The 68,969-nt window shown below is 45.2% G+C and overlaps 5 protein-coding genes across 10 annotated transcripts; 2 read left to right on the top strand and 3 right to left on the bottom strand.

The window, feature by feature from the left end:
* Positions 1-18,782: 18,782 nt before the first annotated feature.
* On the bottom strand, positions 18,783-25,786 carry eno1a (enolase 1a, (alpha)). 2 transcript variants are annotated; one of them, XM_068747835.1, is made up of 12 exons: positions 25,719-25,786; positions 24,288-24,382; positions 22,613-22,708; positions 22,463-22,521; positions 21,774-21,843; positions 21,494-21,627; positions 21,170-21,392; positions 20,729-20,926; positions 19,739-19,940; positions 19,519-19,627; positions 19,362-19,420; positions 18,783-19,209 (listed from the first exon to the last, which is right to left on the bottom strand). In XM_068747835.1, the coding sequence occupies exons 2-12, from the start codon at positions 24,370-24,372 to the stop codon at positions 19,137-19,139; spliced, it is 1,308 nt and encodes a 435-aa protein (XP_068603936.1). In that variant the 5' UTR covers positions 24,373-24,382; positions 25,719-25,786; the 3' UTR covers positions 18,783-19,136. The 2 variants fall into 2 exon arrangements, with proteins under 2 accessions (XP_068603936.1, XP_068603943.1); XM_068747842.1 differs by lacking the exon at positions 22,463-22,521 and adding an exon at positions 22,159-22,217.
* Positions 25,787-26,115: 329 nt separating this feature from the next.
* Positions 26,116-34,829, top strand: ca6 (carbonic anhydrase VI). The gene is made up of 10 exons (XM_068752434.1): positions 26,116-26,125; positions 30,113-30,292; positions 30,637-30,785; positions 32,059-32,154; positions 33,134-33,200; positions 33,282-33,439; positions 33,529-33,655; positions 33,744-33,827; positions 33,925-33,951; positions 34,056-34,829. The coding sequence occupies exons 1-10, from the start codon at positions 26,116-26,118 to the stop codon at positions 34,688-34,690; spliced, it is 1,533 nt and encodes a 510-aa protein (XP_068608535.1). The 3' UTR covers positions 34,691-34,829.
* A 19-nt stretch (positions 34,830-34,848) lies between these two features.
* On the bottom strand, positions 34,849-40,293 carry slc2a5 (solute carrier family 2 member 5). The gene is given in 12 exon segments (XM_068752423.1): positions 34,849-34,854; positions 35,177-35,204; positions 35,206-35,287; positions 37,113-37,185; positions 39,082-39,180; positions 39,238-39,318; positions 39,320-39,349; positions 39,447-39,508; positions 39,511-39,552; positions 39,621-39,745; positions 40,159-40,233; positions 40,235-40,293. Coding segments are annotated over 12 exon segments (762 nt in total).
* Positions 40,294-42,975: 2,682 nt separating this feature from the next.
* gpr157 (G protein-coupled receptor 157) lies at positions 42,976-45,545 on the bottom strand. The gene is given in 6 exon segments (XM_068752862.1): positions 42,976-43,194; positions 43,414-43,611; positions 43,955-44,168; positions 44,964-45,342; positions 45,375-45,512; positions 45,515-45,545. Coding segments are annotated over 6 exon segments (1,179 nt in total).
* A 7,218-nt stretch (positions 45,546-52,763) lies between these two features.
* On the top strand, positions 52,764-64,766 carry LOC137903951 (glycine N-acyltransferase-like). Of its 5 annotated transcripts, none has more exons than XM_068748127.1 (6): positions 52,798-52,903; positions 63,175-63,291; positions 63,521-63,628; positions 63,703-63,832; positions 64,064-64,187; positions 64,319-64,766. In XM_068748127.1, the coding sequence occupies exons 1-6, from the start codon at positions 52,868-52,870 to the stop codon at positions 64,725-64,727; spliced, it is 924 nt and encodes a 307-aa protein (XP_068604228.1). In that variant the 5' UTR covers positions 52,798-52,867; the 3' UTR covers positions 64,728-64,766. The 5 variants fall into 5 exon arrangements, 1 of the variants encoding a protein (XP_068604228.1); XR_011105792.1 differs by lacking the exon at positions 52,798-52,903 and adding exons at positions 60,105-60,545; positions 62,465-62,644 and having other exon boundaries at positions 63,521-63,832; XR_011105793.1 differs by lacking the exon at positions 52,798-52,903 and adding exons at positions 60,109-60,150; positions 60,469-60,545 and having other exon boundaries at positions 63,521-63,832.
* Positions 64,767-68,969: the final 4,203 nt, after the last annotated feature.

Raw genomic sequence — 68,969 nt, 5'->3', positions numbered from 1 at the left:
AAACTGCAAACATTTGAGAATGGGCTCCAGAGTGGAACGTTTTTCAAAATGCAACCTTTGTCATATAAACAGAGAAAACACAACTAAGCCAGCGACGTCTGCTTCCTGCACGCCTGGTTCCTGCACGCCTGGTTCCTGCCATCCTTATTGGTGCGCAGGCAGCAAGCAGCCGACAGCGACCACAGCCGCTCTACATACAGCCAGTTCAATCCGTATTTATTCCATTGTACAAAAAGCAGTTGCAATTTACCCGGAGGGCGTTCATAGAGGAGTCCTCAAAGAATGGAGATACGATCTTAGTTTAAGCAAATAGAGTGCTGATTATACATCAGAGGTGAAATTCAACGCAGAATTTGCCCAGAGACTTCCAGATCTGGTGCCCTTCATTCTCGCCTGAGAAATGTGGCACTAATTCAAAAGGCAGAACTATCCCACAGACGACACGGCAAACTATTTGGTTCTGCTGCAGACTCGATTGCATTTATTAAAAGGGGATTAGTTAAGTAGAATCTACTTTAGTTTAAGGGGATGATTTCAGAAATGATGCCGTGTGAATGCAGAAGGTCAGGCAAAACCGCTGCTGCGTAAACGTGGATGTAACGGCAGGCAGCGCTGGGGAACGCCGCAGTCTGCATCGGACTCGGGTATTTTCAGAACCTCTGACCACCTGAATGATGGCTCTGGGGCCGCAAAGAAAAAAGAAAAAAAAGACGACAGCACGGTTCATCTGGTCAACAGTTAATTCAAGTCGCCCTGTGCATCTCCTATTGTTCTGATGTTTGAATGAAACGGAATGGAACAGTTGGATAATAGGTACCAGTCGCTGCGGGAGGTGACGGATGCCTCGTCCGTGCCGCTCCTCTTACACAAAGCGCTCCCCTCCTCGACACATCAGACTGAATTGAGTCCCATGAATTGAGTCCCTGCTGTTTTCCTTGTCAGCCCCCCCCACTACATCTCGTTTCTCTGCACAGGCACCTGACACCACGAACGAACATTCTGTCACCCACCACTCCTCCCTCACCCCCCCCCCCTCCCCCCCCCCCCACACACATGGAGAAAATGCTCGGCCCGCCCAATTAGCTCCCAGCAGCCCTTGGGGCACCGGACAATTAAAAAACGATGCAGGAGCTCAGTGGAACCGTCACGTCGAGTCTCATCCGGGACCTCCCATGCATCGCTGCAGAGGGAGTGGAGTGTTGTAGCACTCAGAGTGAAGTATTGCAGGCTGGAGTACCACATTCTGCTTTAAAGTATTCAGATACTGTCTGAATGCACACAGCTCCATTCTGAGATCAGCCAATCACACGGCTGCCCCGGCTGCCCTTCGCCACACTCCCTACAAAAATCCATGTCAAAAACCCTCTGCGCCGATTTTGCTCCGTTTTTACGCTTCTTCCTTCATATCACTGTCTTTAGGGTGTGAAATATTAAAGACAGCTTCGGGCAGGGAGTCAGGGCTGCCCCCCCGCCCCCCAGGATCCAGGTAAGAAGTAATGAGAGCGTGAGAGAGAGTGGAGGTTGGAGCTGGCATAATATCTCATCACCATTATTAAATCACTTCTGCCCTGAAGCAGCTTCCCTGGGTGGCCTCGCCTCGCCTCGGCTTCTCAGTCAGGGTTCGGCGGCCTCAGCTCTAAGGGTTGAGTTCGGCCCCAGTTCTGCACTAAGCAGGCGTCAGGGGACTTCCCCCCCCCCTTAATTAAGCAAAGGTAAAAGTAATGCCTCTCGCCATGGCGGCGCCAGGAATACATTAGTCCGGAGCATCAAGCTGCACGGAGGAGACAGTCAGCAGGTCGCGTCGGAACATCGCTGAAGCACGATAACCTCGACTGCGCTTTACTGAACTACACATTAGGATGCGATCCCGAAAGGCCTTGTCTATGTGGATCATCCGAATACACGCCCAAACTCAACGTCAGAATGTGTTCTCAGAGTTTCCCGGTTGTTTTCTATAATAATTAAAGTGCAATGAAATGATGGCGAATGAGAAATCGCCGTGACCGACAGCCTCGGCGAGGGACCGTGACGGGCAAAGGGACCCGTCGGAGAAGTCGCTTTTAGAAACTCACAAAGAAATAATTAATTTTCAGCGATGAATTAATCCACACAGCACGTCCGCTTCCTTTTATTCCACATGCCGATTGCATCAATGACGTGTTAATTAGTCGAAAACTAAAACAATTATAATAATCTAACACGAATAATAACTGGGGGGGGGGGGGGACATCAGGAGCAGCGATGAAGCCTCCTTTTGTCCGTCCGGACAGGCCTGACTGACGGCTTTCACTGTAGACTGGTCTGTCCACCTCTCTCCTCTCTGATGAGACGTCAATGTAAAGACACATGAGCACAAGCAGCCTGTCCTCCTTTTCTCCCGTTTATCAGAGGCGGGGAGGGACGACGCAGTAAATACAGACGCTCTGTGCACCATCACTCTGTCGCCTTTTATCTGCCGTGACAGCTTCTGCTGCTGTCGGAATCAAACACCCCGGCACATGGAGAAAAAAATAATAAACTGCAAGGGAGAGCAGAGTGAGAGGAGAAAAGGAGGCCACTCATCCCCGCTCTGTATAGCTGCCGGGGGGGTTGGCTGAGCGGCATTTGAGAGGAGAGGCGAGATAGAAATGGGCATTAGCCCTTATTACGCCGTTCACCTGGACTCAGGCATCCAGCGTGGAGGAGCGGCGCACGCCAGGAGGAGCACGAGGAGCAAGGCGCCTCCCACACAGGACCAAAGCCCCTTTTATAGCTGCCAGGTAAAGTAATTTGATCCCTGTCTGAGGGCTCGACGAAAGAGAAGCGGTCGTTCTGATTGAGGAATGAACCAAATCGGAGACTTGAACTATTCTAGGAATGGAAGGCGCCTCAATGAATGCTGCATTAAATCAGCGATGAACACGAAGCTTTAAATCATCTCATCTCCCTAAACTCCGGCTGATTCATCCGGTGCTTCCCGGGAGGATGAGGAGGATGAAGAGGACGAGGAGGCCCCGCTGCCCCAGGGAAACACACAGCTTTTTGTTCTGACCCCACAGCTGTCACGAGCATAAGAGAGCCCGTCACTGGCCTCTCACATATTACTTATAGCCCCCCCCCCGCCCTGCTGCTATGACTCACAACTAGCTGCATTGGACAAGGAGGCGGGGGGGGGGGGGGGGGGGGGGGTAATCACCGACTCCCCCGATCAGTGTTTAGAAACCTGATGCCCTCCAAGATCGTTTACATCCCGTCTCACAATCCATTCCTGACCCGCGCGCGTCCACATCAATCAGCCGCTCTTCTTCATCGCCGTCACTGCTGCAGTAACGGAGGCGGCGGCGCTGTGGCGAAGCCATGCAGTTCAACCCCCTTCTGGGAGGCAAGAGGAAACCAATTGGGTGACAATAATGATTATGCTCAGGACGATTAGGCTACGAGAGGCCGCTGAAGAGTTAGCCCTGACGAGGCCCGGCTCGGTCGAGGACCACATGGCGAGAGAAAATGCAAGCGAGCTAATTGAAAGCGAGCAACGCAGACGCTTCGTGGCGGCATCGAGGTTGGGATCTGATTTCATGTTGGAGGGTTGTTTTTGTTTTTTTACGTTCCTTTATGATGATCGCAGGATTGGTTTGAAAGGTGTTTAATCGTGTTAATTTTACAGCTGACATGTTTAGCAGGAGAACAATCCGTACGCAGCTCACGTGGAGCGCAGGAGGTGGACAATAAGGGATACGCAAAATGGCTTCTCTATTGTCCCTGTGGAGACGGCAAAAAAAAAGTGTCGTATTGACACCGGGGGGATGAGAAAACATCAGTGAGATATCTAGAAGGAGAACTGTAGGGAAGGAAAGAAGGGAGGAGGAAAAATGGCCCGGCGAATGGCAGAAGAGGAGCGTGGGAGGAGGAGGAGGAGAGGAGGAGCAGGCAGGGAGTTGCACATATTTACTGAGGCTTTGGTGAAGAGGTGAAACTGATAGGTTTATATCAAATGATTGCTTGTAACATGGTGGCCCCGTCACCGAGAGAACAAATCACAGCGGAGTCATGTTCCTTCCTCTCGTCTGGCGCTCGCTGCTGACTTAAAGGAGCAGCTCGCCGCCATCCCGCTGACCTCCATCAACTCCTCTGCAGCGCATACCTTTCACACAGAACTCAAACGTGGAGGAATGCTCCGATAATATCCCCATGACACACATACGTTGTGTATTACACCCCCCCCCTCCGAATGAAAGCTGTTCTTTAAATAAATAAGCAGGAATCACACCGTCTCAATAAACCAATCGCTGCTGTTCCTTGAGGGCGGCGTTCTTCTATCCAACAACAAAAAGGTTGCTGAAGAGGAGGAGAGCGGACAGATCAATAATGCTGTAATTACTGCAGCCTGTGTTTATAAAATGAAATCATCACTCGTCTAAGCTGCAGTGAGGAGCGAGCAGGCGGCCGGCTGGGCGCTGGGACTGGAGCGATGGTCTGAGGGGGGGAAGGATTCACGGTTTGATATCTCTCCTGTATAATGGGCTCCTCTGGGGAGCTGCTGGGGCTCCACTGCAGTGCCCGCCAGCCTGCCTGCCTGCCTGCCTGCCTGCCTGCCTGCCTGCCCGCCTGCCCGCCTGCCTGCCTGCCCGCTCTGACTCTGCCCAGCATTCTGCCCAAGATTAAAAAGCCTTCCCTGCCATGAAAAGCAGCTCAGTGAAAACAGAGCGAGGATGCACACACACACAAAGGAAGTGACTTGATTCAATATCATCTGACAAAGTATCTGGAGGGGGGGGCACGAGGGGAGGTGGCGAGAAGAAAATATCAAATCCTTTAAATGAGAGAACGAACACTGGCCTGCAGAGATAGTGGGGATACTTGTACCATCTAATGATTTCTACAGCTTTTCATTTCCTCCACCACCAGCCCCCCCCCCCCAAAGAAGAATTTACCGTTGTAACGTGTTGAGCTAATCACAACAGCGCGTTTAGCGCCATCTCGCATAACGACGTGCTTTGCACTAACCACCTAATGAATACTAATTTGGAGCGCGCCACTCTGGACATGGCAGAGCATCAAGCCCCCTGCAAAGGAGGTGCCCGTTTCCCCCTGTGTGTGTGTGTGTGTGTGTGTGTGTGTGTGTGTGCGTGTCGCACAACGACAGATTTGCAGAGGAGTAAGGTGCTAAAGGTCAAGCTGTGGATTTGAAAGAAAAGGTCAAGTATTATTACAACATGACTAAATAAACAGCCTGTGCAGAGATGCAGAGCTACTCCCCCCCCCCCCCCCCCCCGTGGTGCTGCAGTACCTGCCTGTTTGGCTGGTGTGGATTCGGGCTCATCCCTCGTCTTTATCCCTCCAGCTTTCAGACAGCTGACATGAGGACTGTCATATCCTGCCTAGATTCCTATCCCCCGCTGGCTTTAGTGCTCTCTTCCTCCTGAGTCTCTCTCTCTCTCTCTCTCTCACACACACACACACACACACACGCACTCCAAGGGAAAGGTAGGGCTGCTGGAGCGTACTTTAAAGTACATTAATATTAATTGCAGCACTAGCTGGAGTGATAGCACTGTGAGAGAGAGAGAGCTGTGCACAGGCAGCGCCTGCTTTTCGTTAGCAGCGCTCCTCGTCCGTCGATGGCGAGACGGCGGGCTGATGACGAGTGCCGGTGCTTCATCCTTGAATCACTTGTTTCACAACAAAGGGGGTTGTGTAGCCGTGCACTGAGACTAAGTGATAAAACAAGGTGGGCTATTAGTGACCAGAACAGCAGCAGTGAAAGCGGCGCTACGCTGCCTTTACCTTTAATAACCTCCACGGTGAAGCTATGAGGCCTGCTAAAGATGTAAATAAACACAGATGTGTACCGAGCTGCAGTAAAAATAACATATCTGGCTAGCGCTCAGCACGAAGCTAAACTCCCTTCCATCGTAGGACTAGCTCGCTGCCGTAGGCCACCAAACACGACAGCTTTATCTCCACAGTCCTCCATTTCTTCGCTCACCCCATCCGCCTTTCCTCTTTCCTCGTCTTTCATTGCTGCCTCGCACGGAGCAGGATTTCGGCGTGCGTGGTTTTGTGCTCCCTTTTTCCGATTACCCCCAAGGCTCATCAATGCCCCCCCCCCCCCATTACCAAGTCAAATCAGGTGGTGCTGCAGAGAACCGGGGCTGGAAGCGCGCGCACACGCACACGCACACGCACAGAGAGAGAGAGAGAGAGAGAGATAAAAACACACACAAGGGGATTCGAGAAGTGTTTCTACGAGTAGCTCCACAGGATCGCAAAACAAGGTGAGGAGGTGAACGGAGGGGGATTCACTGCTGGCTAAATGCTTGTGAGTGGTTGGTAGCTCGGAGGGGCAGAAAGGGTGCAGATGTAGTAATGCGTCACTCTGACACTCCTCTAAGCACCTGACCGTAATGTCATCTCCAGGGTCCACCAGTCACACATTACTGTTTGACGTTTCACAGGCGAGACGCGACCGTCAGCCCCCGCGCCCCAACAAGGCAGCTCACTCTCCAGTTGCTTTACAAACTAAATTTGCATGAATGTTAAGAACCCCCCCGCCCCCCATGCACCGACGTGCAGACTCCAAATCCCAAAGAACATAACACACATTCCTCACTTTCATGGTGTTTATCTCCCTGCAGCAGAGAACGAGGTGGACGAGCCCTGTGTAATGTAAGCAAAGGAAAGAGGGAGGGCAGGTGAAGGCGATTTGTCCTTTCCGTTTTCTACGGCTGTTGTCATCGTCTTTGCAACAGCAGCTGCACAGGCAAGACACACACCCCCCCCCCCCCCCCCCCCACTGGGGAAGAGTCGGGTTGAGTTAAAGGGAAAACACACACAGCCGCATTGAGACGTCGCTTTCCCTTTTTTTCACAATCCTCACATTGATTAGAGGTAAAGGCAGAGTGCTAAATACAGAGGGAAACAGGGAGAGGGAAAGGAGGCGACTGGTCTCCGGGGGGGGGGGGGGGGGGGCTGCCGGAGGTGCTGGTGAATCTTTTCCCCGCCTCTGAGGAGAGAGAAGCTGTCGGGAGATGCTTTGGCTTTTATTACATGGAGCGCGTTTTGGGGCCCTTGGAGGCATCCAAGTGAGCGGAAGGACACAAAGTACACGAACAATTCCGCCGCACTCGATCACAATCATTAAATCTGCTCAAATTAAAACAGCCTCAAGCGCAACGAGAGGTCGATGCACCAGTCCACAATGCCTGGCATGTGTCGTTTGAGATTACCTTTAAGCTGCTCGTGACAGTTGGGCTTATCTGAGATCTGTGACAACCTCTTAATTGAGCCGTCGTCCGGGGGCGCGCTGCAAACGTATCGTTGGGCTAATATTGAAAATAAATAAATCATTAAGGCAGAAAGCCACGCCGAACAGCATTCTCTTCATCTAAGAAGGCACTGAAATGAGGAGAGGAAGAGGAGGAGGATTTGGCCTCCTCGTGCACTGCCGCCCCATCTCATCCAAGTGACAGGGAATCCTATCGCGAGTCGATTTGCTGCTTTCGAGTGCCTGGAAACTTGTCTGGTAGAGTGCTGGCGAGGGAGAAAGATAGATGGGAGAGGTGTGTGGGGGGGGGGGGCACACATCACCTTTCGCTGGCTTCTATTTGTCCGTTTATCCCCAGAGGCTCCTCGGTTGCCTGCTACAACAAAGAGTGGGAGTGAGTGGGGGGGGGCGGCGTCCACAGATGGAGCAGAAGATGCACAAGTTCACGGGCTCGACGGCGGCTATAAAAAGGTGACTCAGGGGTCTCCTCAGGTGTCGAAGCTCGTTTACAGGCCTGCAAGCTTTTGTTAACAATAAAGCAATCTTGAACACACAAATAGAAAGCGGGAACGCGAGATTTAACTATGCCGTTTGAACGCGGGCGCCGAAGAGAGGAGCAATTTGCCACATCGCTGATTTAAAAAAGGGCACTTGAAGATGACACAAAAAGATGATTTTATTGTCACAAGATCTATGAAACCAATAGAAAGAGATGGTCTCTCTCTCTCTCTCTCTCTCTCCATAAGCAGCAATAACCATCACAGAGGCCATCGTCTCCATCACCAATTTCCTGTGCAGGATTCCCAGACACCCTCAGGCTAGAAACGCTTCTGTCACTTCATCAGTCAACACAGGCACATCTACAGGTAAAGATAAGATGGAGGAGCGTGGGGTGGGGGGGGGGGGGGGGTGGGGGGGAGAGAAAACACCTCTGGCAAGTCAGAGCCAGAGAGAGATTGCTGGAGGGAAAGATGAGAGAGAGAGACAGAGAGGTGGCACACAGCTAGCGGAGCATCTTCATTAGCGTGTAGCGCCTTGCTGTAGCCCTGTGCTGCGCTAGGAGCGGCACGTCCTCAGTTAATTAGGATTTCTGCTGCTTCATTCTGGGGCGAGGGACACGATGTTAGAGGCTTCACTGCCTTTAATTCTCCTCCCTCCGCTGCTCTATCAACAAGAGATCGTGCAGCTTCTGCAGAAAACATCAATTTCAATAATTACAAAAAAAGCGTTAGAGGAGGCACAATGAGGCGCGTGCGCCGTTTCCTTCCCCGCACCACCCACACTCGAATGCTCCTCCCCTTCCCTTCCCTTCCACCTCCTTCCCTGGATCCCTCCCTTTTCATGGCCGCATATTACAAACACGTTAAAACACACAGCGATTTGCCTCAGTCACACTCTACAACCTCTCCCGGGCCTGAAGGGCAAAGCAAATACTGTGAATGTCACATTTACATTCCACATTCAAAGCTCCAGCGTTTGTCACAGACGGGTAGGAGGAGAGCGTTTCATATCCCCACTCGACGACGATGCACAACGTGCGAGACTCGTCTCAGAAAACAGCTACGAAGAGAAATAACAGAAATGCTTTTTTTAAGGTAACAGACTCCGAACAGAGCATCGCGGGTCGCATTTGAATCAAATCGAGGATTGCGTTGACTCACAGCGCATCGCTCTCCTGTCTGCTCATCTCGCTCGCTAATGTTTCTTTCATGAGCTAAAGCCCACTGCTGGTGACATTACAGCTGCAGCACTTAGTCCCCAGTGGATCCGTGAAAATGGTTGGTGTAAAATACAATTAGTCCGGTCCATATGGCTGCTGGAGGAGGAGGAGCTGGAGGGGTCCCGCATGGCCCTCGCGGAGGCCCACTCTTTTATTACCTTGAAGATCAAACTGTTGTCATAATAATGGGGCCGATTCCATTCAGCCGCTTCGCTTTTTTGTACTTCAACAGATCCTCACTGGCGAAATGGTTCTTGGCATAAATTGACCAACCTTGGCTGATAGCCTAATCAATAGCTCTTTCACCGTGATTAATGGTTCATACCGGATAATGTGGAAATTTAATGCGATGGGAGCATTACTTCCTCATTTCAACGCTCAGTCCTATCGATCGCTTTAACCCCGCCCCCTTTTTTTTTTTGGACCAGCGGAATGTGCTGATAAGAGAACAAAGTGTCCGGCCTGTGTAAACGGCGCGGAGAGAAAATGATTTACTGTTCCTCAATCGTGTCTCATTCAATGATTGCTCCGTCCGCCCTGCCTGACGAGCGTTTTTCTTCCCGGAGAAATGCAGACACCTTTTACTGAGTGGACGCGGACAACAGCTTGAGGCAACAGATTTATTACAAATTGATCTCCTGGATTGTGTGATGCAGTGCTGCACTATTTTCTCTCTCTCTCAGACAGCCTTCACTCGACGGCGCCGAGGGTGCATCAGAGTTGAAGTTTCTACAGCGGCAAAATCTAAACCCAATCCTATAAGAAATGCAGTTTCTCTGCGCCAGCTGCTACGAACGGGGTACAGAGACAAGATGCCCCCCCCCCACCTTAACGCCGCAGTGGATCCAGCTTTAAGTCACAGCTCCTAAGCTGACGGGCTCAGCGGGCTCAATAGGCCAGCAGAACCAACAAGGTGAGCAGGGGACGCCGTTTACCGTCCCACAATGTCACCAGGGGTCACGTCCTTTTCGTTGGATGAACCCCGAGCTCGCCAGCGACTAGCGGAGGGTCAGTCTTAAAAACATCAGTCGAAGGTCTAAGGTCGTGCAGCTCTGCAAACAAACTGTGATTAATGCTCACGTTTCGCAACCGCAGTTTAATAATGCATTAATGACCAAAAAAAAAAAAAACAAGCCGCCCACCACTGTAGAAGAACGTCCGAGCAATGAGTCTCATCCGCAGCGTCAAAGAACCCCAACAGAACAAGCCGAACGTAAAGATTTCCATGTGGTGTGTAATCTTGTGTTACAGACTGAGCTGACATTAGCTGCTGAGCTTTTTGTACCACGGACTTCTAAACATTTCGTTTTACCGCAGTAGATGCTTTATGGTGCCGGAACGTAAAGGACAGACCGACGCTCATCGACTCTCACCCGAGGAAACGGTCAAAACAGACTCAATGAGTGTAGACATTGTGAATGCGCCTCGAGAACCGGTTTACCTCATCACTGCCTCCAAAAAGGGTCGATCCTTCCAGGTATGCTTTTGTCTAGGATAGAAAACACTGACGTTTCTTTTACTAGCCAGGTTTATCAGTGACTCTTGTACCACTGCTGTTTAATGGGCCTGATCCACTGACATTTTTTTAGGTACTTCAGTTAAATGTAAAATCCGTTTGGCTCGAAACTCAGCCCCTCGTGTGATCGAGTTTGATACCCCGGCCTTAAAGCTTAAAGAATATAATAATATAGCACGTTCCCTCGCGCTTTCAGGTTCAGCGAACACAGCAGAGCGTTCAGATGGTCGGTATCTTATTTAACAAGACATTCAGCGTGGCTGAAAAACACTGCTGTCAGTAAATGCTGATACAAAGCTGCACAGACTCCGCCGGGTTCCTTTCCTTTAATCGCCTCCATCTTTCATCTGTGCTACAGAAGAAGAATAAAAAGAGCACACAGTGAAGGGCCACCGGCTTCCGGATGTGTGTCGGTGAATAAAATAATAAAAGGCCACCTGCTGAAATATTCGTGGAAGTGTGTGTGTGTGTGTGTGTGTGCGCGTGTGTCTGCAGGGGGTGTGTGCAGTAAAAACACTGACAAGCATTGTTTGTGTTTCTGCGCTGCTAACACCATGCCATGTCATTACATGAGGCAATCTCTTACCTAATCAGCACTGACACACAGAGCGGCGAAGCACTCCTCTTCATCACGCCCCCCCCCTTTCTCTCCCTCTCCTGGGGGGGGGGGGGGGGGGGGAGGCAGCCAGCTGATCCTACACCATTTCATTTTCCTCTTTTACTGAGATGGCAAATGGCTGACAGGTTTTTATTTCTGAACGCTTTCAAATTCTGTAATTATTAGCAGTGTGGCCAAAATAAGCCCCCCCAAAAATTACAATAATAATAATGATAGGCCATCATATGCTTTCGGTGGTGTCTTTTAAGTAATAGCCAATTAGCAAGCCCTTTCAGAATGCTAACAACATGGAAAGAAAAACAACACCTGTGAGGTGCGATCGCTGCAAGGAAGCCCTGCATCCATCGTCCCGTCTGCCGTTTCTCAACTTATACAGAAAACTAAGATTTCCACACACGAGCTCCATCGTACAACCCCGCATGTGTATAAAATCACAGAAAGCAATAAAACAAGGCGCAACACTTTGAGCATTTCCTCAAAGCCACAAACTAAATGGAACAACGTGAATATAGAGACAACTTTGCTTTTGTTTTGTTTTTTGCGCTATACCTGCCAAGAGGCTGGAAACGAGACAAATCTTTAATGCATCTGATGAGTTAAGATCTGAATCCGTGCCAAGCACGCCCAACCAGACAAAAAAAAAAGAAAACGGATTTGATGGCATCTCCAAGCAGCACGCAGAAAGACAGAGCACAATTGTTAGCATGGAGAGTGTTTCCCCGACGCCGTCTCCGCGGTGCAAGTTGTAAAGCCGCAGAGCGAGGCCTGAATTAAACGAAGATGAGACGTGATGCATGCTCGGATCTCTGCTTATGAGAGGTGAAGGGAAGCTGTCAAAGAACACAAAATACATCCAGCAGCTTGCTGCTCCGACTCGCTGGGATACGCCTCTGAGTGTGTGTGTGTGTGCGTGCGCGTGTCGGCCCAATATCTTAAAACAACACATGCAAGGCTTTGCTACAGCCAATTACCCGGCTCCTGGCACAGGAACTGAAAAACATCTTTGGAGAACAATAAAGGCGGCTCGGCTTGTCAGTAAGTGCTGACAGATTGTTATTTTTAATGAATATACAGCACTTGAATGGCCCATCAAGAGGTCTTTGAGCAAACATTGCTCCTTTGTTCAGAGGATTAATTTTCTATGTAACAACCAGATATCTTGCACCGTAAAAGGAGGAAGTTAAATCAGTTTGTCCAGTTTGCGCGTTGCGGGGATGATGCAAAGTGCAAGGCAACAGTCTCTAAATTAACCCCCCCCATGTTGACAAATGCTTGATAAAAGCCCGTTTCCCCGCGTTGGTGCCGTAAAGCAGATATTTCCGCCGCTTACCTCTCCTGCCAACATGATTTCATACTGTGCAAGAAAACCCTGAGCAGAACAGCCTCCAGCAAAACGATAAATCATCCAAATCACCTCCATCGGAAACGCAACGGCCTTCCTCTAAGTATAATGCCGGTTTTAAAATGCAGGCTAGCCACAGCGATGGCGAGTTATAGCATCATCTCACACTGTAACACGATGGCTCATTATACGGCGTGAAGCTGTTCAGGGGACTCAACTCGGGTATTACAATAAGGAATGATCCTTGCTGTTAATTCATGGTGGGAAGGGAAAAAAAACACACACACAAATATGCAGGGACGACATCCAGATGAGAAACAGCTTGACACCCATCCAAGCGCAGGATGTAAACACTGACTAGCAAAGAATGTGTGCAAGTCATCCGAAAAAAAAAAAAAAAAGTCTCCAGAGATTGGTGAAAAGGGATTTTCCTAATAATCCGGCCTTTGCAGGATCGTACTCACACAGCGCTGCGTGACTCAAGACCACGTTAGTCATTACAGGGAAATCACCAGGGTTATTATTACACCGCTCTTACTGCAACTCTGCTGCCACTGCACCCTCGGAGCCAAATGGACATTTGATGGATGGACGGACGGACGGGGGGGTCATCGGATGTGTGACTTCAAGTCGTTTCACCCACTGCTGCTGTTGAGATCCCAATTGAGACACAATAAACCGAATCCCCAGAGTTAAAAAGGTGCATCACTAGGTGCGTTTACATGGACACATTTCATCGGATTAAAAGTGCTTCGGATTAAAAATGCTTCATGTACACACCCAAATCGGATTAGTCTGACCCAATCAAGGTCAATCCGATCAAGATTCTATTCCGATCGAGAGGGGTGGTTTATACCGATTGATGATCCGATCGGGGCGCATGAAAACACTTACTCCGATGTTTCGGTACAAGCCGTCCCGTCCTTACTGCGCATGTCTGTGACGTCATATTTACGTGCTTCTGCTATTCCCGGAAGCTCCTTGAAGCAGAGCGGGCGCAAGACAGAACCGGTCAATATCTGAGACAAACATGTTGCAGGAGATATTGGAGGAGGAGAGTAACAGCGCAAACGGGGAAACGCACAAAACAACGCTGACGTTTCAAGCAGGAAAGGGCGGAGCCACGTTTTGTTTACAACGGAAGTCGCTACGGCTTCTTCTTCTACTACTTCCGGTATATTTGGTATAAATTGCGCATGTCAAAATATTTTTTTCCGATCGAAAGTGTGACGCATGAAGACGCAAGTCCTAATCGGATCAATATTTTTAGGGTCCATGAAGACGGTGCATCCGATCACAATTTTACTCCGAACTCTGATCGGATTAAAGAAATGTTGTCTGTGTAAACGCAGCCACTGTGCACAAACGCAATGATTTGATATAGAATATTTAAGTCTTTACCAACAGACATATCTTTAGAAGAAAGGAGCACAAAGCATTTCTGACCTTGTGGATGGAAAGCCGGCACGTTTTCTGACCTGACCCCCTTCATTACTAAAAACCCTAGCATGAAACAGAAATGATCATGCATTTGACCTCTATGTCCATTCAATGCCTCCTGTCGACAGAATGTCTGAATAAATAGCTGCGCGTTCCAGGATATTGGAAAATCCATTTTAGACTTCCTTCTGTCCAGACTTAACAAATGCCACAGCGAGGCAAGTCAGAGACACAGGCTTTGTTTTCCCGCAATAAGCAACACAGTTTCCATTGGGATGAAAATAACTCGGCAAATTCATGGAGCAAAACAAATGTTTCTCAGCCCTATCTCAGTATTCCATTACTTATAGTGGGATCCACTGTTATGTAGGCTGCAGTGCATTAGCGAGTAAAGTCAGGAGTGAGCTCTGAGCATCCGATATGAATGCCTCGCCTGCTTTTAATGGCTCTGTCGTTGTTACAGTGATTAGAAAACCTTCAGAACCCCGTTTAAAGAAAGAAAAAATAAAAAAGATAAAAGACAGCCAATGGATTCTCACTTGCAGGCAAAGAATGCATGTTGTTGTTGTTGTTTAGTCGTTTCAAGGTTTGCAATTCATTAAAACTTGTGACTGGGGGTCATATAAAAATCCTACTTTCACAATAAGAGAATGAATCAAGAGAATATCGATCCGCCTGCGTTATCCCTCATATTCATGCGTTTCAGCTACCTGTCAAAGGTCAAGAGTTAATAATCACAGATCTCACATGTCCTGCAGCTTTGCTGCGCGCAAGGCGACAGTCTCACCGTTTTCCATTACAACCTTGGAACAACATCAGCCCAAACCAAACGCACAAACTCTCAGAGAGGCAACAATAACATGAGAGAAGTCTAGCAGACAAAGACAGCAAGTTAGCATGCAGCTAACTGCTCCAGCAGCCAATGACAATAGCTGAACAAGGCTCCGGCTAGTCCCTGGAACTGATTCGCCACACTGGGAAATCGAATGGTGGGGGGTTGGGGGGGTGCGCCAAGACGCAGTGCGTGCGTTACGTGCGAGTCAAAACCAGGAATAGTTTTTAAATAAAAAGGCGTGTTGTGCGTGTTCGCGTGCACTCTGGCGGTAGCCAGAGTCAGAGCGAGCTGCTGTGCGTGCCAGCCTTTAGCCTGCTTCCTCGGAGCGTTCCCAATCAGCGCTAGCGGCTCGTGAAAAGCGAAGGATGACCGGACGAGCACTTACCTTTGGGGCTTTGATCTACAACATCTGTGATGTGTTTGATGAGCGGGCGCAACAACAAAGAATAGCAGCACCGGGGGGGAGGGGAGGGGGGGGCAATTAGCGCAGCGTAATTTAGCCACTAACAGGGTAGCACGGCGGCGGCGGTGCCACCTGTGTAGCTTCTGTTACGCGTCTCCGGCGGCGCGCTCCACGTTTGATACAAAGCTGTCATAAAGAATGAATAAAAGGGAGTAATCGTTGCCGAAATGCACCGACTAGTGTGTGTGAGGGGCACTCAGCGTGACAGCATCCTTCTTCATCTTTGGGTGAGAGCTGTCGAGGGGGGGTTCTCAAAGTTCAACCGGTAAAACACCGTCACCCACCGGCCAGAGCCGGGAACATCCGCAAGAAAGCGCGTCGGTGTGAGCCTGCTTCTGGGCGATCATCCACCCGGTGGAGAGCCGTCACGCTGCCAGGCTACAGTTAGCCGTAGAATAAAGTAGGATATAATATAACACCATTATTATGATTGTGTTACTGCACAAACTACAAAGGCGTCACACACCAGGGATGGGACGAACAACGCTGGCGTGTCCAGTGCGCAAGCGTGGAACCCCGGATTGGTGCGCGTATCGCTTTAACAACAACCCACGTGACCGGATACAGGATTTGTGTCGTCCGGATGTTCCGCGCCAAAAAGGAAACAAAATGTATCGACTTGTTGCGGGTTCGTTGATGGAGATCACGTTGTTTGCTGTCCCTACTGGATTTCCGCTTTGCTCCCATTCATGGATCGTTCTCGGAAATGTGTGAATGAATCCATTTTTAGTGTTATTTCATATGATTGAACACTTTGGTTAACAAAATCCCATATAAACATTTCGACTCTGAATTTTATTACACAAATTTGCTATATTTTACAAGCCAACTCTTGAGCATTTACACAAACAAGCAAACTTTGAACCCTTCACATGAACAACTTCACTCAGAAAACAAGTGGAGAAAATGATATTATACAAAGATGATCATAGTATAAGTGAGAGACGAGCAATTGAATAAAGATTAAATATTTCACAGGCTAATGTTGGGTTTACAGCATGCAAGCTTTTCCATCTTTTTTCCCCATTTTGTTTACCTGCAATGATTTTAGATCTCCAGCAGGGGTCACTGTTTGCGTAATGTGTCAATACGCTCCTTGAGGTATCATTAACCCATCACTATTACACACGCACATACACTATATATACATTTATATGTAAATGATTACACAATGTTTCTTATGTAGAAAATACTTTAATGTGTCCATTTAATGGGCTGCCTCACAGCAAGAAGGTCGCAGGTTCCAACCCGACTTGCTACCTTTCTTGTGAGGAGTTTTGCATGTTCTCACCCGCGCGTCTTGCGTGGGTTCTCTTCTCTTCCACCACAAAAACACGCACATTAGATGAATTGGTTGCACTAAATTGTCCATCGTGTAACACATGCACCATGTTAGCGTGTACACATACATGTCTGTGTGTGTGGCCACGGGATGAGCTGGCGCCTCGTCCAGGGTGTAACCCCCACCTCTCGCCCGTTGACTGTTGGGATAGGCTCCAACACCACCCGGTAACGGACGATGAATGGTTTAATGCACCATTTACAGTGTGTGTGTGTGTGTCTGATTAACTTGATCAGAAGAGATCATATGAACATACAAAGACACCAGACACGTCACGGATCGATGGACCCGGTCCCCAAAGGTCAGATTGAACACTCCTCTCTCTCAGCCTGTCGCCAGGCAACAGTGACAGCTGAAGCTTATTAACCACTGAGCACTAAAAGCGTGTCGTAGTATCAAAAACACTCCATTTGGTTGTAGTAACCGAGGCAGCAAAAATACTAGTACGATTCGTTATAGTCACCGTTGGGTCGGTCCAAAAAAATAGTAACAGGAGAGGATATTTAGAAACAAAACAAAACGTTATTTTTGTGTGTGGGTCCAATGAAGTCACGATGCTTCGTGTTCACCGCTCGGCAGCTGCTAAATCCGATCGTTATTTCAATGAGAATTCCAAATTTCACCGGTGCACATTAAATCTCGTGAACGAGCCCTCCTGATGCGAGGAGGCGTCCAAAGGTTCCAGCAAACCCCCACGGGGGCGTCGTTCAGCTTGGAACAAATAAAGCTGCGTGGTTTGAAGAAGCGGGAAGGCGATCAGGACTGATGTTTCTGGATGCAGCAGAAGGCATCCCCAAAGGTCAAAGGAAAGCATGACATGAAGGTCAAATACAGACAAATACTTCCAGAGGATAAGAGATGCCAGCCTAGAGGTGGAAAGAAGCAAACAATACATGTAGTTTGGGATGGCCGGACACAAAGAGCAGAAACGGGGTCATTTGATAGTGATTTTTGGGGATGCAACCCTCACTTTCATGGACTTAATATTCCTATTGTTGGGAGTTATAATAAAATAAAATCTGATGAAGAAAATGTTTTTGTTTTTAAAGCCTACGTTTTCATTACCATTTTGAACTGTGTTCGGGGCAAAATGCTTTGGTGGATAACTTCTAAATACAGGGAAAGTGCAATACATATTGATGACCACGGGATGGCGCAAGTCTCAAAGAAAAGAAATTAGCATTGAATCGTGACAGAAACTCCTTCACTTCATAATCTGCAGTGTAAAAACAACAGGACACGCTCTGGCTCGTCTTGCTTGCATGCTTTGGTAGTTTCTCTGTATACTATTGATTTGTAATACATCTCCTTGGTGACGGCTAGACAAGGTCGGCAGGTTCAAACAGGGATGTTTGAATTGGTGTGGCACTCACCCAGCTGGCAAACCCCCCATAGCACGGTGCAACTGATGAAAAGACCCTCATTTACCATGGCAACACAGTATAAAAAATAAAAAAAAAAAAAAAAAAAAGCAGCCCCGGAAGACGAGGCCTTTCTCTGCAAATGCTTCGTTTACATACAGGACAGCAGAGGGTTTACTTCTGAGAGTCGAATCCTGACTCACTTGAGGGCAAACGTTATGAGGGAAAGGAAATAACATCAGAGATGGAAGCACTAAACCAGATGTGTCAAACTCAAGGCTCAGGATCAGCACTGGACAGCTCCATAGGTAGTTGGCTACAGGTGGAGCTGTCACTGCTGATCCTGAAAGTGACGTCTTTGTTCTTTATTTTGCCCACTTAGTTTGGTTTTTTTGGTTTGCGCATGCCCATGACAAGACAAAGTGGTGGTTTTTTGGTTTTGCTTTGATTTTGTATCGATTATCTTTGTTCCTGCGTGATGATTGCATTTGAATGGAACTTTTCCACATTATTGTGTTAATTGATTCCCATCACAAACTTTGGTTCATACTTATGATTTCTCATTTACAGTATGGCTTTATCGCTAAAAAGTTTTACAACCTTATAAAAAAAGTGATATCAAACCTGAATATTTCATTGTAATTACTGTGGCGGCTAAAGAGTTAAGGAGTAGTTACATTTATTTTACATTAAATGACATTACATTTAGTTACATTTTTACTGTTACGGTTTACATTTGGCCTTCGGAGGGCAAACATAATGCTAATGTGTCCCTTGGAGAAAATGAATTTGACAGCCCTGCTCTAAACCATTAAACCCCTGATCATGTTTAAATGAAACTTTGAATGGATGTGGGATTTATAACTTCAGGTAGCTTCCTCTGTGGATAAAAAGTCATGAAAGGTTTCAGATTCTATTGTTTATTATATCTGTCTGCAAGTGCTCACAGCAACACAAGACCTTGTCAAACGCGACACATCGCACACACACAGTGACAACACAACTCGAGGTGGAGCTGAACTAAAGTTACAGTAGTTTCAACGCTCAGTAGCGGCACAAGACTCACTATAACTCACAAGAAGCAAAGTAAATCTCCGTTATGCGGACACAAGCGGAGGGACAAACGCCGGACGGGAGCTAAAGCAGCGTCTGAGGGTGAGCAGAGGTTGTACTTGGACCTTGAATTTAAGCATTGCTCTCGCCATCTTCTCTCCAGACTGAACAGGTGACCTAGCGTCGCATCACCGTGTGGGGATTACTTATGTTCAATTGGGTTCCTGAAGTTCTGGCCAGCAAAACGGGCCTTGCTGCCAAGTTCCTCCTCAATCCTAGAAGAGAGGGGGGGTGAGACTTTGTTCAATTGTAGGGACCCGTCGCGTCAGCCTGCGCGGCATTCTGCACAAAACTAACACTTCTATTAAAGTGCAACGCCAAGCTTCTACCGAACCTTTTGAGAGTCGTGTTCCTGAACCGGACTCACCTGAGCAGCTGGTTGTACTTGGCCAAGCGCTCAGATCGACAAGGTGCGCCCGTCTTGATCTGGGGAAGGCAATAAAAGCGTTGGGAAAGGAAAGCGTCTGTAGAGTCAAACCTGGATAGTCAAAACCACGTTTTTCATCAAAAGAACGATGAAGGACCTGTCCAGTGCAGAGACCGACCACGAGGTCAGCAATGAAGGTGTCCTCCGTCTCTCCAGAGCGATGGCTGACCATCACGCCCCAGCCGTTTCTCTGGGCCAGCTTGCAGCTAAAAAAAAAAAAAAAAAGACAAGACAAGTTCCATTTCCCCGGCATGCCCGAATGTAAAGCCAACAGACTTGATGTTGTGTGAACACGCTGCTCCGTTACGGACACTCACGCATCCAGAGACTCCGTGACGGAGCCAATCTGGTTGACTTTAAGCAGCAGGCAGTTGCAGGACTTTTCAGCCACAGCCTTGGCGATGCGTTTCGGGTTGGTGACCGTGAGGTCATCGCCCACCACCTGGATGCTAGTGCTGGCTGTGAAATCGGCCCATGCCGTCCAGTCATCCTGGTCAAAGGGGTCCTCGATGGACACCACTGTTGGGGAGAGGAGCAATGTTGCAGACTTAACACTGCCGGCGTTCGTGACGACTGTTAATCTGCAACGACTGATTATTCTGGCCGCTCTGACGCATCAGAACAAAGAAATGTCGTTTGTTGGCGTCACGCATCGAGTTAAGAACATTTCTGACTCAATTTAAGCAGCTCTGTTGCTTCAGAATTTGTGTTGCGTTCAGCTATATGATTAAAAAGACGCAATCTCTGCAAGCGTGTTAAATTTAGGAAGTGTTATCATTTATGAATTTCCCCAGGATGTGAAATGTATGGTTCTGTAAAATCATTGGGAGCACTGATCAGTGTAATGTAAAATCTAAATAAAGTAGTACCTCTACTTAGATTAATTCGTTCTACGGCCGAGCTCGTTGGTAGAGACAACGAATTCTATAAGAAATAACTAAAAAGCAACAAACTCGTTCCATCCCTCCCAAAATTCCAAAGACCTCCATAAATAACTGACTGAGAATGTGATGTGTATGCTAATTACTGTAAAAAATTACTGTAAAAAACATACATACACACATAATAACCAAATATATGAATGTACATAATAAATGATAATTAGAAAATGATGTTTTATTATTAAAATTTACCTCGGAGACAGGCGATGTCAGTGAACGGAGGCGAGGGTGGGAACACGTAAACTTAAAATTAACTTATTTATTTATTGTCCCGACGAGCAAGATCAAGCAACAAATTTCTATGTTCGCGTTTCAAACATGTAAATAAATACAGAAGTGTGTTCGAGGATTGCTGAAGGAGCCCACCAGGGTAATCCTTGACGAAGCCCCTGTAGAGGTCAGCCAGCTTGCCGGGAGAGATGTAGCGACTGGGGTCGTCGGGACTCTTGAAGTCCAAGTCGTACTTTCCACCCTTGTAGAACTCGGACGCAGCGACGTCCATGCCAATGACAATCTTGTCAGTGTAGCCGGCCTTGGCAATAGCATTCTTCAGCAGCTCCAGCGCTATGAACACACAGAGTAAAAATCTGACCTATAAAAGGCTCTCGTGGGGCATTTCAGCGCCGTAACCCGACACCGCAGTGCTTCTATGATGTCACTATGACGATGTCACTATGATGCTCACAGGAACAGGGGGGGGGTAACGATAAAACGATGACGTTATCTAGCTGGAGCCCAACTCTGTCGTCTTGTAGAGCAACCCTTGAAGCTAAGCGAAGCTCAGGGCCCCGCCTTTGTTCTCGTTACCTTCCTTGTTCTCCAGGATGTTGGGGGCAAAGCCTCCCTCGTCGCCGACATTAGTGGCGTCCTTGCCGTACTTCTCCTTAATGACATTCTTCAGGTTGTGGTAGACTTCGGCACCGATACGCATGGCCTCCTTGAAGCTGCTGGCCCCTACAGGCAGGATCATGAACTCCTGCATGGCCAGCTTGTTGCCAGCATGGGAGCCGCCATTGATCACGTTGAAAGCCTGGAAGAAGGCGGGGGGGGGGATCATCATCATCATCATCATAATGAAGCATTGTACTGCTACTAGACTTTAAGGCCTACGAGGAAACGACTGCCGCTCACAGGAACAGGGAGGATAACATCAGGGTTGCCAGCCAGATCAGCAATATGGCGGTAGAGGGGAACGCCCTTCTCTGCTGCGCCAGCCTTGCACACAGCCAGGGACACGCCCAGGATGGCGTTGGCACCAAACTTAGCTGAGGAAGGGCAGATTTTGAGCACTTCGTCCGACTGAGCAGTCGGAGGTGATTTTATCTTCACACATGAAATAACCAGACAGGATATTTAAACATCTGACAATCAAAGGTCACAGAACTGCTGCCGTCTCCACATTGCATCTTACCCTTGTTTTCTGTGCCATCCATTTCCAGCATCAGCTTGTCAATCTTTTCCTGCTCCGTAACGTCCACTTTCTGGATTAGACATACAAGGATGAGCCGTTATTCCAGAAGAACTTCAGAGTAAACATAAAATACAAACATCTGTTCAGCACGCCGGGCATGAAATGCAACCGTTTACAGGACACAACGTTTTCACAAAGGTCAACGACCTTTGTAGAACATATTTGCAGACTTCTGCAACGCCTTAGCATTGGGTTTTAAAACCGCCCAGTTAGCCATTCAGAAACACTCCACTGCTACCGCTGCCAATGTCAGACACATTTGTTAGGGACTACTTCTTGAAGAAGCAGGACACAGAAGTAGTAATCAAACGGCAAACGGCCCTACCTTGCTAACCAGTGCAGGTGCAATTGTTTTATTGACATGCTCAACTGCTTTAGCGACACCTGCAAGGGACAAGCAGAGCATGACTGATCCACACTGAAGAGCATGCAGAGCAGACGGACACAGAGCCTCTCGTGGATGTTTAACTCGTGATTGATTATTGTATGGATGTGTACGCTATAATATTGCGATTTTCTTTCTGTGATCTGTGAACATCCGTTAGTTTCTGTCGAGGTTAGTTTCCAGAGTCCAGTCCTTCATGCTGCGGCAAACACCGGCGCGTTCCAGGAGCCAGCCTCCTATTTACCTGATTACACAACGCAGGGGCCAAGAATTCGTTTACATATTTAACTGCTCTTTTGACTCCTAACAGGAGGAAACAAAGACCACAGCGTACAGCCGTTTTGAGATGAAGCGGAAGGTCGCAGCAGCACAGAGGTCGTTGCGGAGGCCTTACCTTTGCCCATGTAGCGGGTTTTGTCATTATCACGCAGCTCCAGAGCCTCGTAGATGCCCGTGGAAGCACCGCTGGGCACTGCAGCTCTAAAGAGACCTTGGAGACACGGGACATTTGGAAATGTCACTTCTGCAAATGCAATTTTATCATAGCAGCCATCAAAATAAACAGCTCAGATCAGAATGCGATACTTGTATAGAACAGAATCAGCGTGTTTAAGGGATTTGAGTTTCAGTAACGCCTTCTCGGTATTCAAACGGATCCGAGGCCCCTCATGTGATTTCTGGTCAGACAGTAAGGCACATTAGCATTCCGTCCAGACACACGAACACTGCAGCAGAAAGCGGTGATGTAACAGGGAAAGCCCGACAACCAACCGAGCATGTGCAGAATGTCAAGCCACACCCACCCATAAGGACGGAGACTTTAGATCCGTCCAGCTGAAGACAAATTGGGGATGAATGCATTTAGTTTTCCCAGTGGACCCGGGGAGATGGCGCCACTCTGAGGGGATTAAAGGCTGAGGAAGGGAGGACTGAACTGTGTCGGACAGGCTCAATAAATGATCCGCAGCACAGACAACGCCCGCTTTTTGCAGAAGCAATGTGTAGAATTAGCATCTGCGTAGCATGATCATGCTTTATTTTTAATGGACAAATTACAATACCGACCGGCGTTCCTCCCGTTGCTGAGCTGGTCTCCAGAGAGACCGTTTCGTGCTAATAACACGACGTGCAGGTGTTATAACGGCAACAGTGCGGCCGTCTCTGGAGACACGCAGAGCTACGTCATTTCGTTTAGTAGCATGCCTGCGAGCGAGAGGAAAGACGGTTACACAACAGCAGCACACAGAGAGGTACCGGCCAGACGGCCTGCATGCCCTCTGCTAACGCTGCTAATGCTGCTAACGCTGCTAACGCTGCTAACGCTGCTAATGCTCCCAAAAGAAGCCAGCAGCTTCGTAAAGCAGACCAACGGTGATATTTACACCCAAACGAACGACGAGACGGAATGGCAGCAGAACAGAAAACCCGATTTCAAGCCAACGCGTTGCTGGAAGTGCATCCCAGTCTGCCCACTTCCAGGTCAGTGGCCATTCAGGTTGCTTCATTAACATTCCCTGAACATTACACGCTGGGCTGAGCAATTCCTTTGGCTCAGACAAGCAGCTTCAGCCGCACTCCGGCCATTGTGTAATTGAATACATCGATCTCAACGCCTGTCATCGTCTGATGGAATGCTCATTCACCCAACATTCACCCAACATTCATCATCATGGATTCACCGCTTTGCTAGCGGTACCGACGGTAACGAGCTATCCGTGTCCCCAGACAGGCACCGCTGCAGAGGCAGGACGAGATTACACAAGCTATTTTCATATGTCCAACACTCGATCCGATCCACTCTGGGCCCGGGGCCGGCAGCCGTGTTGGACCCACTGGACCGACCCGTTTAAAACACAGTCCGACTACAGTCCACCCTCTGAACTGGCAAAGGACACCACAAATGTCTGAAACTGTCGTCAATGGTATGTATCTATCATGTTATTACACACGCTGGGCAATAGCTACATGCTAAATAATGCACACGGTCTAAAAATAAATCTTTAATTTATGAACATGAACATCCTCCATTACCGTTGTGCGCTCATACAATACATTTGTTGGCCCTTTACCTTTCTTGGTGTACAGGTCCACCTCCACTGTGGGGTTGCCACGGGAGTCAAAGATCTCACGGGCATGAATTTTCAGGATGGACATGGTTCTGGATCTGCAGATGAAACGACGGGCGAGATCAATTAGCTCAGCGAAACCCTGCACTGTTTACTGACAAATATTCAGCCAGAGACACGAGTCGCAGAAAGAGAAATACAATAAAGGCGTGGCTCACGCAGCAAAAATACATTCCAAGTCCATTTAGTTTACTTAATATCGAGAATTGCTAAATGCTCACAAAGTTGAGCTGAGAGCACGACTGCTAAACGGGTAAGTAAGAACGCACCAATGTCAAGAAGAACCAATGGAACACAAGCGAGCACGTCCGGCGCAGCAGAGCGGCGGTTCCTCACGCACCCTGCTGATACGGTTAAAAGCCAGCGCAGGTCTGATCTCACCATCGCTCAGAACTCCACACGCGCTGGTCAAAGTCCCGAGACCCAGAGAGTCCTACCATGACTGATCTGTATCTATATGATCTATATACCAAGCTGCTCGTCTGCAGCAGCCAGTCACCGGCCACTCACTGACTCAGTGGGAAATAGCACAGAATTAAGTTTCACGTGTTTGTTATTTTCAATTTAGGTTTTGTGTGCGCAACGTAGATTTTTGCTGCGCGAAGAGCGCATCAGCTGTGCGTAATTACGCACGAGCGCACCTTAGAGGGAGTTGCCGAGGACTATTAAATCACATCTGCGTTAATAACGGGTTCCATAAGCACTAATTACCACCACAATCAAGAATGCATTTAAAAACAGCAGTAATAAACTCACAAATTACGAATCATTTGTCTTGTACAAGTGTCTCCTGGGGGGGGGGGGGGGGGGGGGGGGGGGGGTCTGTGCCGGAGAGAAACGCGTGAAGGGACAGCGGCTCTTGCGTAATTTTGCAGCAACCGGTAGTTTCACCACAGGCCGGAGCAACAAGTGCAACAGGAGACAGTATCTGACGCACCATCTTTAAATCATCGCAATACATGAGACACCGACAGTGATTCTTAATAAATAAATAAAATAAAAAAAAAAGGACTGCTGGAAGTTGGACTTGCAATTTGACGCCCCATTCCGCAACCAGCCTGCAGTTCTAAATGGAGACATCTCGCCTGCTGACGGCCTGGTTTAAAAATAGATGGTGGCCTGCTTCTAAGACATCGAAGAAGAGCCTTAACGAGACTGACATTTATGAACAACGCCCAAAGAGGACAGTCCGGGTACCTGCTAAGTCAAGGTCAACACCATGGAGGTTATCGTCGAGGGTTCACTACAACCCCGTACACATTCATAAAATAACACAAGCTTCTATAAAACACTTGCTGTCGACTAAGCTCATTAAATGTTTAATAGCTGCTGTTCTAGCCGAATAAAGAGCAGAAAAGGCGGCGTGAAAGTTACCTTTCCGGGCTAACTGCTGCAAGGCAAGGAGGCTGCGGTCTCTCTCGTGCGGGAAGGCAGAGAAGCGCTCGCGACGGGTCGAGTCAGGAAGGAGGGCAGCAACGGAGCGACGCCATTGGCTGGGGCCAACCGGCGAATCAGATGAAGGGGTGGAACCATTCATACATACAGACGCGTCTGTCAAGTTAGTGTGACCGTCACACTGTGACGTACGTCCCATAGACAAGCAATGTTCCCTCTAAGGTGCGCTCGTGCGTAATTACGCACAGCTGATACGCTCTTCGCGCAGAGAAAATCTACGTTGCGCACAAAAAACAAATTCAACCTAAATTGAAAATAACATTTGTTAGTTTGTGTGTTTGCTCAGACGCATGAAAAATTAGAGGGAGCATTGGTCATGACCATAGGTGAGGGTAGGAACAAAGGTCGACCGCTAAATCGAGAGCTTCAAAGGGTTTAAAGGGTTGGACTTAAAAAGTTCAGGTGAACTTAAACCTGTTCCTTTTTGAACGTTTGTTTTCATGTATGATTGTAAATTCAAGTTTTTTGGTTAAATAAATAAATAACATAAATACATTTCACTATTCAGCCCTATTTTGAGTTTGTTTTCAAACGTTGACAACCTTACATTTGAAATGTTGCCGCATGAATCCGAAAGTGTCAAAATATCTGGATTCTCTTGAAGAAGCACATTTTGAAATTCGTGTGAGGATTACAATGGTGAGGCGAGTATTTTTCCTTAGCGCATTAGAATTATTACTGTCTGGATTTCATGCAGCTGCGCAGTGCAGTGAGTGCAGCAGCATCTGCAGCAGAACCAGAGGCGTGTCAGATAAGATTTCTGCATTGACTCTCTGTTAAATCCGACTGCGCCACCTGCTGTTCAGATGCTGTCACCAGCACGTCACTGCAACAGGTGCCTTCAGCAGCATGACAAGTTTTGTTTGCTAATAAATAACAGGAAAGAAGAACTAAATTAATTGTTTCATTTCAAATCTCTTGTTCAAGAACAACATCAATATATCAACAGATATATCGACTCCGGCGAAAAAATGCCACAGTTTAAAAATAAAAATAAAAAAACCAATAGAGTATGTCATCTTATTTAACTGAAAATCCTGCTTTCATAATCTTGATTAAAGTACAGATGTTTTGCCTGAATCTGAATAGTTCTGATTGTTTAAAAAAAAAAAAACATTAACATGTGTCATTCATCTTCTTGAAGACAATGTCATCGGAATCATCTTGTCTTCGGCCGCTTACCCACCTTGTGGGTCACAGTACCGGTGAGAAGTTGGGTACACCCCGGATGAGACGCCTGCTCATTGTAGGGCCGAGCATGTATCATACGGAACAATAATGACATTGGGCAGAGAACACACGTAGAATTGGAGACAGTAATAGTTAGTTAGTTATATTATATCCTTATATAGATTACACATGAGGTAATAGTACATCAAAAATACAAAGCATTTGGATAAGAAATGATTCACAGCTGACAGTGAAAGCACAGATGTTGCAGATGAAAGAGCATCAACTGAATGAACAGTTGTTTGCGTTACCACCTGTGCGCATTTGCAACCATGATTCCATAAAATGTGTTGTAAGGAATAAATAAAAAATGAATGTGATAATCTCCTGATCCTTGATGATGATGAATATATTTATTAGATAGAATGTTAGAGTACAAGTACAGTCACACAGTAGCATGTATTACAGTACAAATAACGTCAAACATCCTGTCTAAGAGGAGCATTTCAAAAAAGCCCTTGCGGGCTTGTTTCCGTTTTCAACATCCAGTATAAATGAGAGCAATGTGAAGACAGTGAATACATTCGTACCACACTGACATCTGAAGTAATACTTAGAAATGGCTGGGAGGGAATTTACCTAATTTGAATGCCTTAATCTGTCTGTCTGCCGGTTTGTTCTTTAAATATTATCATTGTTCACGAGGTATGGACATTTGTTCCTCCAGGGAAAATGTCACACAGCCAATGTCTCTAGAACTCAGGCATTTCATGTTCAGATGATGAAAAGGAGGAGTATAAAATGCAGATATTATTTGATCATATTATCCAAATAAGTAACATAGCCATGAACAAGTTTGTACTAGGGGTGCACCGCTTGCAATTTTCTATATATACCTTCATCTTACTTTACTTAACGCAAACAAAGCTTGTGCAACAGTTACAGTTTTTCTCAGTCGCTTTGCTGCCTTTCTCAGATCAGAATGAAAATTCTCATAACTATTAGTTCAACCTCCATGACATTTCGTCATTTGTGCACATCATGGCAGCAATTCCTCCTTCCTCTGAACAAATTGCAAATGTTTTTGGTCATGCATCAGTTGCTTTCATACAATTCTCTGCTGTTATCATTTGCTTATGTCATGTCAGTCAAAATGAACTATACTTATGGATGCTGAATAGTCGTTCCCAATAAAACCAATAGTCTCTATTTCATTGCTTGAGTCGTTACATACAAAATTGTTGAACTAGTCATCAAATTGTGTCATGCTAATTTTTATACCTTTCTTTGCGGGCCAATGGCCGTGCTAGCAGCCGTGAATGCAGCATCTGGCGACATCACAGCAGTCATGCAATGGAAGATATCCGTTGTGATGAAAACATGTGTCCAGACAGACAGGAACATCTGGATGTGCCAGAATGATTGACCAATGTTCAGGTACAATATGTACTGTTATATTGATCAGCTCTACCAAAAGGGTGTTTCTTATGTTTCTTCTAAATAAGTGACTGTAGTGTATTTGTCTTTTGCACAATGCTGTAGAATTGCAAAGAGCATATACAGTAAAGATGTGAAACGCACGTATTCAGTGTCTTGTACTCACTTAGTCCCCTAACTACAGCAATGTGTAACTTTACTGCAGTTTTCAAATGGCTGTACAAGTAGTGTGTATAGTCCTGTCTGAAGCATTTTCAGGTCGCGTCTCCGAGTTCTGACCTTTTTCTTGCATTGGAAAACAGAGAATAAAGTGTCATAATGAAGACACGACAAAGACATTTGATTATCTTGTTCATAAACGATGGTGTCAAGACTTCTCATTTTGATGAGTTTCATTGACATGAAGACTTGCTTTTGCAGGTTATCCACGAAGTTTTGCAGTTTGCACTAACTGTCTTGAGAAATGCACCAACTGCTGTGCAAATGTTAATAGTGATGTGAGAAAAGCACCAAAGCAACTGAGAAAAACTGTAATAAAAATAACTAGCTACAAGACAAACTAACAAAAGAAGCTAAACCACCAATAAGGTGTCCTGAGTTGCAGGTTTTCTTTCTTTTCGTGCAAAAATAAAAGAAATCCTCAAATGCAGCAGAACTTGCAACAGCTTACAGGACAAAAAGCTCCTAAAAGATTCTACAAAAACTAAGTTCAGAATGTTTCACATGTTCATAAGTCAACAGGTACAAGAATGAACATGAAACAGGACATTTCTGCTTTTTCACACGACAGAAACTTTGCTAGGACCTGCACTGGGCGTTTTCAGCAGAGACACCTCCCTCCAACTCCCATTTAAATAGAGAGACAACTGTATGTGGGCAGTCAGCGTCCTGCGTCAAGGAGGACATGAGACACGCAGCGATGGACGTTTTCTCTGTAATTGTCTCCGCTTGCTTTGCTTGTGTTGCGTTTGCTGATATGCAGCATAATCGGATTCACTGGACCTACAAGGGTATGGTTTTTATTAGTTTAAATTATATATAGAGTGTAGTTTTAGATTTGTCAACTGCTATGTCTGAATTTGTTCCACAACTGAAATTAAACTAACATTAAATGAAATTAAATGTGCGTGGCAGCTGATCCATGAACAACCAAATTTTGAGAATGGCAAAACGAAAAACAAATAACATGCGCGTCGTTCAAGTTGTTTTTTTGTGTGTGTTATTGTTGCTATTCTGATTATTTGACGTGGACTCGATGAATTTTGAGTCCTGGCGTTGGTTTTGACACCGAGCAAATACCTGACACAGGTAGAATAAAGATTGCTTCCTGGGGCCAGCGGAATTTTGGAGCAGGAGTGCAGGCTCAGCCATCTCAATCCAGCTTATACCTGATTTAATGTGGACTTTATTTTATTCATATGGCTGAGGGATATATATATATATATATAGCAGATAATGCAAGTTCAATACCTGCGTGGTTTCCAAATGGAGAAGCGAGCGACACACTATCCCCTGAGATAACACTTTGATTATGAACTCAGATATAGCCAAGCAGCAAATGAAGAACAGAATCACATAGAGAGAGATTCATCTTACATTGTAAATGTAAATAACCAACCACTGCAGAACAGGCCGCTGATCGTTCAGCGTATATCTGACTGTTTGTCTCGTAGCAGTCCTAGAATGCTTCCCTTTTCTTCATCCAGAGGGAGCATTGGACCAGACGCAGTGGGCAACCAAGTACCCGGCATGCGGCGGTTTGAAGCAGTCCCCAATAGACATCAAGCGGCGCAACGTGAGGTACAACCCAGACATGTTAAAGCTGACATTGAGCGGTTATGAAGGTCAGGAGGGGACCTTCCTCATGACCAACAACGGACACACGGGTAAGAAAGTGGAGAATGAGATTTTTTTTTTTTATTACTCAATATTGGCTCGAGATTTTTAATTCTCTTGTTCCTAAATTATCGTCAGAACTTTGGAAAATGCTGAATCAATTTCTCATAAAGAATCATAAACTCTTGAAAATATATTTCTAACAATTTCTCCAAACTTTCTCGAGTTGTGCAATAGATTGCATTCGGACTGCACATTGTTCCCATGTCATGTTTGAAAAGTTAATAAATCTACAAAGTTCCATGAGTCAGAACAGAAGTTGTTATTCCTGAGGTTTAGAGCAAGTCTCACCAATATGCCTTTTGATGTGTGCATCTTTATGTTTCAACTATAGTTCAGATTAGCCTGCCTCCTACTCTGACCATCACCACAGGCCTCCCATCAGCATACACAGCTGTCCAGATGCATCTGCACTGGGGCGGCTTGGACCTGGAGGCCAGCGGGTCAGAACACACCTTAGATGGCATTCGCTACATTGCAGAGGTAGAAACCAACAGCACTCCAGAACTGGTGTGCCGGGGAGAACGAGCATTTAACACAGAATGCAAACCACAGGAGATCAAACGCTGCCTCATTTCAGTTCAGAGCAACTATTAAAACATGACATGTCAGACAGTTGATCCTACAATAACATGCTTACATTGCATCAGTAATAAAATCAGAAGAACCCACCATGTTTGACTTGAAACCTGATCTCCAGCCTCTTCTTTAACTTATCTTGACAGAGGCTATCATTTTCTTTTAAATATTAAATTGCTAATATGTCTCTTTGCTGCCTGCAAGCCTGCTGCAAATGTATTCTTCTATATAAACAGAATTTAAAGCCGTATTATATTTCTCAATCATCTAATGCAGGGGTCGGAAACCTAAGACACGCGTGTCATACACTATTTATGATGACACAGGGAGAAGCCATGTTTTTTTTTTATGTGCTCGTGACTGTCACCTGCCCTCCTGGCAGAATAGCCTATCATGTTTTATTAAGTTTTATTAAGAATGCTGAAAGGACACTTTCCTATCGACTCCTGTAAGCTTTCTGTGTTTCCTACCCAGGACTGATTTATAGATTTTGTTCCTGCCACGGACCGGTTTCATACCGGGCAATTTTTTTGCAAACAGGGGAGTAATGAAATGGAAAAAAAGAGGTATATGATCTTACCAATTAACTTTATATTATGCACTTGCAATAGCTATTATTCAAGTATTACACCAATATCTACTGCAGAGTTAGCTGTCGAAAAGCCCGTGTTTTAAGTCCGACTCCTGGTTTGTCTGTTAAAAGAAGCGTTCTTTTTCTTGGAGGCCATCACCTCCTCTTCTTCCTCCTCAGCCTTTTTCCCCTTTGAAGCTCGAAAGGACATTTGTTTTTTAAACTCATTTTCACTAGTTTAGGGCTGATTTTTTTGTAACATATCACGTGACCGAGAAAATTCACTGGCAATTGGTACATTGGAGAAAATCCGGTCGTTTTTCAAAATAAAACACCTTTTAGACTAATAATCGATAGAACGTAAATGATATAGATTAGTTATTCTTTCTGTGCGGCCCTGATATAAATGCCTCATGGACCGGTACTGTTCTATTAAATGAGTAAGTGTTGGCACTCTGGGCTTGAGAATATTGTAAAGTGGCACGCATCATGAAAAAGGTTGCCTACCCCTGATCTAATGTTTATGAGATTTACATTTGAAAATCAAGTCAGTGGTTAAACTTTTGACGCCCCGTATCTGTTCTGCATTTGTGCCTTGTCTTTCAGCTCCATATTGTCCATTACAATTCTGACAAGTACGAGAACTTCAGTGAAGCCTTAGATAAACCAGACGGGTTGGCAGTGCTTGCCTTTTTCTTTGATGTATGTAAGACACACACCCACACACACACACACTGCTTTTTTCTTTTACCATCAGGCTGATCAACAACTACAACGGATGTCACCACCATTTCTATTAAGCTTTTCAATTGGAAATTTGCCACTAAAGCTTGTCTTTGGACAAATGATCAGTGTCTTTTGAAGTCTGATATGTCATTCATCAACCTGCTGTGTGAAAAAAGCTCATTTGAATGCTCTCATACTGATGATTTTAGTTTATTTATGTCGAGGACCCGTTACAAATATTATATTCAAGACGTGTCGAATCATGAGCAGCTACTCCCTAATTTCCATCTGTAGTCTCTGGGCGGAAGAACAAGAGCATACACCCATTAAAAACATTGAAACACATTACACAAGCTAAACAAAATGGCCAGCTATTGCCATATTGGAGCTACTGTATGGACCTTTATGGACCATTTGAGGACAGATGTGGGCGAACTGTTTTAGTTTTTTTAACATGCAACTTAAATGTTGATTCAAGTATAATTTTATTGTCTTTTCGATGACAGGATGCCAAGACTGCAGTTTCATCATGGAGCATTTGTAATTTGTATGTGATGATATGTTTGTGGTTTTCACTGTTGTATTTTCTGTGACGTAATTGCACTTTAGAAGCACACGGTTACACACAGCTGAGATCAAGGAGCTTCAACGTGGCATAACCATAGTTTAACCCTTTGGAATGATTAGACAGACAGAATGTGGTTCCACTTGCAAAGTTCCACATCACAGAAGAGTAGAGTTTTGGCATTGCACGATCTGTAAGCTGCATCTAAAACAATAATCAAATGTATTTATGTTCCCGCAAAATTCTCTCTATTTAACACAGGAAACAAACAACCACTCCAACAAAATGAGAGTCGGCATTAAAACAAAGTCACAAAAATGAAGTCAAGCTGAGTTTAATGGACAATTTAAAATGCAAAGATTTTACTCAACTTTCAAGCTGTATTTTCAGGACGGACATTTTGAGAACACCTACTACAGCGATTTCATCTCCAACTTGGACAAAATCAAGTATGTCGGTGAGTCACTGCCTGTAGACATAAACTTGCTCTTGGCCTCGAGTCTTTGAGCCGAACCTGGTTTTAATGGGATTCCCACAGGTCAGTCCATGAACATATCCAAGATCAACGTACGATCCATGCTCCCCGAGAACCTTTACAACTTCTTCAGGTACGAGGGCTCCCTCACGACTCCGCCTTGCTACGAGAGCATCATCTGGACTGTGTTTGATACGCCCATCACACTCTCACAAAACCAGGTACGGCAGAAACAAGCGCCTTTTATGGCAAACTGGCCTTGCTGTGAGCATTTTAAGTTACAGCCCAGTGTCTCTCCTGCCGAGTTCAGATCAGGAAGCTGGAGAACACGCTGATGGACATAAACAACATCACCCTGAGCGCCGACTACCGCATCGCCCAACCTCTCAATGGCCGTGTGGTGGAGTCTTCGTTCCTACCTCGCCTAGGGAAAGGAAGTGCGTACGGCCACGCCCAATTGTGATCACTCAAAAATAGCAATCGGTTAACCAAGCCTGACGCAAAAGCTCATCCTGTATTTTTCAGCATTTTGTCGTCAGGAAGAAATTGAATCCAAGCTCGTGAAGATCGAGGGTCTGGTCACATCGCTTGGAAAGAGCCTCCTTTCCAGTGAGTCATAGCACTTCTGAAGATGGTTAGACGTGGTCAAGCATGAATAAAAATAATAACTGCAGTGCTTCTCCCTCTCTAAATTGATCTGCTTAAGGTGGACAGCGCCATTTGCAACCTTCTGGTCAGTGGTTGTATTTTCCTTTCCATTCTGAGCTGTGATATGTGATTGGCGGTTGGACACTTCTGTCCCTCTAGTCTGATTACATCTTGTCTATTTTCCATCAGAGCCTCTTGGTCTGTTTCCTCTGGTGCTCAACTTTCCATTGAACAATTATAACAGTTATGCTTTGGCCAGCCCGCTCAAACTCTTGGACCTGAACGCCTTCACCGTGTGCCTGAACGTCCTGCTCGGGCTGCCGGGGGTCCACACCGTCATCTCCTACTCTACGGATGAAAGTGACAATGAGCTGACCATCTCCATCAGTGAAGACAGCGATGCGAGGGAGGTGGGACTCTGGATTGGCAACGAGTACATCAACCTGCCACACAATTTCAACTCCAACGACTGGACCAACTACTGCATCAGCTGGTCTTCCAACACCGGCAGTGTAGGACTGTGGATCAACGGCATGGTGGGGGATCAGCGCTACCTGAAAAGCGGTTACAAACTGCATCCTGGTGGGATCTTCATCCTTGGCAAGGACCAGGATGGACCTCTGGGCATCTCCAACTCGGATGCCTTGGTGGGTAAGATGACTAATGTCAACGTGTGGGACTACGTCCTGACCACAGCGGACATTCGGAACCAGATGGCATGCGGGAGGAACAACACCATGGTGGGAAATGTGTTTGTGTGGGGAAGCTCTGGTCTCAGCCTGTATGGAGGCGTGGAGCTGGACAATCAGTATAAATGCCCCTGAAGAGATTCAGCTGCTCCTGGTTGCATGCATGCGCTTTAACCTCCTGCAAATTCACTAGTAATTAAAGAAAAAAAAAATGCATGGCAGGATTTCAGATATGGATTGTATTCATCTATTTGATCCATTAATAAAGAGTGCAAAGGGACTTTTGGTCTGTTTCATGACTCAAGCACCAATTCATACCAAACGGGAAGCAGGCAATGCACTCAAGAAGCTTCGCAACACAATGATTTAACTTTCATTTTCAGTGTTAGCCTAAAAACAACCTACAACCTCTTTGCCCCATTTAAAAGCATGTATTTTAAGATTAAATGAAGTACCGGTGATTAAAAACATAAAAGTACAACAACATATTGCACTCAGGATATGATTGCGTTGAATTTGCCGCTTACATTTAGAAACAATAACAAACAACGCCAATTCTACTTCAAAATGATAAACTTCCATTCCCTCGTTGTGAGAGTTCTTCCAAGTTGTGCAACAAACCTCTAAAAAGGGGAAGACGAGGCCGACGGTGGACGGCGCCTGCCACCATGAAGGCAGACGGCCTGGCGGACTGCCTGAACACTTACGTGGTCACCACATAAGGGATTGGACCTGGAGAGGTCCCACAGACGCGGTCATTCACAATCAAAACACTCGAGACACATCATCAAAGAAACAAAGTGCTTCAGCGATGGAGAAAATGATTCTATCTGACAATGGTTCAACAATGACTAACAAAATGCTTTCAGAACTCAGTGACAGACTCAAGTTGGACCTGAAGACACACTACAGTTACCAGACGCACTCTGGTGGCGCTGTAGAACGAAACAACGCCACACTGAACGAAGTTATGTTGGAATTATCCTGGATTAAATGTTTACCTTTGGTACTGATGCAATTACAGATGAGAACTAAACCACAGCATAATCCGTCGTCGCCAATTGAGGTGTGGTTTGGACGACCTCCAACCACTGGACTGGTTCCTATGGCCAAGCACACTGTGTGCTGATGCACTGACCCAATACTGCATGAATCTGACGCAGGTACTGACTGAGACCAAAGAGAGAGGGCGTGTCGTCTTGCCAGCAGCAGCAGCAGATGCTCCTGCCTGAACATCGGATCCAGAGACTTCGTGCGGGTAAAGAACACCCGACGAAAGTCCTGGACACACCAACAGTGGCGGGATCCCTTCTAAGTTCAGCTGACGACCCACACGGCTGAAAAGTGACCCATCAACACACACTCCTGACCGAAGAAGCTGTGCCAGAAATAAAGAGTGATTGGTGAATAAAAACGCATCACTCCACCGACCCCTCATCACACGCCCCTGATGGAAGAAAAGAGTGATTGGTGAATAAAAACGCATCACTCCACCGACCCCTGTGCACACCATCCTTCCTGATGCCGCTGCTTTTCGACCTCCTGCCCCTGCTTATCGCTCTCACCAACTTCGCTGGGCCGGAGAGGGACAGCACTACGAAGATACAGGACATTATACTCATCATTTCATGCATAACTCCTGGTGCCGTCGTTCTGTCATTCGAGAATCATGAGTTTTGCCTACATGTTTGAATTGTCTATGGTTCGCAGAGACCGCAACTATTTTGTATGGTGTATGATATCTCACTGCTTTTGGTTCTCTGTCCTATCTTCTTCATTTTTAGTGATCACTTTTAGATGTGATCAAAGGGGGAAATTGTATTGGCAATAGAATAATTACTAAGCATAATGACAATTATATAATTGATAATTGCAAAAGCAATCAAGTAATCATTAAGTGGAGATTGAACAATGTTAAGTAACTGATCTACAGGGACGGTTAGTAGGACAATAACTGTCTGCAGAGGTTCCCATTTACGCTTCACCGAAAGACCTTCGTGTGCGGCAGAGTTTTCGTGATAAACAGTTCTGGACTGCGTCTCCGTGTTTGACACTTAGTCTCCGTGTTTGACACTTAGAAATTATGACTTCCTCCCACATTGTTACTTAGCGTTTCTCTTGTATAAACACCTGCCTACTGTTCCAAGAACCAAAGAATGTGTGCCTATATAAGCGAGATGTGCTCACTGCCCTTGGCTTCAGTCGGACAACCGGTGTTCTGCTTGTATGACTGAAGCCCCAAGGCCTTGGTAAAATAATTAAAGACCAATCTTACATAATCATGTGTCTTTATTATACAATTATTCAAAGTAACAGAAAACTGCCAACACAGGGGTCACGGTGACTCAAAGGCCTCAAACAATCACAACCAAAACACTTGAGACACATCATCACTCCTCAGGGGTCACGGTGACTCAAAGGCCTCAAACGAGTAAGCGCAGATGTCCAAAACATGCGTAATTACATGTCTGATCACATCCAAACAACACTTTGGCTAATGGAGCTTGCTGTTGCAATCAGATCGTGTGTAAATAACCACAGGTGGGGTCAGACTCGCTGGGGCCGATGGCATGTCCTGTGACGTAAATGATGTCACAGGCGATGCTGATGTAGGGTATCCGTGTTATTTTCTCCCGTCAACAAAAAAACATCTGATTTTGTTGGGAACAAATGTGAACTGAAAAAATGAAAACTAAAATACTGTTTACATTTAAAGTCACCAGCTTTCATACAATGTGACGCATCTTTGGACTGTGGCAGGGAATACAAAAGAACATACAGGAACACACCAATTATCATCATTATCATTCTGATGTATTAAACTGCTAGAGGCCTTACTTGGCCTTACACTGGCCACAAAGTGCATCAATCCAGCCCGGTTTTTCCTGCAGCTCACGCCACACATTGTTCTGGTGTTTTTGCATAGGAGGCAAAGAACCTAAAATGGCTATAAAAATGCTTGTAGCGTTTATTTTAGTCAGTTTCTCTGACATCAAAGGTCACTATATGAATTAGCTTAAGACATGATGTCATGAGAAACATTTTATTTTTGTCTGTTTTGCAGTTTTGCCTCTCATCTGTGCTGGCAGCAGTAGTTCTCCAATATGCAGCACGTCAAAGTCTTAAATAGAATTGCAGAAGTTTTGTTTCAGAACTTAATGATAGAGAAACTTGCTTTAAATGTAATGAGACTAGATTTCAATGGATGAATATTATGGTGTGTGCAGTTTTTAATAGACCAGCTCTACAAGCATGCAAGCGCCTGTCTGACGTGCCGCCGTAATCCCTTCAGTCGTTACCCCATCCCTGTAATAACATGTCACCACCCTTGACCTGTTATGCCGCTGGCCCGTTTCCTTTGGACTGACTTGCTTCAGCCTTTTTAAACTTGTCGGCTTGCAAATATTTGATGGTGGCTTTTGTGAGGACTGAAAGTGTAACAAGGTTTAAATGCCACTTCTTTCAGTGAGAGACACTTTTGAGTCCACACCCAGTGATACTAAGTCATTACACATCAAAATGAAAATGAAAACACAAGACCAAGCCTTTGAACTTTTGGCGATACAGGTAAGATTCCCCCTCACCTTTATTTCCCCCAGGTGGCAGCATCAGTCTCACGGACTAATGTCTAAAAAAAATATAAGTTAAAGACCCGAGAGTTTAGCGAGATCCCACTAGATAAAGGAAAGAAAGGTGTTGTTGTGTGTGATCAGGGTTGTCTGGGGTGGCTCAGATCCATGCTGGATGAACCAGGACATTTTTACAGCAGCACACCGGCTTTCTTTGTTTGCTTGTATCAACTCCTCAGTCTTTTCAAGGTCCATCGGAGGTCTTCCCTGCTTTAATCTCAGCTCTTTATCCTGTTTAATTTACACATATTGTGTGTTTGGATGGTCTTTCTCTGTCAATAGCAAAGAGTAAAATGTTTTCTCTTAACTGATCCGGGGTTTACTGAGGCTGAAGGCAAATCCCCCGACAAACGTATGCTGTACGCCACATTATATGATCACTTCATTTAAACCTTCAGTTGAGGATATACATAAATAAATATTTTATTTATGTAAAAGGGTACAAGTCTATCTCTACAGTCATGCAAATGTCATTTATTGTATTATATTATATATCATTATCCATGCATTTTCTTCTGCTTTTGCACATCACAGGAGTTGCTGGAGGCGGAGCACACCCTGAATGCGTCGCCAGGCACCAGCGTATTGCGGGGCCACGCAGACAACCCAACACACTCATACACTATGGATAATTTGCAGTAACCTTCTTGCTGTGAGACGACAGCGCTAACCACTACGCCACCTGCAGCCTATTGTTGTTGTTGTTTACTGAAGAAGAAAACAATTCAAGATTATATATTTAATAATATCATATATTTAATATACAATATATATTCTTAGTTTATTAAATATAGAATCTTGATTAAAAAAAACAAAATACTGCAGACCAGTTGTTGAGTTGTTCCGTGCTGAACCACTAGAGGGCAGTAGAGTGACTCAGTCAGGATGTAAACTTACCTGGAAGTTTAGAGCGACATTGAGGATCACACAGGCCCCACAGCAGATCCCAAAACAACAGAGGAGAAGCCTTCGTCACGAGGCCTCCACGATGAAGACCTAAAACAAGAATGCCTCTTCATCACAACGGAGATGAAGAGGCATTTCTACACCTACAGCAGCAATGGTCATGATGATATTCACTGCACCTGTTGCCACGGTGACATATTGAATGTCAGTCTGCCTGACTCCTGCATCTGGCATATATGCTATCAGCATAGAAGTAGAACTGAGGAGAGAGAAAAGTTGGAAAACAGAGTTAAAAATTAAGGGCGACGCAACAATGCTGTAGATAACAGCAATGAATGAATGAAATCTCTGTGCACCACTTGTGCACTGAGGATGCCAATGGTGATGAAGAGCTGTGGCATGATGCCAGTGGCTCCGCCCTCAGTTCTCCCAGATACATGGGCACCGCATTGGATGAGAGGCCTGCATACAAGGAAAGCTATTTCTATAAAATAAAAAATCTCCCTCGTCATCAGTCAAAGATGTCTGACCTGCACAGATGCCCACTATGAACCGAGCCACAATGATGATATCAAAGGACTTGGCAATCTCGCTGACTCCCATCATTACAGCAGGGACGATGGAGAAGATGTTGTTGAAGAGGAGCGTGCCCTTCCTGTTGGAGGTTGGATGCTTTTCAAATCACACCAGGCAAACAAGTTTAAAAGGTCTAACATTAGGCAAAACACTTTTTTGTTGTGTGCGTGTGTGTGTGTGTGTGTAGATTTCAAGCAAAAATAACTGTCCCTGACCTGTCTGAAGAAAAACAAAAAACAACTCCTTCCCTCTTTTGCTTGTTCCTCATGTCAGAAAATATATTCTGAGAATCATATTTGAGACCAACTATGATGTCATAATAGGGCTGAAACAGGGACATACAGCCATCCCATAATACATGAGCTGTGTGAAACTTCAATGGTGCATTTTAAAAATACGTTTATAAGAGGATAATATCGGGCTCTTAGGAGCTTTCATTATATTTCAACACGGTGCATCCACTCTCAGACGGCTCTCAATGTGTCAGATTACCTTCCTAGATTGTTGACCGAAGGAGCCACAATCAGAGAGCCAAAGAAGCCCCCCCCCAGTGGGTACATTGACACAGCTGTCCGTTATTGGGGTGCGGTAACGCTCCGGGTAGGTGGCGTTGTAGAACTGCTGCATGAACTGGAGAGAGGAGGGCAACGCTGAGAGAAGCACTTCATCATAAAAGCGACTGCAGCCTCCAGGTTTATGATGTGCTGCAGTAAATATGCCAAAACCTCTTATTATGAAACACCATTTATCGCTGCCCACGCCGTTTTCACGCCATCACAGAAGACTCGAAAACAAACGGCACTGTCAAAATGACTTGCAGTGTGCAACTTGCCCCCCGTCCCCCCGTCCCCCCGTCCCCCCGTCCCTCATTCTCTGGCGTTTGGACTCGAACGATGACGCCTCACTTAGTTATTACTGTGCTGCTGGATTCTATCTACCCTTTGGACCCGAGATCAGAGAGCTCAGCAGGAGTTTACAGCTTGGCTTCAAGGTGGTTTGTATTAATTAACGTATTAAATGTTGCACTGGAATGGATGCTGATATCTAATGTCGTTATTGGACTGCAACCTGAAATCAATTGGTTCTAGTGATAGAACTTGGCACCGTCTTTAAGGAGTCAACTTGCATTATCATTAATATGATACGAGATGAGTGTCTTTTTTCTTGCTTATCCTCCTGTAGCATAATAAAATGACAGCGTGCTCAGGACAGTGACATTCATTGCTACTCATTTCGTGCAGGCACAGTAGCAATCGCTTCGAAGGTGTGCTTCTTTTTCCAGTTTCCCTTCGGTCAAAAAGCCGTTTGCCAATTCAATTATGCCGACGCTGTTTGGCATCCTAACTGGAATTTGTTTTAGGGTTCCTCCGCTCTGCAAAAAACAAGCCTTGTATGCTTCATTGTGAGCAGATCATGTGGAGGACATAAGGGAGTAATGAGAAGTCAGAGAACTATGTGTTTTGAGCAAACATATCACAAACAGAAATGGCCCACAGTGATGATGAGAACCAGTGAGGCCAGGTTCATATTTTCATACTGCCAACTAGTCCAGACTGATATTTAACAGTCTTAAACATAGAGCGACAGTTAACATAAAATAATTATTTGGCTAAATATTTCATCTAAATCTTTAAAAGGTTATTTAACCCATTTAAGCAAAGAACAAGATGATACAGGAGGCAGCAGTGTGATTTCAGGATAGTTTTTAAGATGCAGCAAAAACTCGTTCCATCTCTCCCTCTCACGTCCTGCAGGATTCAGACGCTGTTTTTGGGTTGGTAATGACCCAAAACCACCATAATAGTGTAGAAACATGGGAACAGTGAGCTTTTCATAATGTCTGCATTAATATTATGAATGAAGTGGGCAGAAAGTCTCTTAACGCGCGACACTAAAGATGGCAGAAGCCTCTGATTTAAGCGTCCAGCCGGGTTCCAGTTACTTCAATGCTAAATCTCAGAATTCACATAATGGATTTATTTCTGCAAAGAAATCAGTAAGTGGAGGTCGTCTTTGTGACATCTGCAAAGGACAAAAAAAAAGAAAGGTTCTTTGGACATTTTGATGTCATCAGCATAAACTCTTCCTCTATTTCCCCAGATATGGAACCCAGCACGGCGACAGCGAGGCGACGGACCGGAGGGAATGCGCTCTGCACTGTGTCCCATTAATTTAGACTGTTTTATTTCATATGACCTAAGTTTAGCCGCAAACTGTTTATGCTTTTAGTATAAACACTAGAAATTTTCCGAGGCCCGTAAATAATGCATGAGAGCCAACTGCCCTCATACGATGGTTGTTGTTGCAACAGTCAGACATCTGACCAGATTTAAAAAAGGAAGGACGCCACGTGATGACGGGTCACGCATCCTGACCACGTGTCAGATGCCAACGGGCTTTTATAACTTCCTAAACGATGCTGCCTCTACAAACACAGGAGAGAATTAACACCAGATATGAGCACGAGGGCATATTTTTATTTTAACATCTATACGAGTTGATTTCACAACAACAGAAAGTTTCATTTAATGTCAAGTTCATTTTACAACATGCTAAATGTTCTCCGCTTGATAAAACGGGCGTGGAACAGTCAACAGTTTCAGCAGATAAAGTCGCTTTAGGCGAAAATAGATTTGAAAGGTCTTTAAATTCACTTTGGAAAATAGCATCAAAACATAACAGAAAATTCTCTGTGCATCCTCGACCTGCTTCTTCTCTCCAGCATTCAGATCATTTACACGTTTTAGCTGATTATGGCGCCAGACTGGAAATGAGAAAGGAGCCTGTAAATATGTTGATTTCCTTGCTGTAATTACATTAACCTCAGCTGACCACATTTGCTGTTTAAAGCAACAATTCAACAACGGCAAAAATAAAATGCCCAAATTAATTTAACAAAACTTTATCACACAAAGTCACCATTTGTTGGCCTCACCCCACCCAGGCACCAAACGTGACTAATCCTAACCATAAATAAAACATTGAAAATTGAAGAAAGTTGAAGATTAATTTCACAGTACATGATAAATAAAGCCGTTAAATTTAGTGCAAAAATGTGCAAAACGTAACCAGAAATAAAAACGAAATAAATGTGAGGTGAGCAGGGACATTAGCATGCTGTGCACATCGATCAATGAAGATTCTCAATCTGTAACAGTCAATAGTTCACGCAGGAGGCATCCCTCCATCACGCAGGCGCAGGCATGATGACTTTCCCCCCGTGGCGAAAATGTGCACGTGCCTGCAGAACCTCCAAACTCTGCAGGCACGTCCTGTAATGAGGTGAAGCCATCAACCCCTCGTCTTATATCATCTGTCGACCCGGACTCGGGTGGCGTCGTCTTTCTCCCCCTGCGTGGAGGCGTCCCGATCCGGCAGCAGTCCGGCTTGGGCGCCGAGCGGGCGCCGCGCCTCCGCTCGGCGCCTGGAGCAGCAGCACAGAGCGCCGTAGAGGCGCAACCGGAGCGGTCGAGTCAGCAACACGAACATGATGCAGTTGGCTGCTCCCTGCAAGGTGTTGCCAATTCCCTGTCGAGTTTGAACAAAAGCATTTCACGGGATTGTGGAAGAAAGAAGATTTTATTTCGGAACTCGTTTGGTTGAAAAAGTATTTTCTTTTTAAAGAAATCTCGACGGATTATTAGGAGATACGATAACAACGGTCAGTAGTGGACATTCGATATTTTCAGGATGACTCAGCATTAAGCAGGTACGTTGTGGTAGACATCTGGAAACGTTGGAACTTACATGCAGAGTGACCAGCACCGGATTCTGTCTGGCCGTAGAGCCGGCTAGCAGCAGAATGAAGCGCATCGTGCTCCAAATGCGCAGGACGATGAAGATGACGGGAATAAGGGTGAGCTTCATGTCAGCCATGGAGGAGGAGGAGGAGTGCTGTTGAGGACTGTTGGCCAAAATGGGGCGATACTCAGACAGAGCCGCGTGCTGTGTGGTTTTTTTTTTTTTTTTTTAAAACATGGAACAGAGAGACAAAAATAAAAACGACTCGATGTTTAAAGCTCCCCGAGGCAGTTCAGTTTCCCCCATTATGCCGTCGCAACAGTCCCGTGATAGTTTGACACAATGATTCGTGGACCATTACGACACAGAACACAGAATCCCACGTGATCAACAACAAAGGCCTTCTTCCTTGGGCCCCTCTCTAAAAAGGGTCATCATAATCTGCCCGTAAATGTTAGATGTTTAAAAGTTACCAGAATTGGAAACTGCTCAAATACATCGGCTCCACCGGCTGAAGCACCGAGCCCGGCACGTGGTCAGCGCTCACCGCCGTGTGGATGTGTCTCTTGATGAGGACGTAGAGGACGGGCAGCGTGAGGTAAGCCAAGAACTCCCAGATCTTCCCAGTCAGCAGCATCCACAAGACCCGGTCCGAAGCGTGAATCCTGACCCAGCACCAGCCGACCGACACCTCCGAGGCGTCGTAGCCGATCTTGTTCAGGGCCACGGCTGAAACGGTGATGCCCAGAGGAACGCCCCAACTAGAGCAGGGACCAGAAGGGCCAGAACATTAATGCCCACCGATATATTTTAAGTCATCACTGACCCCCCCCCGCCCCCCCAAATCGATGGCAAAATGCATTATCGTCCCAAAATGACTTTATCATCACTTAACCTACTTTACATTGACGGAATGAGAGATTTTGACACACACCTGTGCATTCGCTTTTTAACGATTACGTGCAAGCAATGAGAATCACACAGAGTTCATCTGCCCGTAAATGGATGTCTGAGGAACAGTTCAATTCCCAAAACTATATACAATAAATAATACTCTTTATATACACATACCGGTAGTATCAATTAGGTATTTATCCAGTTTACGGGGCATGTGTACAGAATGTTTTATGGAAAATTGCTTAAACCCAACAGAACGACCAGGTCAATTTGTAACCATGGAAACGAAGATTACAATTTTAATTATTATTCCCTAAATAGCAATAGGCTTCTCTCTCGTTCTTGATTACGGCCTGTAAAAAAGTTTCATGAACACAAAAAACAAAAAAAAGAACATTAAAAATTATTTGCCACTAATGGCGCCCCCTGTCACAAGCAGAAGGAAAACCTTTCGTCTCAGAATTAAATTAAATTTGAAATTCTGATTTGGGACAAGCATCATCATAATTATTGAATGTATATCGCAAATGCAAGAATATTGTTCCCAGTTTTCACGAATAAATTATAAAATTATGCAAATGTTTGCTCGCATTCAAAAAAAGCAAAACTTGTTTTATGAACGTGATGAAAAACTTTCTCTAATATTTCCTACTTTTTACCTGACCAGGTGGAAAAACAACACCAGGCCGTCCGCCACTTTCCGGCTGGACCTCACGATGAAGACGTACAGGTAAACCGCGATGGCCACGGTCCAGAAGAACGAGCTGGTGTTGGCGAACGTGGAGAGCGCGCCTTGGACCACGCAGTCCGGCGAGTCGCTGCGGAAGACGCGCCACACCCCGAACGCGTAGGAGGCGGCGGACAGCCCGTCGGACACCGACAGGTAGACCAGCAGCGTCCTCGGAACCGTCCGCAGGTCCGACCAGGCGACGTAGGTGACGATGATCAGCGACGAACCCACGAACGACAGCGCGCACGAGCACAGCACGAGCACCTGCTCGGAGAAGTACACGACGGTTTGGTTCTGACCCGCCATGCCTGGTGCGTTACGGCAAATGAGCGAGGCCAGCAGACAGAGTCTCTCTCTCCCCCCCCCAATCAGGCAACATTTAAAACCAGGTCCGAGCCACGTGACCTGACCTTCGTTCTTCGAGGGGACTCGAACTTTTAACCCCTCCCCTCCCCGCCCCGCCTCCTCTCTGCGCGTTCACCAGCTGGAACCCAAAGCAGAAGTCGGTCATTTTTGGTCATGAGCAACGTTCCATCTAAGGTGCGCTCGTGCGTAATTACGCACAGCTGATACGGTCTTCGCGCAGCGAAAATCTACGTTGCGCACAAAAAAAAAAATCCCACCTAAATTGAAAATAACAAACACGTATTAAATCATTCCGTGCTATTTCCCACTGAGTCAGAGAGTGGCCGGTGACTGGCTGCTCCGGCTAATGATGAGATTCACATGTTTTTACGCATCTAATAGACGCCATTGTGATCGGAGTTCCAGGACTCTCTCGGGACCACAGTACACACATCCTTTGCGTGTTCATTTTATCTGTTTTATTTGTTGATTTTTATCGCTTGTTTTTATGTTATTTATTTTTATTATGCACTTTGATATTTGCTTTCAAATGTAAAGTGCGTTTAAAATAAAATGTATTATTATGATGTTGCTCAAAGTTGTCCGAGGGACTGCTCAGGGAGTTTGTGTGTTTGCTCATTGGTCATGAACAGACTCATATTTCTCAAGTTTTGTCTTTGATATTTACTGGCATGATTCCCAGTCAAGAGAAAACAACAACAACAACAACATTGTCATATGAGCGCAGAAGAGCTGCGTTGGTTTCCCCCAAATCCAGTTGTGTTCTGCATTAAACAGATTTAAAACATAAAGTCGTTTAACTCAGGTCGCATCCAGCGTGAAAGAAAGAAACCGATCATAATCCTCCTCCTCATGGACTGGCGCAGCCTACGGGGTGATGTCATTCCGATTAGATGGCAGGCCGTTCTGGAGTCGGAGCTTCCAGAAGTTGCGCCTGATTCTGTGGCAGATGTTCACACTGTCGCTCAATCGGCGCCACGGGTTCTAGATCAGGACTCGCAGATGACCACGCTTGAGGCAGACGTGTGGCGCTGGGATGGAATCCGGATGAGCAAAACTCCGGTGAAAGGTTGGTCAGGTTTCTCTTTAGCCACTAGCCAGAGACGCTGCTTGTGGATCTGGGTCATTTATATGTGGTCGTTTGCAGTTTGTCATATTTTCCAGCTTGACCTATGCAGACCAATTTTTAAATGGAGAAAATACATTTTCTTAATTTGGGCAATCAATCAATATCAATATGTAAGTTATTTTTAGAAACTGTATGTTTTCAAATTGAAATTTTCAAATACACCCATAAAAAACTTATATTAGACAGAATGACGAAGGCATAGCAGCAATATGAATGCTTTTGGGACAAGAATCCCAATTGGATTTTATATTTAGAATTAATTTGCTAATTATGGCACACACACACACACGCACACACACACACACACACACACACACCCAAGCGTCAGGCGAACAAGATAAGAAAGATCATGAGCCTCTATTACAGGGGTGTCAAACTCATTTTCTCATTCAAATGCAATCATCACGCAGGAACAAAGATAATCGATACAAAATCAAAGAAAAACCAAAAAGCCACCACTTTGTCTTGTCATGGACATGCGCAAACCAAAAAAAAACAAACGAAGTGGGCAAAATAAAGAACATTCCCCGAGTCAACGCTGCGGAAAAGACGTCACTTTCAGGATCAGCACTGGACAGCTCCATAGGTAGCTGACTACATATGGAGCTGTCCAGTGCTGATCCTGAGCGTCATATGTCTCCGGGGTCAACATGTCAGCACATGCTGGAAAAAACAAAAAAGTTCAAATAACTTTCAATAGTCACCTCCAGCAGATTATTAACTTCCTGACTGCAGCGTGTTGCTATTGTTAGTGCCGTGTTGCTGAATCTTTCTGTTTGATCAGTTCACTACTTAAGTTACAAACATTGCATATTCAATTGTATAGTTGTAGAAATATATGGATGGATTTATAACATAAATCCTTTCAATTGATCATAACCACACTACTCTGTCAATCAATAATTAAACTTATTCAAGTAAATCTTAAATCTTAAATAAAAATATCATCCAACACTGCTTTCTGCTTGTAAAAAAAAAAAGAATTTGCCACAGAGTCTGACAATAAACAAGGCAAAATAATTTATTGGGCTTCATTTAACTTTATTTCACTATTATTACAGTTATAGTTTATTACATGCAGAAAAATATTAGGCTGCAACCGATAAATTAGGGGTCCTGCGATGAACTGGCGGCTTGTCCAGGGTGTACTCTGCCTCTCCTCTCACCCATAGACTGCTGGGATTGGCGCCATCTTTACCCGTAATCCAGTACGGATGAAGCGGTTAAAAAATGAATGAATGAATGATAAATTAGGGATGTTCACTTTTAATGTGGATAGAAACCAGAAATGAACTGCATGCATTTACATGTAATAAAATAAAATAAAATAGAAGGTACTGACGTATCATCACGAAGGGGATTTACACAGAAGTACAAAATGCACATTTGAGAAAATTGCTGCAGCTTCAAGTACAGAAGGCGGGAGGTGGCTTTCTGTCAGGAGATGGCAGCAGAGCATCATAAAATAAAAATAAATGCTGCAGCAGTTTGGCTTTCTGATCCTTGCTGTAATATTTAGAGGCTGTTAAAGAACAGGTCAGTTAATTCTCTTTCAGGTCCTCGGTGCTTGGTAGAGTCTACAGTCACACAAGCACACACAACGCCGCTGCACCTTCCTCCCTGCGCCGGCCGCTGCGATCCCAGGGCCTCTCATTGCAAAGAATTTCTGCGGCAGTATACTTGCTGATTGCTTCGTTCTCACTCCTCACAACAACCAGCTAAGACACTGCCAGAGAAACACCCACAGGAGCCACGTCCAACCGGCAGGACCCCACAGGAGCCACGTCCCACCGGCGGAGCCCACCTCCACGCAGCAGGATGCCCAACTGGGGTTTTCTTTTGTGTCCAGCTTTGTGGTCGTGAAGTTTTGAAGGCGACAGCCTTGATCCTAACGCCGCCTGGGAGAGGCGCGGCTCCCTGTCGCACCAGCAGAAACTCTGCAAGAGAAAGTGGAAACAATGGTTGAATGACAAGTTAGTTCACGGAAGAAAAGAAATCAAAGCTGGTTGGATTCACTTTACTTTCAGAAATCTTAAAGATGAGCACTTAAATTTAACACAACTTTGACAATAAAAATAAAAATAATAATAAAACAGCGGGTGATATAAAAAAGGGCTTTGTCATGACTTGTGATATTGAAAATAAAAACTCAGTTTGATTTCGCTCTCGTCTATGCTTCCAAGTCGACGTTTTTGTTCATGTGATCACCGTATATTACAGGAGCCTGTGTGGTTGTATATACCTCAGGGACAACAAGTGAAACCCCCGCTATCATTTGCTGCAGTGCTATTTTGGGCCAGCTGATCCCTCCACACTGTCCTCTCCTTGTGGGACTCTGCTGTGCTGACAGGACACGGAAACCAGAGAGAGACTTGCAGCAAATGAAGGAACAGAAGGAATTATGACGGAGGTATAGAGAGGTCGCCAGAGGGATGTTTAGTTCACGGTTTAAATCTGCATCTTCTCTGCTGTTGCATATTTAAAGATACCTTTTCCGTTATATAACTGGACAGGACCTCCAGACCTGCGTCGGAGAACAAATGAGTCAGAGGAAGGCTTCACTGAGCACATGATGATGGGAGTTTCCTCCTGCTCAGGGATTGGTGTGATCCCTGATACAGGACGGATGGAGGAATCCCAGTGAAGACAACCAAATGAATGAATGAATGGTTGCATCACAACAACCTTCGGGGGCAGTAGGTTGTGTGACGTCAAACTTCACATGCGGCTGGTTGATAAATGGCAACATGAGCAGCCGCTGAGTTAGACAGTCATGCTTCTTCCTGCCTGCAGGAAGATGTGCTGCAATCTTTTTTTCTTTTTTTTTTTGGTGCCACGATGTGGTTTAAAAACCAGACTGGAACTTTCCATCCATGGCGTGTTTCCAGCAGAAAGGATTCCAGCAACGTAAAACCACTTTCTTCAAGACTTGATCTGCCTGTGAGATGGGAGTGATTGCGTCTCCGTGGAGCAGCAGAGGTGAAGCGATCCCTTTAGAGGAGGGGGCTGGGCTGGGGGGGGGGGGGGGGGTTGTGTGAAACTGGCCTTAGACAACAACCCAATGAGGGGATTGCTTCAGAACGGCCACACATACTGATACATTTTACTTTGGTGATGATACGTATTCTGATTAAAATGATCTGATTCAGCTCAGACAGTCACGAGGCAGACGGAATGTTTCAGACCTTCAGCTGCCCCCCCCATGACCCCCCCCCCCCCCCGCTCCCAAAATAAAAACCAAGACAGTTGGAGCTTTTATGCTACAACTGCTGGAGTGACGTGTTGTTGAATATTACATAAAGAACTGAGCCATGTTCTTTATGTTGCATCGTCTTTTTGGTCTAACCGACATGCCACCTGTGGACTTTAATTATAGATATGGCTGCCAGTGTTATTATTACTAGCAGCTTGTTTTTTTTTCTTCCAATTTGCAGTCATGTTGCTGGTTGTGTTCTTCTTAAATTAGCTGCTCACTGGTCTCACTGTCACCCCCTGTCAAACCGTCACATCCTGCCTTTCCTCAATGCCGTCAGAGGCGTGCAAATCAAAGGCATTCTTTTTAAAAACACATTGAGGAAATTGAGTATTCTCTCCCAATATACAATTGACATTTGGAATGTACAGGGAATAACTCATTTCTGTATTTCTTCAGGACAGTCCCTGAATTTCAGGCTTAATGCTTGTTATTTATTTCTCAGTGTTTGCATGTCAAACAAAGGTGAGTCAATAATTCAGTAGTTACGCCGCACAATGCACACCCCACCTCTGGTTACCAGAAAACAGAGTTGCCCCAGTAACTGCCAGCAGGCCCGAGCACACCAAATACAAATACACTGATTCTAGTAAACAAGTCACACAATGATAATCAAGTGATTTGTTTTTTATTTGTATTTATTGTGCATTATTCAAGTGTTGGAATTTTGACTCCAGACAGCAGGGATAGTCGCAGCTTGCCTTCCTCTGGTGTTCTTCATTTTATGACACCTCCAGACTCAAACGCGAATAAATTACAGATAAACTGCATTTAACCATTTAATCAGTTATGAGAAATGAGGAGCGCTTTATCTCCCTCTCCAGATCAACCCCCCCCCCTTTTTTTTTTGTCCACCTACGTTGTACATATTATGTGTCTTTTTAATCTATTGGTAATTTGCATCAATGGAGTAATTTATTTTTATTTGTATTGTTAAATGTCAATGATTTATGTACGAAGGACTTTCAACGGAAACAAGACCGCAAGGGCTTTTCTGAAATGCTCCTCTTATACAGGGTGTTTGACTGTACTTGTACTGTAATACATGCTACTATTTGACTGTACTTGTACTGTAATACATGCTACTGTTTGACTGTACTTGTACTCTAACATTCTATCTAATAAATATATTCATCATCATCATCATTGTCTCCTGACGGACACTGGCTTTCATTCAGAGCAGAGGAGGAAGCCTTAACAGAAACAGCTTTGAGAAGATCAACCTGTGGTCAGACAATGGTTACCAAGTAACAAGGTCACTGTTGTTGCCCCCCCCCCCCCCCCCCTTTCGTGTGGAGGTCACTGTCTGATTGGTAACCATGTTATTCGGTGATCTCGTGTCACAATTACATGCTTTTGTTTAAACTTCAGTCGCCTTACAAGCATTTTTAAACAGACCTGAGGCCTCAGAGTTTAAGCGTCTTCTCTTAAAGGTTTCTGAAGTCGTAGTGAAGACGGACTTCACTCCTCTCTGGGAGAATAGCCTGAATGATCTACACCTGTGACATATATGAGAGACCTTTATTGGCGTTTAGCTTTGACACTCACCTCAGGGGGGTCAGCAGTGGAGCTCAGTCATCCATGCTTGTTTCCAGCAGGAGTCAATCTGCAGCAAACTGCTTGAGCAGTCCTTTCTCCTCTCTCTCTCTCTCTCCCAGAGGCTGTGGACGTCTCTCTGTCCTCCTCTCTCTCTCTCTCTCTCTCTGCCTCACGCATGGCGGTACAAGTTGAGGCATGTTCCAACAGATGGAACCGGCGAATGACTCGAGGGCTGGGAATGGGAGGAGCAAAAGAAGAAGAAGAAGAAGAAAAAACTTTATCTCTCCACCTCCATTCAAACATTTTACAGTCTAAACCCGTTCACTTCTCGGGTGAGTTTGAAGGTGCGTAAAAACTGTTTTTCTGTGCAATGAAGTTAAAAAACTATATATATATATATATATTAAAAAAAAGATGAGGTAAAAAAGCTGAAGATTGAGAAATGCATTTTAAAAATGTGATAATTAGAGATGGGCAGATGAACCTCGTGACGCTTTCGAGGTTCTTCCTGATTGTACCGAAAAAAGATTTGAAGCCTCAAATAAAGGCCCCCACCGGTGACATCTAGTGGTCAGCTGCTGTTATAGCAGGCATTAATTCATAATTGATTTCCACGTTTTGATTTCCGTTCCAACACAAAAGCAATAAAGTCAATCTGAAGCAGCAGCTGTGTCTGAATTCTGAGACTCACCGTCAACACTTACATTTTGTTGTCCTTTTACTACTTATACTTATTTGAAACATGATGGAGATTGATATGACAGATATTTCAACTTCAGTGTTTTGGAGGTATATGACCAACGTTCCCTCTAAGGTGCGCTCCTGCGTAATTACGCACAGCTGATACGGTCTTCGCGCAGCGAAAATCTACGTTGCGCACAAAAAAAAAAATCCCACCTAAATTGAAAATAACAAACACGTATTAAATCATTCCGTGCTATTTCCCACTGAGTCAGAGAGTGGCCGGTGACTGGCTGCTCCGGCTAATGATGAGATTCACATGTTTTTACGCAGCTAATAGACGCCATTGTGATCGGAGTTTCAGGACTCTCTCGGTACCACAGTACACACATCCTCTGCGTGTTCATTTTACCTGTTTTATTTGTTGATTTGTATCACTTGTTTTTATGTTATTTATTTTTATACTATTGTTCACTTTGAGATTTGCTTTCAAAGGTAAAGTGCGTTTAAAATAAAATGTATTATTATGATGTTGCTCAAAGTTGTCCAAGGGACTGCTCAGGGAGTTTGTGTGTTTGCTCAGACGCATGAACAATTAGAGGGTGTAAGAGCCAATGTGCGCACGCTGGGTGTGTGCGCGCGCTGGGTGTGTGCGCGCGCTGGGTGCGTGCGCGTGCTGGGTGTGTGCGCATCCACGCCACGGTGATTGGGGCGTGGCACAGCTGGAGTGGAGGCTTTATTTGTGTGCGCACCTGTGCTGTGTTGGTGTTATGGTGGTGGGGTGAGCGTGAGGAGAAACTTTTTGTTGACCGCATTAAAACGCAGGATAGACGCGACGGGAACAACGACGGATTGCACTGGCTCAATGAGGTATTTACCGTCAACCGATACAACAGCCAACGTAAGTCCTCAATCTGCTATCTCTGCGTGCTGGAGCAGAATAAATCCGTCAAGGCCTGTGCAAAGTACTGCGTGCGCGTCGTCGATGTTTTAACCCCTTCGACTTAGCCCACCGTGGCGTTTGGATTAATTTTATATACGCCACAATAGAGGGTGTTTAAGTATAGAGGACTGAAGGTTTGTGAGAAGTTCTGATTCAAATTCAGTGGAAACCACTTTGATGATGATGGTGAAGAATATATTTATTAGATAGAATGTTGGAGCAGTCTAAGCAGTACAGTCAAACACCCTGCCTAAGAGGAGCATTTCAATAAAAGCACCTTGCGGTCTTGTTTCCGTTGAAAGTCCTGCGTATTTAATTCATCGTAAAGTAAATGATAAATTCACTATTTATGGTGGTAATAATCACAAGGACATCCTTAGATTTGGACCATGTACCTGCCTCTAATTGATAGCAATGATAGACGGGGGATGATGGACCGAGCGATGTTTCTCTTTATAATTGCTGAAGAAGGGCCAAAGATTCGAATCAAACACGTCACTTCCGGTGTTTCCATTGTGATGTGTGCAGACGCTGGACCCAGTGTTTCTAACCAGTCTTCCTTCACGCAGTGAAACAGGCTCAGAGTCTCTCTTTTTGGCCTTTCTCTATGTGGGAGGAGCTTAGTCTTGCCTTTACCTCTTGTCAAAGGCAATTGACTATTTGATACTGAAGGAGTCTGTGTAAGAATGATATCTTAGCTATGTAGAGTATTCATTTTTTACAGCTGATAATGTGTTGTCCTGATTTCGCTTTTACGCAGCGCAATTGAAAAAAACAGCAAAAGTCATCAGTGATTTGTGTTAATTACAGCCGTGGCCGCTTCTTATCCGGTGCGTCTCCCAAATGAATCCTGGAGGTCATAAATGATACCACAAAAAATAAAAATGCTCCGTACTAGCATCCGTGTTAACTCCACGATAAGACATGCTTTATCAACTAAAGCCATGTTTCATCCTTTTAGCATCTGAAGTTCTTTTGAACGTTAGATATGTTCTGTAGGCACATTGACATGAGCTCCTTCAAATAATTGTGTGTGTGTGTGTGTGTGTGTGTGTGTGTGTGTGTGTGTGCGTGCGTGTGCGACCGTCATGTTTGAGTGTGCTCTATTATATCCTCTTCTCCACCAACTGCAGTCTTGTTCATTCATTTCTAATAACTGATCATTTTTGGCGAGGAACACCAGTTCAATATTAGACTAAAGATGTAATAAATGATTTTGTTTGGTCGTGTGCTGTCTGTAATGAAGGCATTGTCACAGACGTACAGGTAACCTCTGTTGTGGCCACTATACCATGGTAACTATTGCACTTTGCCCTGGTAGCAGTCTGGATTAAATATATCTGATGAATTAGATAGATGTAATTTCAGATGTGCAGAATCGTCCTCCCTCACTCGTGCTATTTGTGCAGAGCTGCTCTGATGCTTCCTGGGTTTTTTGTTTTTTAAAGGGTGATGCTAGTTGGTTGCTGTTTGAAGTAGAAGTTGATCACGAGGCAGATTCTGGCTGCAGTGGCAGGAACCAGCTCAGCAAAACTCACCTGCTACAATATGGAATCTCCGTCTGGCTGCCTGAACATCTCCTGAGCGCCACACTGTATGAAACCCGTGCATTCTATGAACCGACCAACGGACCTTAAGGAGAAAAGAGTCACATCACTGTTACCGGTTTGCATTTTCATCAGCTGCAACTAACTAGAGAAACTTTGAAAGAAAGAAGAAATGAAACACTTAAAAAAAAAAAAAGAGTAACAGATCGGTCCACAGATGGCTGATTTAATTCATCTTTAGTGGTGCTTGCGGTTCAGCAAGGTTCTGAACCTGCAATCGTTTTGATGAGTTGATTTTAAATCATGAAAGCACGAGTATAGGAGCGTGCGTTTAGTTGCAGTGCACAAATTCAGTGAAGCAGCCCGCACAGAGGAGAAGATTATTTTTGGCACTTTAATAACAAAGTCTTAAGTTTTTTTTTCCAGGTTCCTACCTGGGACAGAGAATGCAGTTAAGGCCTCACACTTGCATCTGTGTTGGGAGGGAGGGAGGTGTGGGGGGGGGGGGGCAAGTTCAAAGCTTGCTGCATTGATTACATCATCGGAACTGGAGTGCTGGAACGGGACAATGCACCAGTGAGGGGGGGGTACCCTGCACCTAATCTCACTATTGCCTCCCTGTGGAATCCCACGAGCAGAATGTTCAGCTCTAAACTCACCATAATCTGGTCCAGATTGAGATGGCATTGCTCGCATTTACCACAAACATGACAAGAATGATAGTCCTGTGTGTGTGTGTGTGTGTGTGTGTGTGTGTGCTTTTAGACCAGCACAGCCACTGCACAAACTCAGCTGCTGCAGGACACTGCAGGATTGCTGCTGGCTCACTAGCTCTTGGGTTTTGTCTCTCCCTCTCTGGTTTCGCCCTTTCTATTCACGCAGGCAAATTGCTCGAGGAGGACGTTGAGAGCATGTGCTGCATGCGTCTTTACCGCTTGTAAGGAGGGGGGGGGGGGGTCAGCATCACAGAGGTGCAAAGCTTGCTACTGAGGCACAGTACTGGGAAACTGTACCACTGCAAGACGCTACAGTAAAGAAATCGGAGATGAGGAAGGAGGGTGGAAGGTGGGGGGGGGGGGTAGAAATGAGGTGCAAGGGACGTCAGGTGAGTGCGGCAATTTCCTTTGCTGGCGGTGCAGCACTCGCCCTCAGTGGAAGTGTGTGCTGGGGAACTGCAGATGCTCTGCGATGATATCAGGCTGCAGACACGGCGCTGACTTCGAGCACAGTTTGCTGTTACAGAAAGTCAGCTGACACCGCACGGCCTGCTTTTTCAAGGTCTTAGCACGGTTACCGAAGCTGAACCCAGAGCTGACTGAGCCGTCCACCCCTCTCAGACACGACGACCAGCACAATTCTGAACATTGTCTCACTTTACAAAGAGGCTTTTATTCACCCGCAAACTATGTTCACTTCATCTTTGAACAGACATTCAAGCATAAACTGAAAGCATAAAGTGACTCTACCCTTCAAAACCTTTTCTTTTTGCGTTCATCCAGGGCACAAACCCCTCAGGACTTTCTCCCATGCAGTTTGTGCTAAACTCTCTCTGAAAAGTATGTCAAATATTTGCTGCCTATCCTGCTATCTACTTGCAGGATAGTAGAAAAGTGTCAGTAGGCAGAGGATAACTTCCAGACTGCACCACAGCTCCCCTGTCCCATGCAGGCCACCGTAGCGCCATTCTCATTTTTACATCTCAGCAGACAGGCATTAACAGCGCGGGACCATTGGCACAATAGATCCTTGTTAGCAGGACACTAATAACTAATAAATAAACAACTGGCGCAAAACATAAACCCTCAACTAGCAGGGAAAAGTAGAACGCCGTCCTCTTCTTAAAGCTAAGTCGGCAAAAATTAAAGTCTGTTTCTCTTTCCATCCATCCTGTTGTCGTTTTTTCCCCCTCATTATTTCAAATGAAGAATCCTCTCAACCAGCTGCTACCTGACACGCCGGCTGCTATTTGCAGCTTGTACCACGCGTTAAACATGGATGAGGGAGCAATGAGCTCGACTGCTGTCTGGCTTTCTGGCTGCTGCCCGGTTGTCACTGGTGCAGAGGAGGCTGACGCCGATGAGACGGAAGCAGCCAAGGGGCTTCATCACTGCACTGACATACTGTACGTATATCAACTCCAGTAAGCCTGATTATGAGAGGTATACTGTTCTACGCAAAGACACGCAAGGAGACAAGGTCGAAAGCAAGATACGATAAGAGAGGAAATAAAGGCATACCTACGGGTGAGTCTCAGGTTGCATCGCTGTCTGGGCAGAGAGGAGGAAAACTTCTCTGCACTCAGTCTGAGCCTAACGTTTGCTGGTGATGTGCCCTCATGGCGCGGCAAAGTTGACTGCTGCATTGCCTCCTGAACAGAATGACATTGTTTGCACTCTTTCTCCCTCACTTCTCCTCCTCCTCCTCCTGTACACGCTCGCTCCCCCCCCCCCCTCCTCATTGCTCACTGCTTGCTGGCAGCATAAACTGCACAGCTCAGCAGTGTTCCCCCACTGCCGCAGCAGATCCTGCATGAGCTCTGCGCATCTGAGTGGGATGGGACTTTTAAAGGGGAACGCAGCCTCCAGGGTCAGTGTGTGTGCACATCCTCAGTCTGCCCCCCCCTCCTCTCCTCTCTGTCCTCCTCTGCAAGCCCACCCTCCCGAGAATCATCAGGGCAAAGGACCCCCCCTGCATGCACACACTCCAACCCCTTTTATTCATTTTCACTCTACAGTAAAAGCTGCTGTGAGATATGAGCGTGTCTGCACCTTAGCGAGGAACAGTTCACTCCACAGAGAGGCGCTCCTCTCGTTTGATGTAACACTTGTCACAATAGTGCTGAAATTTAATTTCCATTGAAAGCACCTGAATTTTTCTTGCAATGGATTGCAAAGAATGCATATCTACTCGATCATTTATTTCCTATAGGTACAATGGAAAATCAAGAAAGGATTTAAGAAATCAGAAAATGACAGATCAGAAGGATACTGCGTCAATAGAGTTAATACATTTGTTCAATTTTTTGTGTTTTTAAAATAAGTCAAGAATCATATTTCAGCAAAATATGCCAACACAGCACAAAACGACATGTTTTGACAAGCAACCGGTAACCAGTTATTGAGTGGATGTCACTATCCAAATGTTACTACCTCAACCCTCACCCATGTTAGAACTTTCACAGGTACATTTTTTTAAAGTGTCCTGCATACCTTCATTTACTTACCCAAGATGCATTGCTCCACTGGCACTATTCTGCAGTGCACTAAAATATAGAAATGTCTTTACCAAACAAATTTGTCTTTTGCACGTTGCACTAGTCGAGAGTGAGATCATCCATCACGTGGTCAGCCAATGAGGTTGAACTTCTCTGGTCTGCAATGCCTTTGCTGCACAAAATAGACTTTGTGGTTTCCTTTCCCAGTTTTCAGTGATGACATTTTGCAGGGCAGTGTCTCTATGCATTTTAGCTCTCAGTATCTTGGCTGCTGCAGCAGGACGGTACTCTGTGCTTCTCACTGCACAAGTTTATTTTGTTGTTGCATGCCTTTTTTTTCTGCATGTGCCCCCAGTTGATTTTATTTATTATTATGGATTTAGTTATTTTGTCTTCTGGTGCAAAATTTGATTTTGCATGCACTTTATATGAATCCTGAGCCCAATGAGTCAAGGTGTGAGTGTGTGTGTGCTTACCTGTTTTAATCTCATCAAAAGTTTGTGGGTTATATCAAGGGTTTTCTCCCCGATTACCCACCCTTGTGAAATACACCTCTGCTGGAACATATTGCTGAATCTGGAAAATTCACACAAAGACGCGACTGTGACTGTTGGGGAATTTGCCAAATAAGGCTGTCCACATCAATCACTTTTGGTAAGGATCATAGATATGCAAAATATTGCCAGCCATCGGCTCAGAGCGCGGCGTCAAACCCTGCACGTTCGACGTTCCGGCGGATCCACTGCACCATTCGGCATCTGTTCTCTCCTCCCTGCTCTGTGACAGGCACAATGACCCTGCCACCATATCCTTCACATCGCCTGCACCATTCGCAGTAATGGCATTCTGAGACACTTTAACATGTCCTAGTAGACTGTGCGTTACCTGGCTACTCACACCGCTTCACCTCGCTATTCTCTCATTAGTCGGGTCAAGGGCAGAATGTAAACACATGCCAGTTCCAAAATGGGATGATTTTTGGACACAATCCCTCCATCTAGTGGTGCTTGCATTTACACACACATATCAAGGAATCCGAGTTTTTGATTGTTTGAAGCTGCTGCACCAGTTCAGCTTAGCAGAAACAGACTTTCAATGGATGGCAGCAGCAATGGTTACTATTACTATTACTACTCTCTGGCCTGATCTCCAAAACATCTAACCTTCACTGTCCCTCTTGTTTTCTCATTTCTAATCCTATCCAACCCGGTCACTCCAAAGGAGAACCTCAGCATCTTCATATCCACTTCTAGCTCCGCCTCCTGCCTTTTCCTCACTGTCTCTAAGCCGTCCATCATGGCTGGCCTCACCACCGTCTTGTACACGTTTCCCTTCATCCTCGCTGATTCTCCTATCACAGAGCACACCTGATACTTTCATCCACCCGTTCCAGCCTGCCTGCATGCGGTTCTTCACTTCCTTTCCTCATTCTATCCATCATTGTTGACCTGAGGTACCTGAAGTCCTCTATACTTAAATACTTACTTCTGTCCTTAGTCTAGCCTCAACCACCTTTTCCCATATCTTCATCGTATGACTCTTTAGCTTTATCCCACTATAGTTTCCAGAACTCTCCCTTCTTCTTGAAAATGGGCACCAACACACTTCTCCATTCCTCTGGCATCTTATTCCCCTCGAGGATTGTATTAAACAACCCCGTTAAAAACGTCACAGTTACCTCTCCTAGACAGTAGTGACGAGACATCAAAGCATAATTATTTGTTCAGATTTTGTTTTAATAATGATCAAGAATAATTCAGTGTCTAAGTAAGATTAAGACATTTAGCGCCAACAAAGTCCAATGTTATGCCACTGCCATTCCACTGTGAATTTTGCACTAACCAAGCCTAATTTTGTACCATTTATTTTATTTGTCGTTATTTATTTACACTGTTGTTTTATAGATATTGTGCCAACTTTATTTTTTTTGATTGGCCTTATACATACTTTACTTATTTATTGTGCATTTTAATATGCAAAAAGTTTTCTTTTTTTGCTGGGTGCACTCCCCAGGGATTTCTTGCTTCGAGCCAGCCCCAAGAGACCCTAGCAACGCCATTGTATATATTAACACATACTTTGTATAATATAACACATGGAATGACAGCAATAAACAAATCTAAATTCAATTTTGTTTGTTTTTGTGATAAATTCATTTTGGAGCAGTCATGGGACATTGCGATGTGTGCCGTGATGTTACTGAACTCATGTCAAATAAAAACAGTTGTTTGCCCCCCCCCCCCCCCTGGCACAAATTTCAAACTCCACCCATGTTTGAATTTAGTTCCTGTTTGGTTTGTTCTGCGCGAGTTGGCAGAGCACGAGCCACAACTGCTCTTTCTCCCTCATTACTGTTATGCATGTTAGGTCCTGCCCTGGCACCAGATCATTCTTTGGAATTTATGCTTGCCATCTCGTCTGCCCTCTTGCTCCTGTGTCTACGTGTATGTTTTTTCAGCTCTCGTGGCCGTGTGTTCTCGACAGCTTTGGTTTAGGTTTTGTTTGGCAGTGTGTTATTGTTCAATTTTCTCCGACTCCTTCCCGCCAGCTATTTAGTCGGTTGTATTAGCATTTTATGCTCGGCTGGGTATTTCGGTATTTGTTATTTATGTACACCAGCTTTACTTTTATTTTATTTTATTTTGCCGTTTGCATTATTGATTGAATGCTTTCCAGAGTACTGTTTTACTTTTAGTTCAGGAAGTAAATTGTTAAAAATGTTTCCTGATTCTCCATCTCTGCTTTCTGGAGTCCACATTCAGCTCCTTAAGAACCAGGCTTAAGGATTGCAACACACCAGGAGTCCTGTACACCTCAAAAGATTCTAAAAAACGGCAAAGTGAGTATGTAGCTGGATTAACTAAAAGATGTGGACAGCAATTGACTGCAAACAGGATCTTTAAATACATTTTGAAGGAGCTTTGAGGATTGTATTTATGTAGAATTGATCTTTAACATCTACTGTAGATGATCTACTTCATTCATAACTTTCATATGTGTATGAAGGACTTCAAGTATTTATCATGTGCTTTGTATGTCATAATTCCTTAATTTTTCCATCAGGAAAATAGCAAATTAGGACACTCGGCTCTTCTCTGGCTTTCAAGTTGTATATTTTATTTCTCAGCTTCAGCCAGGCTAATCGTCTTGAAGCTATCTTAAATACACCTCAGTATTATAGTTATAAGGTAAGATTGGACCATTGGGACAGAGAGCTAGTCCAGTATCTACAGGATGGGGGGGGGGGGGGCGTTGTTACCCTCGCCGAAGAGGAGGCGAGGGTATTGCAATTGGGTGCGTTTGTTTGTCTGTCTGTTTGTTTGTTTGTTTGTTTGTCTGTTTGTCTGTCCGAGCGCATAAGTCAAAAACTAGTAACCCAATCGACTTGAAATGTTTACACAAGCAAGGTTCTGTCCGTGGCTCGGCCCTCCCCGAGAATGTCGTTGATCCGGATCTGGATCCAGATTCTAGAATTATTTTTACATCTGGAATCGTGCCTGTGCTGTAAACTGCCACTTTAAGAGGGAGGGACACGGATGGCATGATGGGAAAAAGAGTCCAGAAGGAGTCTTGTAGTACGTTCCGGAGCAGCAAGCTAGAGCAGGTTTGGCCCCTCTGTTCCGGAAGCCCTGTTTACTATCTCACAAGATCGAATAGTCTTTTGGAGGCGAGGGTCTGCAATCTCTGATTGTCTTTTTCTAGTTCTTATTTGTCTTAAATTCTGTTGAACTGAATTCTGTCTAATTGGTTAAAAATGAATTGCACTCAAAATAAATACAAGTGTTATAAAATTGTTAGAACAAAAAGAGTGTTTGGATGGCATGAAAAACCCTGTAAAATTGGCAATCCACTGATAAGGTTGTATTTCAGGCACTCCTTTATTTAGTATGCTATATTTGTGCTCTCAGAAGATGAAATATATCCAGACTTTTGGCCCTTTTTGATATCACAGAACATGAATTTACCATTGCTAATACTTTTTGACAAGCACTAGTCTGTTCTTCTCCTTGAACTGCGACCTTATTACCCTCGCCGAAGAGGAGGCGAGGGTATTGCAATTGGGTGCGTTTGTTTGTTTGTCTGTCTGTCTGTCTGTTTGTTTGTCTGTCCGAGCGCATAAGTCAAAAACTAGTAACCCAATCAACTTGAAAATTTTACACAAGCAAGGTTCTGTCCGTGGCTCGGTCCTCCCCGAGAATGGCGTTGATCCGGATCTGGATCCAGATTCTAGAATTATTTTTACATCTGGTATTGTGCCTGTGCTGTAAACTGCCACTTTAAGAGGGAGGGACACAAATGGCATGATGGGAAAAAGAGTCCAGAAGATGGCTTGTAGTACATTCCGGAGCAGCAAGCTAGAGCAGGTTTGGCCCCTCTGATCCGGAAGCCCTATTTACTGTCTCACAAGATCGAATAGTCTATTGGAGGCGAAGGTCTGCAATCTCTGATTGTCGTTTTCTAGTTGTGGTTGGGGAGTTTGAGCGCCCGAATGATCCCAAGAGCTACGTCGTCGGGGGGGGGGGGGGGCTTCTATGCTCCAGGTAGGGTCTCCCATAGCAAGCTGTCACAGCTTGAGGAGGGCCTGTGTCATTTCCACATTAACTTCCCCTGTCTTCTCGGATCCATCTACTGCAATCAGTTAATTCCTGTGCTCCTGTCAACACCTGCAACACATCTCCCATCAGCCCTGTCTCTACATATACTCAACTCAGACACCACACCCCTGCCAGATTGTTATCGATGATCTCTACTTTCAAGCGTTACAGATCAACCTCCTGTGCATTGACCCTGACTGATTCCCGGATTCTGTTTACTCGCCTGCTCCTTGAAATTTGTCTGCCTGATTGTCCTGACTGCCCGGTGTATGACCTTTGCCTGATCCCTGGAACTGTCTCTGTGCCTGCCCTGCTTTGTCTGCTGATCTGGACGGACTCCCTGGTAACTGGAAATAAAGCTATGTTTTTGGATAAGGGAGTTACCCACTCTACAGATTACAGATTCCCACTCTACTGTCGTGCATTTGGGTTCTCACCTGCCTTGGTTCGTGACACAAACAGATCCTGGGTGACTGGTCAGACTAGGAGCGGTTAAAAATCCAGATCTAGAAAAGAAATCAAGGGTCGTGACATCGCTCTGTATCGCACAGCCATGGCCCCACCCTGGAGCCAGGCTTGTCCTGTCGTTAACCTGCATTTCAAGTATGACTCCTGGTATTGTTTGTTAAAAGAAGTGTTATTTTCTTGGAGGTCATAGGCTCCTCAGTTGGCATTTTCCCCTTGGTAAAGAAGCTCTCCAAAGACGTATATGTTTTTGTAACTCATTTTTGCTAGTTTACAGGTTTATTTTTTTGAGTAATGTATAAATTTCATTTTTTGTAATTGCCTCCGTTTATTTCTTAAACAAAGAGGCTAGAAAAGTGAATGTCCAGTTAAGCGTAAACCAGCTAAATTGCACTTTACTCTGAACAGATTCAAGGTGGAGACGGGTTTATACTGAAACCCCCGAAAATGATCATCCTGAAAGACTTAAAGCACATCATCTTGATGAAAGACATGCTTCAAAGAGAGCTACCACACTCCATCAGTGTAAGGCTGCTTTATATTTTATGACACATTAATGTTTATGTGTTAGTAAGCCAGAAGATGACTTTTAATGATGTATAATGGGAACTGTGACTATTGCATGATGATTGTTGATTCATGCTCCACTAGACTGCATGTGGTCCCTGGTTATACGCGTGTAATTCTTATCTGCAGAGACGGTGCACAGCTTGTTACTTTGTCTTTCTGTGCCATTTTCTGTTCTGCATTCCAGGTTCTCGGAGGAGTGATGCATATCCTACAAAACAATTTGCTTCACGGGGAGCTTTGTGTTGACTCCTGGCCTACATTCAACACTGTCATTTATTATCATCAACAAAACGTAAAGCATTCAGAGACGCATACCTGACCGGTTCCTCTACAGCGGTGTGATGATGTTTACATCTGCCTGTGAAGCGTTTCAGCAGCAGCAGCTGTCCAGATATTCATGACATGTGCACCTTTTACACCACAAACCCAGAATCTCTGAGAAGACTGCTCCTGGATAAGAGAACCATAAACTGGAGAAGCGGACTTACGTTCAGAGGTAGAATGAAATCCATGAATCTGAAACACTTTTATTTAGGGTGTTCTTCTGTTCTAACTCACTGGTGGATAGATAATAATTTTATTCTGAGGTGGTTAACACAAGGTCACACCTTCAAGGTTCAGTCAAACCCTAATCAGAAGCTCAGTTGCTTCAAGTTTAACCTCTAAATGGCGGCATTAATTAATTAAATTTAATTAAATGCATGCTTTTCTTTTGCATCTCTGAAAGACGTACCAGCCCAACTCCGTCCTCTCATTGTGGAACTCGCCTCGCTCCATGGACTCAAAATCACAGAGAGAAGAGTTTACAATACCTTCATCCACCAAGACCCAGAGAATATTGGCAAGCAAAAGTGAGTCTGAAGTGTGTTCCTAGCCTTAGTTTGGTAGCGGCATTATTTGCAGCTAATGAGTGAGATTACAAAATATGATGCATATTTTCTTGATCAATATTTAAATGTTTGCATTGTCCCCTGTGGATCAGGGAAGAGTTCCCACTGCCAGTTTCCATTCTTGACGAGTCCCATGCTGAGCTTGTGGACAAACACTTGACTTATGGAGGCAGTCAGGACAGCATCAACTACATACGAGCTTGTCTTCGCCACCTGCCAAACCAGTGTGTGATGAATGAAAATGGCCAGCCTGTGTCTTGGATGCTGTCTGATGAGTTATCTCAGCTTAGGATGGCCTTCACCCTGCCGGAGAACAGAAGGACCGGTTGCTTCAGGGCCCTGACTCTGGCTCTGGTCCACAGGATGAGCTCTATGGGTCTCCCCATCTACTGCCAAATTCATCCAGAAAACGAACCTTCCATTAATATTTTTACTACATTGGGCTTTACTGCTTGTCTTGAGAACATCTCAGCAATACTCACATGCACAGATAGTCTTTGAAAAGCAAAGTAATGTCAATAAAATATTGTTGGAACCTCACTGGAAGCATTATTTTTATTGCAAGATTTGAAAATGATTGTCCTTGTCCTGTAAGTTCAGTTACCTTATGCCGCTCAGAGAATGCCACTGCATGTTTCACATTTAGTCCACAACTGTAAAAAACGTTTTATCTGTTCCGGCCGCTTAAAAACACTCAAATCAATGCTAATAACAATGGGGGAAAACACACTTTTAATTGCTATACAGATACACACACTAAATGATATACAGTATTTCTGTAACAGCGCTGTGCCGTGCAAGGAAGGAGGGAGAGTCGCACACTTTATATCGTAATTGTACCTTTACACGTACACTTTCATAAACTTAGACATCACAGTTCTACCTTTGGAAGGCTTTGTGTTCTTGATAGCATCCTTCTGTTTGAGGGTTGTACACCGTCGATGTACTTCAATTCTTTAAGAACATTACAGATCTCTTGTTTAGTTTTACAGTTTGACTCTCTGTCATTTGTAAGCAGAAGCCATTGATTAATTCTGCCAGATAGTAGCTTGGTCTTGCATGAGTGTTCGAGTAAATTTTGTATTTGAAGTATCACCCATTGAATTTACCATTGCTAATACTTTTTGACAAGCACTAGTCTGTTCTCCCCCTTGAACTGCGACCTTATTGTGGTTAGGGAGTTTGAGCGCCCGAATGATCCCAAGAGCTACGTCGTCGGGGGGCCTTCTATGCTCCAGCTAGGGTTTCCCATGGCAAACAGATCCTGGGTGACTGGCCGGACTAGGAGCAGTTAAAAATCCCCTATGAATAGAGGAAAACAAATCAAGGATCGTGACGTGACCCCACCCTGGAGCCGGGCCTGGTGTCGCGGCTCGACTGCAAGCGCCTTGTGTCGTTTATTTTGAAAAACTGCGGGATTTTCTCCAACGTAGTATTAGCCTGTGAATCTTTTTTGTCACATGATACATTCCTCAAAAAAATAACCCTGTAAACTAGCAAAAATGAGTTACAAAAACAAGCGTCTTTGGAGAGCTTCTTTACCATGGGGGAAAGGCCAACTGAGGAGCCTATGCCCTCCAAGAAAATAACACTTCTTTTAACAAACAATACCAGGAGTTATACTTGAAATACAAGTTTACCTACAGGACTCTGGTGCACCAGGTCTACTCTGCATAATATGTAAGGACATGCAGCAAATGAGGCAAAGCCTTTGAAACTGCTTCAGCACATAGAGGCCAAGAATCGTGGATTAAGACAAGCTCTGAAGCGATTATTGAGGGCCAAGAGTAACCAGGTAAGTTAATTGAGAATTAATCATCTTTTGAAATAACAACATGGACCTAAGCTGCATGGTTTTGGTGGTGGGAGGAAGTTGGAGAACCCGGAGAGAACCCACGCAGACACGGGGAGAATGTGCAAACGCCTCCTCCTTTTCTGTATAAACAATGTCCAGGGGGATACCACGGATCCGGAATACGTGCTGCCCGACTAGGAGACCCTGACTAGAAAGGGCGTGACGTATCCGTTCGTTCTCTGCGGGGTCCATATCAATAGGTCGGACTATTACTGTTGCGGACTGGTGCGAGGGGACCCCAGGGAACAGAGGACGGAGATGGTGCGATTCAAGATTCAAGATTCAAGATACTTTATTATTATTATGCGAACATAATAAAATCGTGGACTTTACATTTTACTGACATATGTCCATCACAAAACACAATATTCTGGAGCCGCACACAGGATTGCGGGGTGGCTGGAGCGCAACGAAAATATCTATATAACAAAAGGCACAGCCGAGAAAGAAAAACCAAAAAGCCAGCTCTAATAAAAATCGTTCACAACAAAAAGAAAACGCTACGCACGACCTGGGCGCACGAATCAGCTGCGGTCAGCAAGGCGAGGCGAGACCCAGGGACGGGGACGGGGAGCGGCAGAAAGAGGTTCTGCACGTAGAGACGAGATCCAAAGAATACTCCGACCGGGAACAGCGGGCGGAGCGGGGCTTATGAGGGCTGCTGGCGATTTGCCTCAATCTGCCTCAGGTGCGTCTGGGGTGACCGCAGCCAATCCGCACGCCGCAGGTCCTGGAGCGAGAGGCAGAAACAGGTGTGCGTGATAAGGCAAATTAACAAGTGCAGCAACATGACCCTCACACCCAGAGCTGATCCCTGGGGCAATCCCACCTCTAAATTAAACTACCCTGTTACTCCTACTGCACACTTCACTGCCGTGAAGGCAAATACTTTTGGTAATTGCCTCTGTTTATTTCTTAAACAAAGAGGCTAGAAAAGTGAATGTCCAGTTAAGTGTAAACTAAATTACACTTCTTTACTCTGAACAGATTCAAGGTGAAGACGGTTTATACTGAAACCCCCGAAAATGATCATCCTGAAAGACTTAAAGCACATCATCTTGATGAAAGACATGCTTCAAAGAGAGCTACCACACTCCATCAGTGTAAGGCTGCTTTATATTTTATGACACATTAATGTTTATGTGTTAGTAAGCCAGAAGATGACTTTTAATGATGTATAATGGGAACTGTGGCTATTGCATGATTGCTGATTCATGCTCCACTAGACTGCATATGGTCCCTGGTTATACGCGTGTAATTCTTATCTGCAGAGATGGTGCACAGCTTGTTACTTTCTGTGCCGTTTTCTGTTCTGCATTCCAGGTTCTCGGAGGAGTGATGCATATCCTACAAAACAATTTGCTTCACGGGGAGCTTTGTGTTGACTCCTGGCCTACATTCAACACTCTCATTTGTTCCCATCAAACAAACGTAAAGCATTCAGAGACTCATACCTGACCGGTTCCTCTACAGCGGTGTGATGATGTTTACATCTGCCTGTGAAGCGTTTCAGCAGCAGCAGCTGTCCAGATATTCATGACATGTGCACCTTTTACACCAAGAACCCAGAATCTCTGAGAAGACTGCTCCTGGATAAGAGAACCATAAACTGGAGAAGCGGACTTACGTTCAGAGGTAGAATGAAATCCATGAATCTGAAACACTTTTATTTAGGGCAGGCATGGGCAAACCCAGGCCCGGGGGCCATATGCGGCCCGTTGGTCTTTTTAATCTGGCCCCGCCAAACTTGTCCAAATTATATCATTAAATAAAATTGTATTATAATTAAACCTCATTCATTTGACCTTTTCCCTGTAATGCTACCTGTAAAAGGCCAAATCCTTTAATTCAATAGCTTTCATGTGTCATTTGTATTAGCTCACACAAACACTCCATCCATCTGTTCTTGGTCCGGCCCCTCTGTCAAATTTTAGAACCTATTGTGGCCCGCAAGTCAAAAAGTTTGCCCACCCCTGATTTAGGGTGTTCTTCTGTTCTAACTCACTGGTGGATAGATAATAATTTTATTCTGAGGTGGTTAACACAAGGTCACACCTTCAAGGTTCAGTCAAACCCTAATCAGAAGCTCAGTTGCTTCAAGTTTAACCTCTAAATGGCGGCATTAATTAATTTAATTTAATTAAATGCATGCTTTGCTTTTGTATCTCTGAAAGACGTACCAGCCCAACTCCGTCCTCTCATTGTGGAACTCACCTCGCTCCATGGACTCAAAATCACAGACGGAGGGGTTTATAATACCTTCATCCACCAAGACCCAGAGAATATTGGCAAGCAAAAGTGAGTCTGAAGTGTGTTCCTAGCCTTAGTTTGGTAGCGGCATTATTTGCAGCTAATGAGTGAGATTACAAAATATGATGCATATTTTCTTGATCAATATTTAAATGTTTGCATTTTCCCCTGTGGATCAGGGAAGAGTTCCCACTGCCAGTTTCCATTCTTGACGAGTCCCATGCTGAGCTTGTGGACAAACACTTGACTTATGGAGGCAGTCAGGACAGCATCAACTACATACGAGCTTGTCTTCGCCGTATGCCAAACCAGTGTGTGATGAATGAAAATGGCCAGCCTGTGTCTTGGATGCTGTCTGATGAGTTATCTCAGCTTAGGATGGCCTTCACCCTGCCGGAGTACAGACGGACCGGTTGCTTCAGGGCCCTGACTCTGGCTCTGGTCCACAGGATGAGCTCTATGGGTCTCCCCATCTACTGCCAAATTCATCCAGAAAACGAACCTTCCATTAATACTTTTACTACATTGGGCTTCACTGCTTGTCTTGAGAACAACTCAGCAGCACTCACATGCACAGATAGTCTGTGAAAAGCAAAGTAATGTCAAGCAAATATTGTTGGAACCTCACTTTTTTTGCA

The sequence above is a fragment of the Brachionichthys hirsutus genome, chromosome 2 (genome assembly GCF_040956055.1).
Source record: "Brachionichthys hirsutus isolate HB-005 chromosome 2, CSIRO-AGI_Bhir_v1, whole genome shotgun sequence".
NCBI lineage: Eukaryota > Metazoa > Chordata > Actinopteri > Lophiiformes > Brachionichthyidae > Brachionichthys > Brachionichthys hirsutus.
Note: the sequence above shows the minus strand (reverse complement) of the source record. Positions and strands in the feature narration are given on the sequence as shown.

Excerpts from the sequence above, each read along its gene's own strand:
- eno1a (XM_068747835.1), bottom strand. The coding sequence starts at position 24,372 with ATGTCCATCCTGAAAATTCATGCCCGTGAGATCTTTGACTCCCGTGGC. Across the intron at positions 22,709-24,287 it reads GGACCTGTACACCAAGAAAG|GTCTCTTTAGAGCTGCAGTG; the intron begins GTAAAGGGCCAA and ends CGTGTCTCCAAG. Across the intron at positions 21,393-21,493 it reads ATGTTATCCTCCCTGTTCCT|GCTTTCAACGTGATCAATGG; the intron begins GTGAGCGGCAGT and ends GCCTTCTTCCAG.
- ca6 (XM_068752434.1), top strand. Across the intron at positions 30,786-32,058 it reads GCATTCGCTACATTGCAGAG|CTCCATATTGTCCATTACAA; the intron begins GTAGAAACCAAC and ends CTTGTCTTTCAG. Across the intron at positions 33,440-33,528 it reads TCACACTCTCACAAAACCAG|ATCAGGAAGCTGGAGAACAC; the intron begins GTACGGCAGAAA and ends TGCCGAGTTCAG.
- LOC137903951 (XM_068748127.1), top strand. The coding sequence starts at position 52,868 with ATGAGGTATTTACCGTCAACCGATACAACAGCCAAC. Across the intron at positions 52,904-63,174 it reads CAACCGATACAACAGCCAAC|ATTCAAGGTGGAGACGGGTT; the intron begins GTAAGTCCTCAA and ends TACTCTGAACAG. Across the intron at positions 63,833-64,063 it reads AAGCGGACTTACGTTCAGAG|ACGTACCAGCCCAACTCCGT; the intron begins GTAGAATGAAAT and ends CATCTCTGAAAG.